Source organism: Triturus cristatus, chromosome 4_1 (genome assembly GCF_964204655.1).
Source record: "Triturus cristatus chromosome 4_1, aTriCri1.1, whole genome shotgun sequence".
NCBI classification, from domain to species: domain Eukaryota; kingdom Metazoa; phylum Chordata; class Amphibia; order Caudata; family Salamandridae; genus Triturus; species Triturus cristatus.
This window is the reverse complement of record NC_140585.1, coordinates 964,866,093-964,938,181: the sequence shown is the minus strand read 5'-3', so window position 1 is coordinate 964,938,181 and position 72,089 is coordinate 964,866,093.

Genomic DNA, 72,089 nt, shown 5'->3' with positions numbered 1-72,089 from the left:
GCTTGAGCATCTACTCTAACCATCGTGAGGCTGAGTCCTTCCGTTTTGCTCCAGGTACTGCTGCCGTGAGGCATCCCTAGGGTCCTGCCGGAGCATCACATCTACTCTTTCTATGGTGGCAAGCCGCCCTTAACTCCCTCAGTACCCCTGCCATGAGGCATCCCAAGGGTCCTGCGGGAGCATCACATCTATTCTTTCTATGGCGATAAGCCGCCCTTGACTCCATCGGTACCCCTGCCGTGAGGCATACCAAGGATCCTGCGTGAGCATCAAATCTACTCTTTCTATGGTGGTAAGCCGCACTTGGATCCCTCAGTGCCCCTGCCGAGAGGCATCCCAAGGACACTGTGTGAGCCTTCCATCTACGTTTCAGTAATTCTCTCTTTTTTTCTACCTTTCTTGTGTTCCTTCCGCCTCACCCCTATCATTGCGGCTGCGACGCCCACTTCTTCTGATGTGGGTGGGTGGGATTCCTTTTCTCTACTGCGAGGGAGGGTTTGTGCTTCATCGGGCCTGTTGCCCCCTATTTATCCCCCATCCTTGCTTTGTGAGCTCACCCCCGGATTGGGGGGGGTCCGAGCTTGCCCTTTGGGTGACCAATCCTGGTCCCCCCCCCCTCAGGCGGGCTATGCACAATGGGCGGGGTGAGGCTTCCCGCCTCCGTCCGGCGTTTGACCCGGGCCTCCACTGGGTCCGGCTTCGCCTTCCCCGGCCCGGGTTACAAAGAGAGCAACAAAGAGCATTCCAGGGGGTGAGTGGCAAGATATAGAAGGATAGACCACCCGATCTGGCTCTGGAAAAGCGGGGTACAGTCAACAAAGGCGATATGCTGGACCCAAGAGTGCACAGAGAAGAGTCTCTTGTTAAAAACATGTAGAATCAAGCAGTCATAGATAACATGCGCACCCCCATTTGAGACCACACACTGGGCTGTGCTCAGATGCACAGAGCTAATAACACTGTTACATAGAGCTTAACAAACACCAGGAGACGCATAGCTGATCCAGGGAGTCACTAGAATCATCAATAAGGCTAACTTGATGCAATTCATTGACATTAAGTCAGTTCGACCAGTAATAATGGGAGTTCTGCTGTTAGTATCTTTTACGCAATGTTAAATGTGCTCACGTAATCGTTGATTTGTATAAGACACAGTTACTAATTCCTGTTAGCAGCACAAAAACTAGCTGCATCAGAAAGGCCCTACTATTCGGTTGCAGTTCCTAAGACTTGCAGAGTTCTGTAAATCACAATGCGATAACCACTCGAGGTTCAATTCAAGCAGGTCAAGAATGCGGGCCAAACTAGTTTTCCCAAAGTAAGTCACCCCCACCATCAGCTTACTAACAGCAGATGACAGTAGAGAATTCACTGCAAGAAGCGCTGATTCCAAGCAGCGACCTCAGTGAAGCAAAGAGGTGAAGATCCGGGTACAGAAGCAGGAAACATTGACTAGAGCAGCCTGCAGGACAGCGTCTTTCTGGTATGGAAATGCCCGGCATCGTTTGCATTAACGTGCAGTGTCATATATTAGACCACACTCATGGTGTTGCAGTGCTGGGATCAGTGGTTCTTTTTCTAATGCTTCCTAGATTCTCCTATGATTCACAAGCAAGTATCAGCATGCCACTTGGAGGTGCAGGGGCTCAATGCAAGTGATCCAAGTGCTTTGTATGCTATCATGCAGTAATATGGGACTGGGCCATGTCTTTACAGCCTCTGTAGGCTGGTAGGAGTAACACACACTTTAGTTACCGCTGACAGCCCTGGACAGCATTGTCACCTCAAATGAGAATGTGGTCCGAGGTATAAAAAAGACAGCTTCCACACCAAACAACTGATGGAGGTGCTATGACCTCCCAAGTCAGAATAGAACTTGACAAAAAAGTAGTATGCAGCTGGTGAAATCACATACTGAAAAAACATGTGCAGAAATCATATTAGAGAGTTCTACAGATATGTCTATTAGTCAAAGTCCTTTTGCAGTGCAAAGTTACTTAGCTACCCAAAAATAAACTAACAAATGAACTTGAAGGCATTGAAAGACTGTAAAAGAACTCTCCATCACAGAGGTTATGAAACATATTTCCTTTTCATAATATGCCCATTGAGGGACTTTCTGTACATCCTTGAATAAAACATTTCTATGAATTGGGAAGCAATTATAAAACACTCATATCCCTCTCAATTCCTTTCATTGCTAGAAACAACATTGCCATATTCAGGCTGTCAATTTGCTACAAAATCAAGAACTGACTATTCTAATTTACCTTTTCTCTGTGCTCTTTATAATCAGCTCTTTCCAAAGATGGATCTCCATCCAGTACTGAATCAACTATTATTTGACCTGTGGCGTGTCCAACAATGAGCAATCTCAAACTCAACATTCCTTGCAATTTCATGGAATCGGGGGATTAACCCCTTAACTGCTGCCCCCCACCGCTCCACCCGTGCTAAACCCATTTTTTGGCTATTTGGGATAGTTTGTGCTTAGGGCTTCATACCTTTTTTTCACATAAGCTATCCATGCCAAATTTGCATCCTTTTTTTCTAACATCCAGGTGATTCTAAAGGTACCCAGGGTTTATTGATTTCCCTGGAGTGGACCAAGAAATTAGCCAAAATACAGCTGCATTTTTTTGTTTTGGGTGGAAAATTTGAAAAAAGTGCTGAAAAAGAAAGTGTCTGTTTTTTCCCCTGCAAATGGTATCAACAAACTGTTTGCTGTGCTAAAATCACCATCTTACCAGCTTTCAGGAACAGGCAGACGTTTGTCATAAACCAAACCTTTCTTCACTGTTTTGGCATTTTATTGGGACATAGACTATTTTTCCTATCTTGTGTTCTCCCAACCTTCTTCCAGTAAGTGGTAGAAATTGATGTGATGCCAATAATGGATCCCAGACAGCTATTCATTTCTGAAAAATAGGCAAAATTCTGATACTTCTGTTACTGAGAAACCCTTACAAACTTCAAAAATTGTTAAAAAAACACATTTGCTTCACATTTCAGTGATGGGAAGTTCTAGAAACTGTGTGGACCACTAACTTCCACCCACCAAGCATTTTCCTAAGGTTCCCAATAAAAATGGTACCTCACTTGTGTGAGTAGGCCTAGTGCCTGCGACAGGAAACGGCCCAAAACGCAATGTGGGCACATCACATTTTTCCAGTGAAAACTGATCCTTTTTTTGCAATGTGTCTAGCTGTGGTTTTTTGACACTATCTCAGCTGACACACAGGGAAACCTAGCAAACCTCCATATTTTTTAAAACAAGACACCCTGGGAAATCCAGGATCAGGTGACGTCTGTGGTGCTCATCATGGTCTGTTACCAAGAATCCCTTGCAAACTTCATACTTTGTCGAAAAAAAACACATTTTCCTCACATTTCTGTGATGGAAGGGGCTGGAATCAGGTGAACAGGAGGGCCGACCCACTGTCAATTTCAAATGATATTTTTTCTTTTCTTTCTTAACAAATCTAACTCCAGGGGTTGTGATCGCGCCTTTCCCTGGGGAAACACATTTTAAAAAAATGCTCCCCTCGGCCCTTTGCCATGAGGGCCGACACCCCCAAGACATCCCTGGTGTCTATTGGGCGGTTCCTGGCTGTGGATCACAGCACGGCTGCGATCCACAAGCAGGAACCCTACAGGCAGGCCTTGTTTGAAAAGGGAGACTCTCCCCTTTCAAACAAGGGTTCCCTGAAAGCTGGGGAGGCCATTTTCGGCCTGTTTTCCCCACCAGAGTCGAAAGTAGCCTTACCTGCGGCTGTCCTCGGCTCCGGTGGAGAACACTGTGGTGTCAGAGCGCCTCATGGCACACTGATGTCACAGATGGGCGGGAGGGGCCGGGGAGAGACATGGAAAGCCTTCTGCGTCTCCCCCAGGGGAAAAAATAAATAAACCTCCAGTGCTTTGCACTGGAGGATTTAAGGGGCCCTCGCTGGTGGCGGCCACCAAGGAGGTAGCGCGTGCATCGGCAATTGGCTGACGCATGCACCAAAGGGGCTAAAAACAAATCCTGCAAAACATGGATGTTAGCAATTTATTTAATGGCTAGACATTTGGCTTTAGACTATCTAAGGATAGACACCATTTCATTCATAACAATATCTTAATAAAAGAAACAGCATTTTCTGTGTACCCCCTCCACATCCCCATCCCAGATTTTTCTCCTTTTGTTGGATCCTATTTAGTGCTTGTTTTCAAATTCTGCACACTGAGGCACTGTTGTCCAGTGCCCAATGTAAGTGCTCTGGAAATGCTATCTAATCTCTGATTGACATTTTAAAACTTTTCTACAAGTCCATAGTATATTGTGCTGAAATACACCCATGACATGAAAAATTAACTGTCACCTGAAGACTGCAGCACTTATTGTGCCTACAATTGTAGCCTGACTATGACAGTGTAAAACCTGCAGAGCAACCTGTTGAAATAACTCTTTTTGACAGTTAAACTCTTCCCTTTTAAATATAAACAAGTCACCCCTATGTTGGCCTTGTAGCCACAAGGTAGGATGCATGGTATTTAAAAGTGGGACATGTAGAAAAATAATTTTATCATGTCCCTACAGTGACAGGGCCCAAAATACTATGTTCATTGTGGCAGGCCTGGCTATCCTAGCAGGAAAACAAAATACATAGTAAAATAGTAATGCTGTATTTTGGGAATGGGACCAGCTAGACAAATTACAAAACCACTATTCTAATAGTTATTAAAGATCTAACTCAATGGTGAAGCCAGATGTTTAATGACTATTAGGATTAAGTGGCCTTTAGAAAGTAACCCTTCGCCTGCTTCAGCTGCCAGAAGACTAATTAGCATAAGCCTCTGTCACTCTTAGACTCTGCTCAGCTTTGAATAGGTGAGAATGAGGTGTGAAGTGCCTCCAGGAGCAAACACCAGGATGACCTGAAAGGGTAGAGATGCCTCTGAGCTCAACAAAATATGCAGGATAGGGTTTGTGGGCATACCTCTTGACACTACAGAGTGGAGTCCTGCTTGACCGGTCTGTTGAGCTACATGACAACCTTTAGCAAACTTGAAAGGGAAAGAACAAGATGCTAAGACAATTCTTGGTTATGCCTGTTATAGTAACTGAATGACTGCTTTTGTCCTACCAGACAGTCTCTGGGGGCAAATTTTCTATTAATTTGCAAAAGGTAGCACTGCGTTGTGTGAAAGGGAGAAACCAGAAATACTACATATTTACAATGGTATGGAGCATTTCTGCTCTCTCCTTGCGCTGGTGCAGTGCGTGCGGCCTAGTGCAAATGCAGGCATCCTTGCACTATATTGTCAGGGAGCCCGCATTACAGGCAGTAATGTTTTTGGCAGGAAGTGATTCAGTTGACTACCTTTTAAGGGGCATTATCCATATGGTAAATGTAATGTTTGTGCCTTTCATAATGTGTCAAATTAGCTTAACTTCTGTTCTGGCATGAGATGAGAATTCATGCGGCAAACTATTTGTGAGCTAATCCATTTCATGTATTAGCCAATATGTTCATGTCAACTCAATTCTTTGGGCATAGCCGCCTGCATTTATTCAATAGGCATAGCAGTACAATCTAATAAGGCATACTCGCAACAAAATTATTTATACATTTTGTGCATCAGGGCCATACATCAGAAGACTTGTAATGGTTGGTCCCCGAGAAGATACAAGTGGGTGGGTCAAGAAAGTACATTGGATGTTTTCAATTAAAACCTAGATCAATGGTCTAAATGATAATGTTGAGTGGTGCTTCTTAGGATGAACCTATTCACTAATAAGATGTTTTAGCAATGCAAGTTTTGTTTATATACCTGGTGATTTCTGCTCAGGTGCAGCCTGCATTCAATAATAGCCTTAATATAGGTCAGTATAATCTCTGTTGTTTTGAAGGTATACAGAACACAAAATTGGCCAGAAACGATAAGGTTATATCCGCCTACCAGACTTTACTGTAGAATATGTACATACCCTACTCCTCTTTGAAGCTAGATTAATAGGTAACAGACCTTTTTCATCCTAGTGTGAATCTAAATGTCGGTTGGTGATTTATTGAATGAAGTGCAGAAGTGATTATGATGACCCACACAATGAATAACCCATCACATACATATTAGTGAACAGATTTATGGTCTGATTTCAAGATTTGACTGTATAAATTCCTTACACCATAGATATACTTCACTCTAAACTGTGATTTAAATTGATAGCACAATTTAGGTGGATGGGGATCAGAATGAAGCTAGAGTCTTTTCTAAGATGGTTCCTCTGTTACGGCGGCACATGACATTGAATCATCATGCTTTCTTTGCAACACAAGTAGCCTAGCTGCTTTACTGAGAGAGAAAGTTACAGCATCTCTGTGAACGGCACCCGGGACCATGGTGCCGTAAGAGTTCTGATATTCTGGGGGATAAGGTAAAGAAGGGATTTTACAAAATATCATAACTCTAACGATCCACTTTGTTTGTGTATCATTCTAGGGTCATTTTGTAATTGTAGTACCCTCTTGCCTAACAGTAATTTGGTATTCTAATAATGAGCATAAAGGATCAACTGGTATCATACTGCAATCAGCACAAAAATATAATGATGAAATAGTGTAATTAGAGACTATTAGTTTCAGATAATCGGGCTGTATGTATTTATTTCAATTAATTTATAGAAACCATCACACTTGTGGACATTAGATGTAAGTACACTGTGCAGTGAAAGTGTGAAAGTGAGTGGCATAAGGGTGTCAGAGCCTTAGGGTTTACAGATTCTACCCAGTTTAAGTATATTATGTGAACATTGTGGGTAAATATTGACATACTATGTGATATGTAAATATTTTTGTTATAGGCTTTATGTGACATTTTAAGGTGATGAGTAAAAAAAATGAAAAAGTATGGCAACAGAAAAATGAATAATGTAATGAAGTACCTGGCATAATAATAAAGCAAAACAAGGCATCTGCTTGCCATAATGCTGACATATTAAAGGGAATGTATTAATAGACCTAAACATAGGGTGGGAGGTGAAGTTAGGACTGAGGGGTATCTAGTGCTGTGTATCTGTATGGGTACTTATCTAGGTGCCTTTTCATCATCTAGTCAATAGTACCTTGCTTTACTTGTGCATGCATGCTGCACATAACAACTTCAGCTGTATTTTCAACAATGCATTTGTGTCTCTGTTTTCAATTCATTTTAGGCAATCAGAAAAAGGAGGATGAGGATACCTCTAACTGCAAAAAGTATTTAATTACAGTGGTTCTATGCAGTGCACCCCTCCAGCCTTGCTGAGTCACCTTAAGACACAGTGGGCACAGTTGGGGTGGTCACCAGTAACCGCTGCTACCTGACCCAGGTTGTGAGGCGGGGGAGGGGATGGAGGTTGGCGGGCTAAAAAACAAAGAATAAAAACCCCATTTACCTTTAAAGACCAGCCACTGCCTCTCCTCTGTCCTCGTCATCTTTCTTCTTCCTGCAGTCCCGGAAGGCAGACGGAAGCACCCGAGATCCCAGGCTCCCCTGAGCCAATTATGCTGTTGCAATGCATTGTTGTGATTGGTCTGAGTGCCGTGGTTGGGTGCTCAGAGGGGGACTGGAAGGCTTTGCATGTTCCTCACCAGGCTGTGTAAAGCAAGTCTGGTGAGGACAATGCAAAGTGCGGTGGACTGTCTGGTGGGCCCATGAAAGCTGAACAATCAGTCATACGCTCTCAAGGAGTACAAACCACTCCTCTCCTTGTTTTGGCCATCCCTGCCCCACCCCGAGAGGCACTGACTGCAATTGGAAAACTAAAATGATAATAACGATACGTTATTATTATTTTATTTTTCCTTTTGTTCAGTGGGGCGACACTCTTCCGCCTCAGTGGGGGAGCTAACACTGATGGTAACATGTGACACGAAGGTTTTACACTGTTCTCTGATTCAAACACATTAACTTCCTGAGCTACCTGTCTGAATGCAGATATTCTCAATGTTGAAAACGTCGATTTTTCAATTTGTTTTATGTATCATTAACTATAGGAGTGTGCAAAATGTGTGTAATGTGCTTATGTGTCAGTACGCAGAATTATAATACAATTATTTGGAATTACCAGTAATGTGAAATGGATGTCTGTCATTTCGGTCTATATTTTAGCACTGAATGAATCCTAGCATTAATATTGGGAGTGAGGATGCATTTAAACAATAGCACCACGAACAACAGCCACAGCTTTTTGTTCGTGTGCATTTGCGGAAAATAGGTACTGCAGATTACTTGAAATTGCACCATCCGATGTACATTTTACCAAGAACAGCATATAATTATGCGAGATATGCAATGTTGTAATTTTGGGAATTTTGCACAACAACCATAATGCGAATTTCTCAAAATTACCCAATTACGGCAGCATAATTTAAATTTCTTTCAGGTCTAATTAAGTACCACTTTCTATGAAGAGTATGCGTTGTGGGTCCTCCAACTTGGAAATGTTTAATATCCAATAATGTTGTAAAATTTCCTTTAGGAAGAACCCAAAATTTCAAATGAGTTCAGGTTTTGCCCCGATCTTACAGGGATAATGTTTCAAAATGTACTACTTGCTAATTTTTTCTCATAAACTCGTGGGGGAAACCCATAAATTCCCTTTAGACATGGCTTTAAATACTGTTGAGTTTGCGTAATTGTTACAGGACCAATATGCTTTGAAGTATACCATTTGCCACTCATTTATTATAGATTTCTAGTGGGAGAACTTACAACCAATATTTTGAGTCCAATTTGACAGATTTCTCAGAACTTTATAGGAAAAACTTTCTAAATCCCAATATAAGTATGTGATAGGTTCTGTCCAATGCCATCCGAAATTATCGATGCAGTATGCTTTATTTAACATGATCAATTTGCCACTGGCAAGGTCATTATGAGCTGTGCAGTAATAACACAAGCAAAAAATACCCAGGGGCAGATTTATGTTCCCTGGTGCATCCCTGCAAATCAGCATGGATGCGCCAGGGAAGATGCGTCACGCAAGTTTGCCCTTGCGCCACCGCAGATGCGCCGCATTTACAATGCGGTGCATCGTGGCGCAAGGACAAGCAGATACGTGACGCATCTGCCGGCGTAAGGTTGATGCAGTGCTGAAGTTGCGTCGCAAGCGCGACACAACTCCAGCACTGTTCCAACCTACCCTATCCCTAACATGGTGCGTCAAGCCTTACGCCTGCTTCAAGCAGGCACAGGGCTTTGACGCATCAGCGTTGGGAAAGTGACTCAGTGAAATCTTATAGATTTCACTGAGTCACTTTTCATGGGCGTTCCTGCGACGGAACGCCCCCCCCCCTGTGTCGAAACGCCCACGTGAAACCTGACGCAGGTTTCACGTGGCGCAGGGCTTTACACCGTGACGCATCTCCATAGATGCGTCACGATGTAAATGGGGCGCAATGTGGCGCAGGGTTTACGCCGCCGCTGCGTCACAAAAGTGACGCAACGGCGGCGTAAAAGGGGCGCAAGTCCCACATAAATCTGCACCCCAGTACTTATAACGTGTGATGAGTGTTAGGTGTTTTTGCACCTGACAATTATTTGGGTACTAAAAAATGTGGCATAATATCACAAATAGTTTTGGCACCTGAATTTGATCATGCTTCAACCCCTCCTGCACAGGTTTTCAAGCGCAATAACTGCCAAGTTCCCACTATCCTTGCAAAACAGAGGGATGAGTGTTATTTGCACCTCCGTACTATGCCATAATGCTAGTTCTTGCCGATTGCACGTGCGTGCAAAACGTTAGCAGGCCGAAACAACTGTCATGCCCTGCCTGCCTTCTCGCTAGCCCACTTTCCGAGCCATACCAGTTTATTTGCAACTGCAACTCCAATTTCCAGCTTCTTTGTCCTGTTTATGATCGCTTCTTAACTGGGAGGTGAGCAGGGTGTAGTGTCCTAGCATGGACACGTTCTAGTGTTCTGACATGTGTGTACCACACTATACACCCACCCACCACAGACGTCACTGGGTCAGGTGACGCTGGTAATAAAAGGGCCGAGCGCACGTGCTCGTGGCCATTCCCACTACACTAGCCATGTGTCCTGTGTCAGTCATTTCCCCTAGCATGAGGGCCTAAGGCCCAACATTACAGCAGGGTGTCATGAAGGCACGGTATTGGCACTGGCACGGCCAAATTTAGGGCAGTGTGACCTTTGGATAGATATACATTCTTATTTGTAAAGCCAACCAGTGCGCTAAAACAAATGAAATGTATGTGCTAGGGGGCTATGGATAGATGAGAGGCACTGTTAGAGGGTCGTAGTGAGGTAATCCATGAATGAGGTCATTGGCGGGGAAGACAAAAAAAAAATTGAGGCACCACACACCACCAGCGCTAAAGCCGACCCTGTGCACTAGGACACTGTTCTGAAAGCTGCACATAAGTTTAGTGCTAGTTTTTATTACTGCTTTGTTGATGGCACTGAACAACAATCTCTGGGATAGATCGTCCAAAGGGAGAGCTGGGAAAAGAAGCAGTAGAGAAGTTTTCATATGGCAAATCAATCTTACGCTCAGGTATGTCCTTATTCATACATGCTGACCTGACTGGCCTTTCCCCTATACTCAGCCCCTTTATTATGGATGGGCGGAACGCACGGAATTTGACTACGCAGAATGACCCACAGTCACATAAATTGCTAGATTCCGCTTAGATCTGCCAACTGTGATTTAGCACTGGTAGCGTGTTCCTTCATGAAAAATCAGCATGAACAGCACCAGGCACTATGCCCAAGGGCGCAGCTACCCGCCTTGATTTTGCTGCTACTCGAGTAGATTTTCTACTTGAGTGGCAGCCATCTGACCACGAACAGTCATGACTGCCAACTTTCGAAAATTGTCTCTTTTATGTCATCCAAGCTGCTGGAAATCGCCTTACGGGCACCAAATCACTCTCATGCTCACCAATTTACTGTTTTGGAACCGAATATGAGATAACATTCTACCACACAGCGTTTGGCAGAATTTGGCCACAACTTCGCTTTACAAGAGCAATGCGGAATTGACGAAATTCTGCCAATTCCGCAGGCGAAATAGAATATTCCTCGGAACCCTACCCTTTATCCAAGGAGCAGTGGGATGGGGAGGCTGACTCTCTGTTTTGTCTTTGTGACAATATCAGGAGAGGGAGTCGGGTGTGGTAGGGGGTTACGGCATGTCGGGATGATCCAAAGAATCTGATAAAATTGCATCAACTCGAATTATATCAACCAACTAGAACCTGAAGTTGCTGGCTGGTGGAGGCCAGAAGGTGACAGAGAAGGAGAAGACAGTGGCAGTGCGGCTTGCTGCTCAAGCAATAGGGAGTTCAATCAAGTCCTCACTGAAGATGTCATTGTTTTTGTCTTGTGCTACCAAATTCTTGCTTTTCATTTTGATTTACTCTGCTGCTGTTACAGAGAATTGTACCAGATTTTATTATTGAATTGGCTTTGATATAGTGTATACTGGTATTGATATCACAATATTTGTATCCTAAAATGTATTATCGACTATATATTTGTTGGGCGGGTGTTGCAAACAATACTGAGCAACAGTCTCCTATAGGCTGTTTACTTCATAGGTCAGTATTGCATATGGAATAAGATCTTTTAGTAATAAATCCTAAAAGTCATGAAAAATAAAATCATTTGAATTCCTAAACGTAAATCCCTGCATATTGACATAACAAGCTCCAGAGGCCTCCCCGCATCTGCCCAGCTGACCTGCTGCTTTGGCCTACAACTGGACCTGCCTGAGCCCTGGAGCATTGTCTGGAGTGAGTTCCTGATCCCCAAAAGGTGCGCCTCAGTGCCTGGACCCTTGTTGTAGTATCAGTTGAGTTCCCTCACCAAAAACAGGAGAGATCCTGAAGTTTGGGGGTGTTCTGATGTAAATGTGCCTGTTCATCCCAAGATGTTGCCACTCACTCCTCCCACCACCATGAAGTCAGCGAATCTGACTTTTTTTGCACCACAGGGACCGCCAGCAACAACTGGCAACATGAGATCTGCACTTCACGCTAGAGCATCTAAAACCTCCAGTGAACCTCCAGTAATGACTGTCTGTGATGCCTGATAGGATCATAGCGCTACAGCGACGACAATCTGCGATGCCTGACCAGCTCTTCACTCTACAGCGATGGCCATATGCGTCACTCTCCTGGCGGCACCCTCCCATAAACAGAACTCTTTGCACTGGACTTTCAAGTTAACTCTTTCAGCTGGACTGACCTGGTCCATGTACCTAGCCCATGCTCCAGCACAGTTGGCTTGAACTTGTGGCTTTCACCTGGTCTTGCACGATGAGATAACTGCAAGTGGCACTTTGCACTTTTAGGCACTATACTTAGATTCATTCTTTGAAACTGCTGATTTACTGATTGGATTATTTTCGCTTTGGTCACAAATAATGTATTAAATGTTATTCTATTTTCCTAAATGGGTGTGGGATTTCTTGTGTTGTGTTTTCACTTTATCACTGTTGGAAGTGCTATATACATACTTTACACATTGGCTTTAAGTTAAGCCTGACTGTTTTCGCGCTAATCTACGAGAGGGTTGAGCACAGGTTAATTTAGGGTTTGCTTATGTTTCTCCCTGACAAGAATTGTGGTTGCAGCTTGAATAGGGTCTCAGCTCCCTCAACCAGTAACCCAAATTCCTAAAGATTTGTTTCAATTAATATCAAGTAATACATATCAGCACACCTAATATAAGAGGACACACATCACCCATATGGGATTGATAATAGTCTTCCACTGATATTGATTGGATTGTACTGTGGAACACATGATAAACAAAATGGCATATCATTATGAGTGTCCCTCACGGGTAATAAATGTATTCACAGTCAATCCGATTGACAATGGATCGTTACTGAATGTTAAGTTCCACCTTTAATCTTCACCCTAACTCTTTACCCTAACTCTATACTAAAACCGTTACCTATAAATTATTATTTATGTATCTTCATTGTATTACATATGATAAAATGGCAAACAATGAGATGATCTACAAATGAACTGCACTCTACCAGGAAATGGCAAGATAATTAAATTGATGCTACCAAATGCTATGTTTCAATTTTATCTACTGTTTAATTTTTTCAGTCCGAGTGTCAGTCACAATTGTTCAGCTAATAATTGTGAGATGTATACGATACCGCATCTAGATAGAGCACATGGACAAAGTTGCAAAGGTATTTTCCATGAGTGCAAATTAAACTTTCTGATTCAAACAAAAATGATCTTGTTCTAGTAAATTTGTAAAGCTGTGGGTGTTGGAAATTGCGTTTCTGGTTGACCGAGGTGTGACCCCTAGGCAGGACAGCAACCAGATTCATAGTCAGGGTAAGGCACAAGCAAACCCCAAATTAACCTATGCACAAACCCCTGGTAGCTTGGCACAGAGCAGTTGGGCGTAACTTAGAGGCAATGCATAAAGTATTTGTGCAAAACTTCAAACAGTAAAACTGTGCAAACACCACACAAAACAAATCCACACCTGTTTAGAAAAATAGCACTTACACAAGACCAAAAAGATAAACATCCAATTAGTTGAACCCTAGTTCTGAATTTGAAAAGAATAAGGTAAAAATGAGCACTTACAGCACAAAGTGCCAGCCAAGGCTATCTGGTCACTCTGGACCCACCTCCATGGAGAGGGTAGGATACATTCCCAAACTACTTCAGCTGAAGTTTTGCCTTCTCAAGTTTTGTACCAAGAGTACCGTTTGTGTGTCATGGGGAGCATGGAGAGCGTCACAGGCGGTGGTTAGTATAGCACGAGGAGCAGGCCCGGGATTGTGGACCGGTGGGCTGGTGTTTCGATTTGGCGGTCCTCCGCAGGTGATCAATGCTTGCTGTGCCAAGAGACGGGCAGCTGGCGGCTTGTGCTTGATTTCATTGTGAGTAGCACGGGTCCACTTGCATTCGCGAATAGCACAAAAGTTTGATTTTAAGAATCAGTGAACCACACCAAGGGTCCAGCATGTGAGAGGCACCATTTGTGGTGATCAGGAACTTGCTGTAGCTAGGTCTAGGAGCTAGTTGGGGATCCTTTTATGTCCCTGAGGCTCAGATCAGGAGGCCAGCAGACAAGTCTTTGGAGTCACTCTGGGGTCCTGGGTTCAAGAGGAAGTTACAGGTCCAGTTCTTCAATCCCCAGTCAAGAAGGAAGCAGGCAGCAGGTTAGCATAGCAGGGCAGTAGTTCCTTTAGAACAGCAGTTCCACATAGAACAATACTTGTAGCAGCACAGCAGTCCATATTCCTGGCAGACTATCCACTTGACAAAAGTGTAATGAGGAGTTGGGGTGTGAAGTCCTTAATGTATACACAGTTGTACTTTGAAGTGGGTAGAAGCTTCTAGAGGCATGCCTTTGAAGTACACAGATGCCCTGCCTTCCAGACTAACTACAAGGTGTATGCAGCCCTTTGTGTAGAGACGTGACGCAGCCTATTCAAGTGTAATAGGGCTGGGCCCAGCTCCTCCCATATATCCTGCCAGTGATGGCCCTTCCAGTCGCACCTAAGCTCCCCATTGTGTGTGACTGTCAAGAAAGAATATTCCAAGCCCAGCTGTCAGCTGCACTAGCCATAGCAAGTAAATGCCAACTTTTTAAAAGTGGCATTTTCAGAATTGCAATTTAATATCTGACTTCACCATGAGTTAGGTTTTTAAAATGTAAATCCAGAGACAGGTTATCTCTTCCCATTTGAAATTTAAACATATAAAATGTAATAGGGCAACTCCACTGGTATTCTATAGGAGAGATAGGTCTTTTAGTAGTGAAAAATAAATTTGAGAGTATTTCACTACCGGGACACATAAAATATTAAAGTATATACATTTTAAATACATTGCACCCGGCCCTCTGGTCTGTTCAGGGCCTAACTAGGGGTGGATTATATATATTAAAGAGGACATTTTGGGCCTAACAAAAGGTTTATTTTGCCAGGTCGAGATAGCAGTTTAAAACTGCACACACAAGCAAGCCAGAGTCAATTGTAAGAGGCTACTTAGGTGGGTGGCACAATCTGTGTTGCAGGCAGGAGCAGTTTCTCCATAGACGCCAACAGGGCGATGACCCCTCCCCCACAATCACATTGCACTTGCAGCTTATTTCTTAAAATATTACTCCTTTTATATGTAAAGAAAGGATCTTCCCAATCATTTCTTTACATATAAAAGCTGCAATATGACCTTGCAACAGAAGAGGGCTCCCGGGGGCTGTATTGCACATGTATGGTGTGGGCTGTTACAGCCCGTTCTTTCACAGAAGTAATACATTTCTGACATGCTGCACTAACGTCAGACAGTGCAGCATGTCAGATAATGGTAAATTGGGGCCTGTCAGTCATGCACCCTTATGCCCTATCAAAAGCCATGATAAAGGAAAAAGGACAGCCTTCCGTCCTATTTGTGCTTCTGATTGGGCATAAGGGTGTTAGCCTCACTCACTGCTGCCTTGTTTGTTCATTCTGGTAGTCAAGAATTGATGTGCAGAGGAAACTGCCCTGAGGACTACCGCAGGTGAGTTTCCATGTTGTGTGTATGAGTGAGAGCATGCTTGTGTTGTTTGTGTGCCTGTCTGTAAGTGTTTACTAGTTTGTGTGTATGCGAAAGTGTGCGAGTGTTTGCATGTGTCCTGACAACCGTTTTATAAAAAACTATAGATAAGATGCTTGCTGTAAGTGTATACTAGCATACTGAGCTTTCTTATGATAGCCCTCCACTTACAAATTAATCAGCTGCCACTGGTTACAGGCGCACTAGGTGCATTTACTTTACAGACCCTGGGCACATGTAGTGCCACATCACTAAGGACTTACAAACAAATTAAATAAGCAACTGGGTGTAACCCAATGTGGCCATGTTTTAGGGAAAGAGCACAAACACTTTAGCACTGGTTAGCACTGTTAAAGTGTGCAGAGACCCAAGACCAGCAAAAATGAAAACAGCAAAAACAGAAAGTCTGAAGTCAAAATGTTGGGAGGAAACCACACCAAGGATGTCGGGTCTAACACTCGTTCCCGAGCTTAAAGTGGAGAGAACTACCCAACCCCTTTGGAGTTCTCTTCACTAAGGTGTAAAAACCTGGAGAGACCATCATCACTGCTATGGCCTGGTCCAGGACAGCTTTTCACCGTTGAGTCCATTCCTTGTCGGGAGATAGACCACCTCAAGAGTTTGGAATTCTCACCCCTCCTCTGCATTAACCATCTGAGTGGTCTGTGGTCTGTCCAAATCCGGAAGTTAGCACCAAACAGGTATGGTCTCAACTTATTCAGTGCCCACACCACTGAAAAGCTTCCCTGGCTATTGCACTCCACCTCTGTTCCCAGTGAAGTAACCTCCTACTGATTAAGGCTACAGGTTGATCCAAGGCCTTTACGTTTTGGCTGTGAGAGCTCTGCCCCAATGTGTACACAGTCACGCCAGTTAGCAACATGGTTAGCAATCTCGAAGAAGCCATCTAAAGAATTGACATTGAAAACGACCCAGATTACATTGATTTTTTCCTCAAAATTAAATCATTTCAAGGTTTGTCATTTATTTGTCATACACAATTTGGAGGGGGAACTACCTTTAATAATATTTCTTTAAACGTATGGAGTTTTAATGTTATCTAATGTTATTGACCATTTGCTACTAATTCTCTCAAATATTTATGGTAGTGGGCTTCTAAATCACCTGTAGAGTTATTATCCTGTATTGAATAATGTCACTGGTCAATATGCTTCATGATGTACTATTTGCAACACACATTGTCAAATTTCCCTTGCGGAATCCCTTAACACATTTAAAGGTGACTTTAAATGTGATCTGGTTTAGACAAGAATTAATGATCTTTTATGCCATATGTGCACTATCGCACGCTATTGTTCCAAACAATTCAATGCAGACAATCCCAAACTACTTAGCTGTTGATAGAACTGAATTTATATCCTTTAAAATCCCTAATTTGTCACATATTTTCCAGCCTAGTCCTTGATGAAGAATAATACCATAATCGTTAGATAAGGACCCGATTTAGCACTGGTAGCACCAGTTGAGAGGATCCTTTTCGTTCGCGCCCCCCATGACCTCCTTCTCCAAGGGTTCCCTCACTACCACCCTCCGATAATGCCTCTCATCTATCGATAGCCCCTCTTTCAGATGCATTTAATTTGTTTTATAACCCTACTCATACCAGTGTAGGGTGTCAGAAAGGTTTATATGTCACACACATTGTGCAGAGACAATGTATCATATGCATGTGAATCAGTCTATAGAAAAGGTTAGATTAACAATTAGGATTACACGGTGTAGGAATTACTTCATCCTATTTTAAAAAAATATATATAATTAATTAGTCATCTGTTTGCAGGTAGACCCTTCTAGGGAAAACAAGCAATAATCAGCAGCGGCCGGTGCAGATAAGCACGGTGGGGCGGGGGGAGGGGTCGACAGACAACGAATAGGGAAAATGTAATAAATAAATAAATCCTACTTTGTAGCCTGTCGACATCGCCCCCGCCCTGCCCACCATGTTTACCTGAACCAGCCGCTGCTGGCAATAACATGCATATACATATGCGTCTCCACCAATGCATCCTTACTAGTAGCTAGCAGTTTTTCAGAGTGATTGATTTGAGGAAGCACTCTGGATTTTAAATGAACCGCCATGGTTGGGGTTTTCTTTACTAATAAGAACGTATTTCCTTCCCACGAACCTTATTTAGCAACATTAGGATAATAAAGTCTGTGCAAAAAACATAACATTCTGACCTATAATATGTGGTTTGCATTCAGCTCCTAGATGACAGATCATCAGTCACTGTGCTATATTAGGTTTATAATTTATAAACTGCAAGTAACAACAGGATGCCTATGACAAAAGCAGTAAGCCACTGTGCTATCCATATAAAATACAGTTCAGTGATCTGCATAGTAAACGTTCTTTGCAGCAAGTATATTAAGCCTCTGTGCTACCTTACAATGAGTACAAACTGCCACTAGATACAACTCTGACCTCTCTCCAGCAGGAACATTAACCGCCATCTATGTTATCTCGACATTTTTACTGTTGCTGAAAACTTCTGAACCCACAAGCAACTCGGCAGCAGGTGCTATTAAATGCATAAATTATTGCTACACACAGAGCACCCCTGGAGGTCAGCACCAGGTGCAGCTGCACCGGTCGCACCACCCTAAAGTCGGCCCTGCGACGGATGTTTTATTATCGTACTACTATTGCAGCATTTATTTAAAAAATGTAGGTAGATAGAACATTCCACTCAAATCAGCAAACCTGCAAGGACTCCACTAATATATGTTTCATAATATATGATTACGACATAGGAAAGGTGCGCATAACAGTTGCTTTAAAATATTTCTTCGAAGTCAGTTTCTAGCAGGTGCAAATCCAAGTCAAAAACAAGAGGTTGAACCCATTTTCATAGAAAATTCACTTTGGGGGCTTTGTGTCTGCTGTTGAACATTGACAACCTGCAGTGGCTTCACCTTTCAGTAATAAGAAGGCCTTCATTTAATAGGTACACGACTTACCTAACAGGTGGCACAGAAAAGCACAAAGGTACTTAAGGTACAAGATAAGATTCTTGCCGCACGATATTTTTCTACAGCTTGAAATATCAGTTTTCATTTTGCGCGATCATTATGCAGGAATCTCGCTTTTGAAGCCTTCTCGAGAGTTCACCACGATGTTTTAAATGAAGCTCTGAGCTCTGCTAAGGTCTGTACTTCTGCCGTCTGTCATACAAAGCCTGGAAATAAAACACAGGGGGCGCGACCACGTCACTTTATTGTGCAAAGGTATTTTTAAAGGCTCGACAAAGTTATATTCTCCTCCTAAAAGATGAAGAAGGTTCAATATCAGGAACGAGTCTTTTACGAAAACGCACTGAGACACAGTGGCGGCTCCTCCGCTAAGGCGGAGGAGCGTCGCCCTACTGAATTCAATAGGAAAAATAAAATGACAATAACTATCATTATTATCATTTTATTTTTCCTATTAAAGTGAGTGCCTCTCGGGGCGGGGCTGACAAGAGCAGGGAGGACTGGTTGCACTCCTTAAGGGGCATATTATCAAGCCAGGCGATACAATTATCGCCGCTTTAGCGGTAGAAAACTGCCGCTAAAACGGCGATAATGGGCTTGATAATATGCTCTATAGAATTCCAATTGAAACCCATGTTAGATGTCCTTCTCATCTAACATGGGCTTCAATTGGAATTCCATAGAGCATATTATCAAGCCCATTATCGCCGTTTTAGCATCAGTTTTCTGCCGCTAAAGCGGCGATAATTTTATCGTCTGGCTTGGTAATATGCCCCCATGTGCGCAGGACTGCTTAGCCGGCCCTCTGTGGCCTACCAAACAATCCTGTGCACTTTGCATAATCCCCAAAAGGCTGCATTACACAGACTGATGAGGAACATGCAAAATCTCCTAGTCCCTGTCTGAACCCCATGGTTCAGCACTCAGACCAACCACAACACTTCATTGCAACGTTTTGGTTGGCTATGGGGAGCCTTGGAACCCGGGTGCTTCCTCCTCTTTCCTTCAGCCAGCGGAGACAGAAAGAAGAGGACGGAGAAGAGGCATCGGCCGGCACAGGTAAGTGTTTTTTTTTTTTTTTTCGTTCTGTCCCAACATGCCTCACCACTCCCAATTGGTAGCAGCTGCCACTGGTTACACGTGCCCTTGAGAGCAGGAAAGTGTATGTTTTTTTCCACCCTAGGCTAAGGGAATATGTACCAACTCATCCCACATGCCAGTTCCTGTCTTCTGAACAAATCAGGCTTCTTATTACCCCTGCTCAGTGCTTGAATTGTGAAAAATGAACTCCGGGAGCCCATAAATTGGAGTCAATTCAATCAATTTCAAGTCTTTATTGCGATTTTCATCATAAAAGACATATAAAAATTAAACAATTTAAAAAGAGAATACAAATAAACGGTGGAGGACCCGGATCATATCCTAAACTGCAAGAAGGCGTACACAGCTGGGGTGATATAAATAGGTATTAATTTAAAATAACCAGTTAACAATAAAATGACAATAATAAATATTTCATAAAAAAAAACATCAATAGTAAAATAACCATATAATCAAATGAGGCGTAATTTATCTGCTCGAATAATCCAAAGCCAGTGGAGAAATTTTGCAACGGCAATAGTCACAGATTGTGAGGTGTAAGTTTTAAGACACCCCAGAGCCTCGACACCTGTTTTAAGTCCCAACAGTAAACAGATTGGTTTCAGCCAAACCCGCCTAGGCTCTGGACAAATAAATAAAATGTGTGCAATATTTTCCCTTTGCGAAATTCAAAAAGGGCAATCCGGTTTAACACCTACTCGCCATTTGGCTATAAAACAATTGATAGGAAGGGATCCCACCCTAAATTGATGATATCGCTTCCTATCCTCTGCAACTGTGATACAGTCCCAGTAGTTTTCGAAAAAGGGACTGTCCTTTTGGGCCAAAAAATCCGAGGTTAATGATTGTCCAATGCTTGAACCAAATCTGCTTTCAGTAACTACTCGCCAATATAGTTCTTTTAAAATTTTTCTGCGGGGAAAAATGTGTGAAGTAGGTTCAGCCCATAAACTTGCTAGGCCCATAGCACAATAAAGTAACCTGACCTCCCTCATCCATGCAATCTTATGCGCCTTGTCAGCCTTCCTAACGTCCAGAAAAGCCCGGGCATACTCAGAAAGTTCAGGAGTAACCCAGAGGCGCCTCCAGTAGGCCACTGGACGATAACGTGCAATATCCTCTAAAAACAACACACCCAAGTCGTAATAGAGAGGTATAAGGGGGGTGGATGCTGAGAGGCCAGTAATAATACGTAAAAACTTGCTTTGGGCCCAAGTTAATTGGATAAGGTTACTATGACCCCACAATTCTGCCCCATAGAGAATTGCCGAGCTTATCTTAGCATCATATATTTTAAGAGCTGGTAGTATGGGTCTAGTATGTGACAGGTGAAGCTCTTTAGTTAATGCACCCATTAACTGAGCATGCTTAGTTAATACTTGATCTATATGCGGTTTCCATTCTAGCTTCGATGCAAGAGTAATGCCCAGGTATGAAAATACCTTAGTCTGTTCTAATTTGACTTTATTCATAAACACTGACCCTCTGACGTGTTTGGACTTATGCAAGACCATGATTTTAGTTTTAGTTACATTAACAATGAGCCCATGGTCTTTGCAGAAGACTTCAAACACGTCAATAGCTTTTTGGAGGCCCTGTTGTGTTTTAGAAATCAATAAGGTATCATCTGCAAACATCAACAGAGGGATCAACTTGCCATCCAATTTAGGGGCGTCAGTGGGAGTATCCTTAAAATAATTGGTCACTCCGTTAATGTATAAAGAAAATAAAGTCGGAGCCAGGACGCACCCTTGACGAACACCTCTAGCGATTGGGAATTTATCTGTAACACTGCCTGATTGGTTCCATCTGACTTGAGCAAAATTATCCTCGTGTAATTTAATTAAAAAAGTTAAAATATATAAAGGCATGCCTTGATCTTTAAAAACTGACCACATTTTTGCTCGAGGGACTAGGTCAAAAGCTGATTTAAGATCAACAAATGCTGCAAAAAGCAGACCCTCACCCAATTGAACCACCCGCCAATAAATTAACAGAAACCTGAATACCTGGTCAATAGTACTTGTATGGCTGCGGAAACCAGCCTGGAGAGGTGAGAGGACTTCCTCCTCTTCAATCCAACCTTGGATCCTTAATAGTACAAGCCTACCTATCACCTTTTGTATGCAGTCAATTAGGCTTATAGGTCTATAGTTGCCTGGGTCGGAACGCTCGCCCTTCTTAAAGACCGGTATGATCTGTGCACCCTTCCAAGTGTAGGGTATGGGTGAGCCTTTGGATATGCAATTTGCTAGGCACAGAATGTAAGGTGCCCATATTTCCTTGTCATGCATAAACAAATCAGCCGGGACAGAATCTAAACCAGGCGCTCTACCTTTAGGGAGGGAATTCAGCACTTTGTTCACCTCAATTAGATTAAAACCCAGGGGTGCGATATCCGCAGTTGAGGAAGTTGTTGCTGAGCAACAGTCATCTTGTGCTTCAGTAGATGCAAACTGTGATGCATAGTGCGAGACCCACAGATTTGGTGGCACAAAATTAGTGGGTTCTTCTCTTATTTTCCCTCTTCCCCATCTAATCAGGTCCCAAAAGGAGCACATGGAACGTTCTTTGCTGGCAGAGTGGAGATCCCTCCAACATTCCTCGTCCCATGCTCGTTTGGCTTCATATTGAGCTTTTTTATAAGTTACACGAGCATTCCTAATGCAGACAATATCCTTGGTCTTTACTGCATTTGACAAGGATTTATATGCAACCCTGCAAGATTTTCCATACCATTGATGCTCCTTTCTGGGTGGTTTATTTGTTCTGGCATGAGTCTGCTTTGTAAAGAAGACACTGAGTTGATTAAAAAAATGTGTATGGATGGTATTTATGTTGTCCCGACCTTCCTTCTGAGCTATGCAGTTTTGTAAGGCATTGGTAGCATCAATAGTTAAATTCCTAATAGTTAAAATCTGCCTCTCATTCCCTAGACAATTAGCCCATTTTACACACCTTGAATCATTGGTTATAACAACTTCAGCCTTCCTGGGGTAAGAGTCCTGACAATCGATTTTAGATAATTGGAAGAAAAGCAGAAGAGGATCATGATCACTCTCTACTCTTGCCACCACTTCCATGTCCTTGATTCTAGACCAGTATTCTTTGTTGGTGAATATATAATCAATGCGGCTTTTGCGAAGGCCATTGTTAAACGTAAAAGCCCCTTGTTTGTCGGAAGCTGATCTACCATTTATTGCACGTAGCCCATTGCCAATGCAAAGAACCTTAAGCTGTAGTGCAGCCTCCGTCCATTTCTTAATTGGCAAAAGTGTCAAATGGGGAATATTCCAAACTCTATCCTCATCTAATGTAAGATCAATGTCATTAGTGTCTAGGGGTTCGAAACAGCAGTTAAAATCACCCGCTACTATGACATTGCCATTTCTACAGTACATATCAAGAAGCTGATCCAACTCCTCCACAGTATTCGAGGATTTACCCCCTGGGTGTCCTCTAGCATACACATTAAAAACATAGAGATCCTTTTCTCCAGGGCACTGAACTAATACAAGTAAGATATCGTTACTTTTGGAATCCATTTGAATCAAATTGTACCTGCTATCTTGTTTAATCCATGTTAAGAGTCCCCCCTTGGCCCTTCCATGTAAGCTGGGGACAGCAGGGACATAAAAACTAAGGTAGACAGGCCTGTACTCAGAATGGGTCGACCAAGTTTCCTGTAGTAGTATAATAGCCCTATCATCAAGAAAACTAGACCAATCAGTAGATACGATTTTATTCCTAAGCCCTGCCACATTCCAAGAAATTAGGGACGAAAAGCCGTTGGTATCTTCCCTACCTTGGATGTCACTTGACAAGGCTTCCTGCGGGGTTCCAGCAACTTGGGCCCCAGGTTGCACTAAACAAGTGTCACCATATGACCCTTCCATAGATAAGACAATCTCACCAGGCGGGACAAAAGTTGGAGTTCCTGGTAAGTCTAGACCTTGGCCATGACCAAGTCAATCATTGCAATCTAATGAGCTTAATACCTCAAATCTATTACTGACTGGGGTAGGTCTAATATGATAGTCAAAACGAGTATCTAAATCTCTCCCTATTGAAGCAGCTTTAGGACGGGGAGGATAAAAATACCCTAGTGGCAGGATGTTGATACGATATGATCGACCAATTGAGGGGACGCGAAATTGACCACTACACAATCTCCCTCCATGTTCTTTTTGGTATCTCCCACCCATTCCACCCTTCGAACCATCTTAAAACTAGTATAGAGGGCATCACCCAACACTGTTTTAGACTTTAAATGATATAGAACTTTGTCTTTGAATGAAGTCCAGTGTTCCTCCCTTCCATCCATTGTTTTAGGAACATTGGCAAGAATGATGGAATAGGGGCATGACTCGGGGGGGAGATGAAATTTAGAATGTTTCTGAGAGATACGATGTATATCTTTTGGAGTGGTCCTGGGAATCTCTCTAGTATAGTTAAAATCTCCTTGTTGGATAGAATTTATAGGTGCTGTAATTATCTGGGATTCAGCCTGTCCTCGAGGTACATGCACTCCAGTGTCCAAACAATTAGCTGGAGGCAGTTGAGCAGGACCACTGTTGGGACGTGTAGCCATTTGTTGAAACCCTAACAGAGAACCCTGATTGTTTAATATTTGTTTTTCCAGATCTAATAGTCTGGAATCAATTTGCTCAAGTTTTACCATAACCGGGGTGATCAAGACCTTTAAGCGCTCCTTTAAAATTCCCACAAATCTGCTCATAAAGTCACCCTCAATAGATTTGTCTGAAGAGGGGATCGTATAGGGACCCTCTACGAGAGTATTGGGTAAATTAACCTGGACTGATTGGCTTGCTAGTTGTAAACCTTGGACAGTGGTTGTGGGACATTTCCTAGCTTGCTTGGCATTAGGTTTGCTACCCTTGCTAGCACTGACTGCCTTCCGCTTCCTTTGGGGAGCTTTGGGTCTAGTGTCTTGCACCCCACGAGCCTGCCTAGTACGTGTATTTGGGGGCGAAGGGAATAGGCTAATAACAGGTGGACAGGGAGTGTGAATAGTATTAGCCCCCATTGGCAGGGCCTCATTCGATAATACTACTGAACTGTGAGACGAATTCGTAGGGGCATTTGGGCTAGCCGTAGGAGAGATAGTGGGGTCTGGATTAAGGGTTGTGATGATAGTACACAGCAGATCTAAAGATAATCGCCTCTCGACCAATTCAATTTCTTTTGCCACAGCTGTTTCGGCTCGTTTGAGGAAAGCATCTAAAGTCCCAGATCCCCCTTTAAGGTGCCCATTTCCTTTGGCCACGTTACGAATAAAGTACACAAAGTATGACAGCCCCGAAGTCCAAAGACACAAATAAAGGAAGTCCCCCTGTGTCAAAACACCTCACGCCAACAATAACATAAATCTGAGGAGAACTTATCTGGACTCAGCAAGTCAGGAAGAACGTTCAAACGGAAAATGAAAGAGCAGGGGCCCAGCCCGGCCTCATCCGTCCTCGGACGGCCTCAGGCGGCCCGCCCTTTGCCCGGGCTTAGCCCGGCACCGCCCGCGCGCGTCCCGCGACGCGGGGGCCGAGTCTGTAATTATAGCGCCGCCAGGCGCGAGGAAGTCACCACCGGCTTCCGGGTCCTGGTGCAGGGATAGCTGGGAGTTGAAGTCCCCTCCCCTCCACTAGGCGGCCACACCGATCAAAATTGTGGCCGCGGTAGGCAGCGGGAGGCAGCGGGAACCTGCAGGAGGCAGCGGGAGTCAGGGAGACTGGTCACAGGTAGGCAGGGTCTCCACGATTGATTAATTGGGGCACCCGCTCCACCGGGGCCGAGTCTGTAATTATAGCGCCACCAGGCGCGAGGAAGTTACCGCCGGCTTCTGGCTTCCGGGTCCCGGTGCGGGGATAGCTGGGAGTTGAAGTCCCCTCCCCTCCACTAGGCGGCCACACCGATCGAAATTGCGGCCGCGGGAGGCAGCGGGAGGCAGCGGGAACCTGCAGGAAGCAGCGGAAGTCAGGGAGACTGGTCACAGGTAGGCAGGGTCTCCACGATTGATTAATTGGGGCACCCACTCCACCGGGCCGAGTCTGTAATTATAGCGCCGCCAGGCGCGAGGAAGTCACCACCGGCTTCCGGCTTCCGGGTCCCGGTGCGGGGATAGCTGGGAGTTGAAGTCCCCTCCCCTCCACTAGGCGGCCACACCGATCGAAATTGCGGCCGCGGGAGGCAACGGGAGGCAGCGGGAACCTGCAGGAGGCAGCAGGAGTGAGGGAGACTGGTCACAGGTAGGCAGGGTCTCCACGATTGATTAATTGGGGCCCATAAATTGGAGTCATCATTTGGCAGAGGAAAGAGAGTGGAGTCATAAGGTGTCTGACAGTCAATTTATGCATTAGGGGCATGTTTATCAAAGAGTTGTGTCACCCTTGCACCGTGCAAGAGCAACACAACTCTTAAGTTAGATTTATCAAGCCACACAGGGACCCTTTATGTGAAAATCGCTGCCTTGCATTATTCTCCCCCAAGGAAGCGTTTAGTGGGTGGAGTGTGGGTGTTCCATTGCATCCACCTATGGATTTTGGCGTATTCTCATATTTACCATTACTGGGTTACCTGGGAATGCGTCAAAATGCTACGCATCCCCCCGGAAGGCATAACGAGGAGAAATGTCTTTACTTCTCCTCATTTTTCCTCTTTCTGTGGGCTGCGTTCCTCAGCACACATAGAAGGAGGAAAAGGCCTCAGGGGATTGTTTTTCTGCAGGAAGATGTCCCTTCCTGCACATAAACAATCCTGCTTACAACACCAACACCCCTGCACCATGGTGCAAGGGTGCCTGCGCTGATGCTAGGCAACACATTGTGTGCTAGGGCAGGGAAAATATAAGAATGTGTGTGCAAAATATTAAATATGGTCCATTCCTGCCCTTTCCCTATAATGCAGCACAGCAAATCATGCAGCACAGCAAGGTTGCTTGCTGCGCTGCACAATTTATTTAGAAATATGCCCCTATTTTAAAAAAATCTGCCACAAAGACATTGTCAAGGCAGACAAATGTGACAATAAATCTGTTCTAACTGACTTAAATGTTCACAAAAGGCAACATTTAAAATATCTCACAGAGTTAACACGCCTACTGCACAGTGCTTAATGGAAATTTAGGAATGCAGGTATTCCGTGTCCCAAAATAACTGGTTGCTACTTAGCAGTACTGGTACTATCTCTGCAAACGCATTGGAGTAGTGCTGAGGAGTGCAGGCACTTTCCATTTTAAATTAAAGAAGTGCAGGTACTAAGTACCTGGTGCTACCTGCCCATTTAAAGTTCTGCGGCTGCAAAGATCTTTTTGGGCCTAGCAATTTCCAGGAGATTATAATAATGGTAAGATAACTCTTGTGGTTAATGCCTTTCTAGGAGAGTTCTGTCTTATTTTCAATTACAGTTTTGACTTATAAGGTAGCATAGAGGGTTAATGTGCCTGCTGTGGAGCACATTGTGTAACATGCAGATCACAGATTAGTATTTGGGTAAGAGTTAATGTGTTTGGCACAGTGCTACTTTCTTAGTTACTGTTTACATGTTGCAATCCTAATATAACATAGTGAACCATGAACCTGCATCAAAAAGCTGCATGCAAACTACAAGTCATGGGTTTAGATCCTTATTGCTTTTTTTTTCTCAAACTGTTGTTATCTTTAGTTTATGAAGAAGGGTTCTTTGGTTAATAATAAAGTCTTGCCATTACAGACAAACCCAGTCAATGCATTATGTTTTAAACCCTAACTTTGGGTTTCTCTCAATCATACATTCTTAACATATATTGTCAAGAAGTATGGATGATATGTGACTCCTGCACCTTATAAACCTCATTACCTATTGTAAAGTTGCTGTACATTGATTTACACATTTGTGTAATGTATCATCTTTCTGTGTTTGGTATAAAGTGCTCTGACACTTTCCACTGGGCTGAGTAGGCTGTAGAAGGATTAAATAAAGAATACATTAGGAAGCACCATTTAAATAGTTCTCTGTGCAATTACTCATAGACACAGTTACAGCTAGCATTCTTATAGTGCATGCACAACTCTTACATAGGGGAACTGAACAAAATGAATAATCTGCCCCCAAAGCACAGTTTTTCTACCATACTTGTGAAGTGATAAGCTGTCAGTTTCAGCTGGCAATACATAAATATAGGGGGCGCAATGCCATTTTATTTCATAGTGTTTGCCTGCTGCACTCATAGCATGCGGGGCAACGCTCCTCTGCCATTAAGGAGGTGCTGCCCCTGTAAGCTGTGTGTCTTTGTTTCCTTCCATTGCAGTGCAGTCTTTCTGTTAGGCTTCAGATAGCTTCCAACCAGGATCATACTTTAACAAAAGAAGGATTCATGGCCCATTAAATCAGGCCTATGCTTTAAACACTAATGGAAGTCAAAAGAAGAAAGCTACCTACACATTGCTGCTCTGAACACAATGCAAACAACATGTGGGCGCCACTGAATTTTGTCTGGGTGTTAGTAATTTACAGGATACATTCAGCATATTTCACTTGGTTGGCTGGATCCCAGATCAAAAATAGCTGCCGGAACCAGAATCCGACAGGATCCCCCACATTTGCTGCTCTGCCCCTTCAGCCCAGTTTTAGGATGCACTATTAAATGACAGGACACAGTTCTACTCATCTGTTTTCTAACACCCCTAAATTTGTGCAGTGCTACAGCATGCAAGAACACACTGTGAAGCTTTCAGTGATTGTCCCAAACAGAAACAAAGAGTATCACACACTCCGATACATGAGATGACCCTCCAGTCTGCACTCACCAGCTGCTAGGCTACCCCGGTTTGTATAGCAGGATATAGTAAATAAGTGTCTGCATGCCCTGTGTAAAAGCCCCTCTCTATTTTCCTTATTACAGGCAACTAGTTGCCTGTAATAAAGAAATGATGTAAAAGCTCAACTGTAACAATTTATCACAGTTGAGTTCTGAAGTCACAATGCTTGCTCCCAGATTCAGCAGCAGAGGGGAAAGACAGGTCACAAAGTATCTTTGAAGCTACAGTTTAAAGGGGGTGTGACTTAGCGCGCACTCAGATGGCTGCTCATCTCTGAGCTCCACAGTACTTCTGGTAGAGGGATGCCGTCTGGGAGACTTACCATGTGAAACAAGATCATGTGGAGACTGCGGAATATTGTGGGACTATGGTGAAGTACATGATTGTCCTCGAACTTCTCCAGAAGGAACATTATTTACCACCTGCCCTTTCCACCTCGGCTGCATCAAAACGGCAGTGGCAGACCGCAGTCCTGAATCATTGAGCAGCGCTAAGAAAGTGTGACACCTCTATTCCAGTTACAGACACACACAAGTTTCAGAAAGACCAAGCATTTACTGAGGCACTCGGTTTACTCACATGCTCTATCAGACCTTTCTGCCCTGATTGAGGCTCTCCAGCTTTCAAAATGGCGGCACCAGAAATTTCTCTTCAGGAGCGACTCTGGGATTGCCACTCTGCTGCTGCGACTCCTACCATTAGACGGAGCCTCGTACTGGGCGGGCTGACGCGTTGGGACCTGTGGCTCCGGGAAATAGCTCACCACACATGGCACCGAATGGCCCTGCTTGTTTTGGTTCCTCCACCTAGGTCTTTGCTCATAAATGTCTGCTAATCACACAGAGCAATTCCCTTCTGTTGACCTTGCTCTCGGGGGCTGACATCCACAAACCGCCGATTCAACCAGCAATCCAAAACTGATGAAATCACGTACAGCGCACAGAGTGGCTAAGGGTGCATACAGTGAATGAAGTTGCTTGAGTGCATACAGTGTGACTAGTGGAGTTGCACTTAGTGCATACTGCACATGTAGTAACTCAGGCCTGCTCTTGGGGGCTGGCAACAACAACACCACAGACTCAGGAATTAATCTCACCTTGGTGAAGCTGCATACAGTGCATACAGGGTGTGAAACTGCACATAGTGAGGGAAGCAGCGTACAGTGCATGCGTTGAGTCCAGGACAACATTCAGCCCGTGTTACTGGTGGGAAGCCATTGTTGGTAATAATAATTACCAAGTCCTCACTGGGGCGCTCTAGGGCTCAGAGTACAGTTTCACCTATTGTTTTGAGGAGACACTACTATTTAGCAGAATACCATCTAGAGTACTGTGGATCCAAAGGCACTTGGCAGGCTTCTTGCCGGCATTTACTTACCTGTTCCATAGGTTCCAGGTGCACAAGTGTAACATTTTTGGAGGTCAAACAATGTGTTCTTTGACCTGCTCTTCACAAATGAGGTAGCCACTCTGCTAGATTCTATTTTCTAATTAATCCTGTTTGTTTCAATTGGACAAATGGCAGTAGGCATGAGTGGGAACATGAACGAGACTCTAAAGCAAATCTGAAGCACTTAAACATTCACCACCTATCCTGGAAGCACTGGTTAAAGGCAGCCCAGACTCCGCCTCTACCTTGGAGGCTATTCTGCGTAAGCTTAATACCGTACATAAGAGAGCTCAGAGCACGATAACCAACACTCACCTCCTTCAAGTTTAGGTGCAGGGATTCATAAAGATTTCAAAGAGCTGTCAATACGTAGGTCAAATGCTGAAACAAGAATAAATAAGGTGGAAGACTACACAAATGCCAAAGCTAAACACATACAGAGTCTAGAGTGATCTATCCCATCCATAAGGAGAGACCTTTCAGAGCAGGAAGACTGCAATGGGAGAAGCAATCTCAGCATCTTGGGGTGCTGGAAGGGATTGAAAACTCTGCCCGGTTGGTCACCGAAAAGGGTTCCTTAATTTACAGAAAAGACTCATGCACATGGTCAATCCCTTATTCCTTCTCAGGTGCCTCAAAATTCTGAATAACCCTCAATGGTCACCTAAAACTTTTTGATGAGTCAGCAGCTCTCTCAGCATTCCTGGATAATCATTCTGAATCTCGGATGGAATCAGACTCTCTACTTGGCACCTCATCTCCTTAGCATTGCTCTTGATCAGTGGAATCCTGTTAAATCTCAGTTTTTCTATGCTGGAATATATCCTTTAACTTATTACTGGTTATCCACTCTCTCTGATCTCTCACCCTTCTAGACTCATGCTGGATGCTATATAACCACCAAAGGTCTACTTCATGTTATTTTGTTATGTTTCATTTCATGTAGTCATCTCTGCATAAAGTATCTTACATGCTTCTTTTAATTACAGGTTGCTTCTGAGAGGATATCTACTTATCTGGTCCTGTTGCTTGCTCTCATTTTCTGATTCCATCTCATGGTGATTGAAGCCCATCCCTCGTACACCCATGTCCCCACCTTCTCACTCACCACCTACCTATGTTAGACGATGTCTCTCCACAAGAACCTAGTACCCCTGCTTTAAGATCGCTCATTTAGGCAATTTCTGTTATTCCCAATATTTGCCATTTACGCCTCAACCAAGGAAGCTGCCTAGAAATCTGAGTATGTGCACACTGGCCCAGACTCTACTTATTGTTTAAATCATATAAGTTGCCGGTGTTCTGAACTACATCTTGCACGGTGGCAATGCTGTTTTTCATTGCAGTTTGTCATGACTATTTACCTGCTGTAATTCTCTCAACCTCAACTTGCTCTTTAACATGTGGTGTACGGATGCAGATTTTCTCACTTTGGATGACTATGCTTGGGGAATGCTACTGTTTGGTACATATTTGCTTTGATGTTGGAATATGAAATTATGACACTGCATATGTAGTGTAGACCAGAGTATACGATGTCTCAAAATTAACTGTGCATGATGTTGCTCCTTCTACATTGGTGTTTCATAGTACTTATATCTATCTCACATGCTGTTTTAATTTACAAGTTTCTTTCAAGGTTATATCTACCAACATTGACCTGTTGCTTACTCTCAGTAACTGACTCCATCTCCAAGTAATAAATACTCTCCCCACTTACACTCATGTCCCTCCTTATACTCTCCATTCACCCAAGATAGACGATGACGCTGTTGCATCACTATAAGAATATACCCTCTGCACCCCAAAAAGTGTTCTTTTAGGCCATTCCTGTTGTGCCCAATGATAGTTTACTATTCCTCAAGTGAGATAATTACTACTTTCACAGAGGCTGACTGTAAGTGCACAGGCCAATATTATGCCTATTGATTACTCCATATATGCTGTTGGTGCTCCGAATGTTATTCTGCGTGATAGTTAAGCTATTTTTCATGTTGTACACCACTGCAATTCTCTCTGCCTTAACTTGCTCTTGAATACATGGTATATTGATGTTAAATATGCCATTTTATACACAGCTATTTTTCACCATTTTATAGACCTCCTTTTTTCTAGTCTTAAGTTCCTGCAGCTAACGGCCCTTAGCGGCTGTTTTTTTATTGCATCGCCGGTCCGGGCCATCGTTGTGAATAGGGCGATGTGGTGTTAGCATGCGTTTTTGCACAGAAACGCCTACATGGCATATAATTAGTGATAAGTATTGCTAACATGATAGGCGATGTTATAAGCGGTTGCTAACGGCAGAAAGCTGTCCCTATCGGCTGTTAGCAACAGCTTGAGAATAGGGTGATAAAAATATTGCCGCTTTATCGGCAGAAAAGTGCCACTAACGCGGCGATAATGCCTTGTGAATATGCCCAAAAAAACGTTAATCTCTAAATGCAATATCAGACATATTTGCATCAAATTTAAAATCCTGATCAAAGAAAACATATTACCATATTAAAGTAGTTCTATACAGAACTAGACAGTGCGACCAATCCAAGTCTGGGAGTTAGGTTTTCGATAAACACAGAAGAGGTACGTTTGTGCCAATGAGGTTTGACTTTTCCATGTAACGGAGCTTACAAGATGCTGTAAACAGGTTCTACTTGAGAACAATGCCTGTCGTTTTTGCAAAGACAGGAATGATTTCTCTTCAACATATATTGGGCCTATATCCAGTCCTAAAAGGCCACCTTGCTAGAAGCTGGTGTTCGAATTTGTTCAGATGCATTTATCTTTTCTTGGAGAGGAGAGTCAATACAATTGACTGGTAGACTCCTGAAATTCTTTGCAAGACTATAGGAGAAGTTATCCTCAAACTAATGAGCTAATGTTTACTTGACCGTCTTAGACACTGCTCTATCTTTGCGAATAATGATTCAAACAGCTAAACCTGTCTCAGGCCCAACCCCAGAAGCAACTAGAACTATTTTTGCAGAGAACATACTTCAATGTCAGAGTGGGAGAAATCATTGCTTTCTTTCATCTTAGTTCTTCCAAAGTAGAGTATTGAATCCTGCTGTGCCATAGCCCCACCACTTCACAGTCTTCAGTGAGTGCTGCGTTCAGCGAATTTGCCCTCGAACCAGTCTCCTGCCAGTCTCTCGTGATGCCTTTTTGTGCGAGGCATACCCTGTTGGAGAAAAGCTACTTGAGCTACCAGTTAATTTATTTCACCTAACATCTATGATTTAAAAGAAAATGCGCACAATTTGAAAACATGCTAATTTCTCCCACATGTACCACACCACTAATGCTAGTTGTGTCCCCCGACAAATCTGTGTTGAGTGGAGTGCAGCTAAAAGAGTATGGCTAGAAACGGCTGCATCCTTTGCAAGCGCTCACATGGGTGCACCGTGCACCTGAATAGAACCACAACGTCGATGCATGGGGGCTCATCGGGCGTTGTGGAACCGTGCTATTTCTTATCATGGAACATTCAATGGGCCATATTCTCAAGCCTTCTTGGCTAAATGCCTCTCTCCGCCACTTCGGAAACGCGAGGCTGCACCCTGTTCTCAATGATATGGTACACCCTTGCGTTTCCCCCTGCGATGCCACTAAGTTTCACACCTTAGCGCCAACGCAGGCACCCATGCACCAGAGTGCAAGGGTGGTGTCTGCAAGCAGGGAGGTTTCTTTATGTACAGGAAGGTGTCCCTTCTTGCACATAAACAAACCGTAAATGCCAATTTGCAACTTACATGTGTGCTGCTTCATGCAGCACACATGTATGTTGCAAAACGGCATTTTAAAAAAAGATTTGTTTATGTACAGGAAGGGACACCTTCTTGTATATTAACTAACCATGGCATTTTGCTTTTTCCATGTGTGCTGCGCAAGGCAGCACAGATGGAAGAAGCAAAAACGAGGAGAAATAAAGCATTTCTCCTCGTTTTTCCACCTTAAGACCAGATATTTCCTGGTCTTAAGTTTGGCGCTACCTCCTATTTACGCTACCCTTGTGAATAGGAGGTAGAGTCAAACTTAACACCCACTGCGCACCCCTTTCACGCTAAAAACAGCGTGGAGGGGGTCCTATTCACAAGGCAGCGGTAAGCTGTGTTAAGTCACTTAACGTGGCCTAACGCTGCCTTGTGAATAGGGCTAAGCCCCCATCAACACAACATCGTCACTGAAAATGACGTTGTGGTGGCAATGGCGGCTTGAGAATATGCCCCATTGTGTGGTTCCATTAGCACTCCTGCTCTGCCTCGCTTACCTGAAAGAGCAGGTACATTTCTAAGGATGAATACATGAAATTGTGCATTTTTAAATATGTGGTCATTTGCACTTAGGTGCATTTTAGTACCATAATACATGTGAAAAATACGTTGATTTTCCCAGTCACAAACCTGGCACCCACCAAAAAAAAAGCAGCAAAATAACACATCACTTACAATTTTGTAATACGGCTCGAAACAGCACATCAGGCAAACTATCACCCTCCTGGATGGCCAGCTTTTGCTATCCCACCTCCCTGGGGCAGAATGCCACAGGCTTGCATAAGTGGTGTGAAATGGACATTCCTTAAAAAAAGTATGTTTGTTTTCGCTTTATCATTAGAAATTGAATTGCTCAAACTGGAGCACATTACATAAACTGCCTGCATAAAGCACCCACTCCAGCATCTTTATCAATGCACGAATTGAGGTTTTAGCTTATTACAGATATATGTATATTGGCGAAATGGGCCAATTGTCTAGTTTTAAATGTCTTTGTTTCTTTATTTTGCTGTTTCTTTTTTGTCTTATGTTAAAGTAACAAGAAATGGAGGGTTTTAACACATTTTTATTGGACAAAATGCACATCAAGTGAACTAAGTTGACTCCATGATTCTTGTAATGGTTTTTATTAATTATGCAATAAACTTTACTGACTTACATAAACTGCCTAGGGTGGTGTTACTTTTTCTATGTTTTTTTTACTCACAGATATGATTTATAGCACAGTGCTGCATGTCCCCAGCAGATAAAGAGCACACTTTGATTTTTCCTGCTGCAAAACGGCACTGACCACCAGTAACAGTGCAGGATTTTTAAGCTGTTCTTGTAAAATGGAACTTTGCCTGCTTGATCACTACCCACACACCAATAAAAAGGTCTTTTCTGGAACTTTTGTTTTAATTTGGCATCATCGCTAGTCGGCGCCCTAAGGTTGTTTCTTTACCCTACCATATGACGCTGCTGATGTGGCTCACCACTGCAAAAGGAAATAGAGTAAAATAGTCCACCCTAGGAGTTGTATTTAGTTATCCCCATTAGGTTGTTTCTTCGAAATTATGATCACAAGACTGTTTATCCTTACTAACCTGAAAACACACAAAACTAGGAGACCTTGTTAGTCTGATGGGCCTCTCCAGGTACCTGTTCGCCATGATCCTCAACAGTGGTTAAAAAATATCTTCTGTGTAAGTTATTTTTTTCATTACCATTACATTGGATTGATAGCGTTCTTATCAACATTTCTTCTTTTTTTATTTTTATCCAGAAGAACTACTGCCACTTAATATTCCAATCTCTTGTCTTGTAACGTGATTGAAAACAAGCATCCGAAATGCAATAGGTCTCGCAATTACACGAGTTTGAGCTATTGGCATTGTAAATGACAATGCCTTTTATTTTTGCTTTTGTTTTTAAAACATAAATAAAAGGCATTGTTATTCACAATGGCAATAGCTTAAATACGGGTAAATGTGAGACCTATTGCATTGCAAATGCTTGTTAATATTCTGTAGAAGCGTGGTGGCAGAAAAGGGATAGCAGGGATTTAGTCTGCTCCACTCCAGCAGGGTTAGAAAATACACCATTCCACCCAGTGCTTAATTTGAACCAGTGGTTGCAGGTGCATTCGCGCTGACTCAGGCTCGAACTAAATAGAAATATTGAGCTCTCGTATATTCATCCCACAGAACACTGCCAATTTAAGTGTTTTTTTGTTACAGTCGCCCTGTGGGAACGAATTTGCAGTCCATTCTAGATTAATTGGTTAGGGACTGATATAAACAAGCAGAAATGCAGCGATAAATAATGTAATTTGTATAGGGTGACCAGATGACTCCTTATCAACGAGAAACCAGTTTTCCAGTCCGGGAATTTAATTTAAGAAATAGGTGCTACACCTCCCCAGGGGAGGGGTAGGGAGGGGAACAAGGAGAAATGTTTTCATTTTTCCTCATTGTTTTCCTCTTTCTATGCATGCTGCATTCTGCAGCACACATAGAAAGAGGAAATCACCTCTGGTGAATATTTATGTACAGGAAGGTGTCACTTCCTGCACATAAGCAATCAGTAAAACAATGATGTTTTGCAAGTTCTATGTGTTGGAAAACACTATTTCTGATTGTTTATGTGCAGGAAGGAAAGCCTTCCTGCACATAAACAATCTCCCCACATAAACAATCTCCCCACGACAAAAGCATCCTTGCACCATGGTGCAAGGGTGCCTGCGCCGGCGCATGGCAGCAGTTTGTGCGCCAGCGCAAGGGAAAGCACAGAGATGTAAAATATTGTTGTAAATATGTTGCATCCCTGTGCTTTGAAAGTAACTCAGTGCGGCACAGCCAAATGGCTTGCGGCACGCACTGAGTCACTTTCTTTATAAATCTGCCCCTTAGAGTTCTCACTTACTAGGAAAGTGCAGAGACAATGCAAAGGACACCATAGAAAGCATGGATCGGCACGGCTGAAAACAGAAGACTAATCAGAAGAAAATATTCTCTGGAAATCTAAAGAGTTCTTACTGACCACTCATAACTCACCCAGCAGCAGAACCCTCTCAGGAATTATGTAACAGTACCAAGAAGCCTGCCACTAAACCGTGAGGCTGCAGGAAACACAATAAACAAATTCAAGGATAGTCATAATTATCTTAAGCCCAAACAAGTTTAATGCACTCAGCACCAAGGACTGCACGGGATGCAGCACTTTCTGGAGATGTTCACTGATGTCTTAACGGCGCTACTGTGAAATGGGAGCTCTCGTTTCTTACAGATTGTTAATTAATCCACCTCCAGCCATCTGGGCTCCTAGCAATTAAAAAATGTATTTAACCACTGCCTCTTTTCATTCTGCCGCCTCTCTTACCACTATCAACCAGGATGGCACACCAAAAAGCAATCTCCTGCCAAACTCTAATGGCACACATCCACAAAACATTTTATTGTGTATTTGCCACACGGCAGAGTTTTAGCCAGGGAAAGTTCATGAGCATTTCTGACTGGAAAAAACATGAACCCAGAATAGTTCTTAAGTGTTTCACTTTGGGCTGCCCTCGGTCACTTCCTCTACCTTCCTTTCACATTTGTACAAACTCATGCACACTTGCAAGGAGATCAGGTTACATGACCCACCAGGGATAAACATGTTGAGGAACTTGGAGTTAGGAGAGCAAAGCCCGGGCTCACGCATGCGCATAGAAATCAAAGTGCCATGCAAAAGAGAGAGCACTTACTTTCGTAGTCTGCTTTACATGTCTGCGTACGAGGCACAGGATCTGACATCAGCGCTCCTGGTTTAGTTTCTTTAGATACGTTTTTTGGCCGCCATCTTTTCATAGGCAGATGCGCTTCGCTGCAACTCTGCTCCAGTGCCGGCCTGTCTCTGCAGCAAGCAGTCAGCCTCTTTCGTTGCTGTGTCGCACTGCGTATTGAATTAAACCGGTGGCATGATCATGCTCGGAGCACGTGTATTTATTAAACAAATGACAGACTGCTTGTAAAATGAAGCGGTACAAAAGGGGGTGGTGATGGACGGAGCATCAGAACCAATCAAACACTCACACCCAGTCAACAGATCTGGGTTTGATCCATCGCCGTTCTTTAGCCCACTCTGCCACCCCAGTTCAGACATGGCAATATGCAAATCAGTCTGACCCTGTGCCTCATGGGAACAGTCCAGCCCGAACTGCAAAGCCATGCCTTCCCTGGACCAGAAACAAGCTTCCTAGGACCGGTTTCTGGCATTTCAGCCGTCTTCAGCCAGGCTTGCTTGTATCCAGTGGCAAAGTGAGCAAGGGTCTCACGTCTGAGCATACCCTGCCAACTTATGGCAAACAAAGCGGTACAAAAGGGGGTGGTGATGGACGGTGCATCAGAACCAATCAAACACTCACACCCAGTCAACAGATCTGGGTTTGATCCATCACCGTTCTTTAGCCCACTCTGCCACCCCAGTTCAGACATGGCCATATGCAAATTAGTCTGACCCTGTGCCTCATGGGAACAGACCAGCCCGAACTGCCAAGCCATGCCTTCCCTGGACCAGAAACAAGCTTCCTAGGACCGGTTTCTGGCATTTCAGCCGTCTTCAGCCAGGCTTGCTTGAATCCAGTGGCAAAGTGAGCAAGGGACTCACGTCTGAGCATACCCTGCCAACTTATGGCGAACAAAGCGGTACAAAAGGGGGTGGTGATGGACGGAGCATCAGAACCAATCAAACACTCACACCCAGTCAACAGATCTGGGTTTGATCCATCACCGTTCTTTAGCCCACTCTGCCACCCCAGTTCAGACATGGCCATATGCTAATCAGTCTGACCCTGTACCTCATGGGAACAGTCCAGCCCGAACTGCCAAGCCATGCCTTCCCTGGACCATAAACAAGCTTCCTAGGAACGGTTTCTGGCATTTCAGCCATCTTCAGCCAGGCTTGCTTGAATCCAGTGGCAAAGTGAGCAAGGGACTCACGTCTGAGCATACCCTGCCAACTTATGGTGAACAAAGTGGTGCAAAAGGGGGTGGTGATGGATGGAGCATCAGAACCAATCAAACACTTGGTTTTTGCTCGTAATAGGCGCAACAACCTACATATCTATGGAATTCCAGAAGGTTCTGAAGGGTCGGGCATGATCTCTTTTTTTAAGACTCAAGTTCTACAAATTGTTGGTCTGTCGAAACCCATGGATCTCAATATTCAAAGGGCGCACAGATTAGGTCAGTCAAATGTATCTTCAGCAACTAAACCTAGGGGCATCATCGCCTATTTTTTATTATATTCTGACCTCATGCCAATTCTCAATGCTTCAAAACAGCACAAACAAATGATATGGTCCGGTCACAAAGTTTTTTTCAGCCAAGATGTCTCAAAGCCAACTGCCAACCGCTGAAAGGAATTTCAAGACCTCAGGCCAATGCTGAGAGCCATGAACGCTTGCTATGGTCTCATCCACCCATGCTTCTTTAAAGTGACCTACAAAGACAGAACTTTTACTTTTGAAGACCCAGCTGAACTTCGTAAATTCATCCATGTTCATAAAGGAGAAACTATGGAACTGAGCAAACCTTAACTGTTTTCTTGTTTATTTTCTCCCATCTCGTTTAGATGTTCCTTGTACACTTCTACTGTTGACGTTCATACCCGAGTTATCGTTATGTTTGTGGTGTTTCATCCACTTCGTTGCATTGTTCCCTAGTGTTTGGTAAGTTCCCTTCTTCATTGTCTCTTTCAGTTGCTCCTTCTTTTCTTGATTGCTTGTCTTAATTTATTTTTTTGTTTGCCTCATAGTAGTAAACATGCCTCTCCTCCATGCCTCCCGCTTGTAGTGGGCCATCTTTTTTTTTCGTCCCCCCCCCGTATTATTGTTCTTCCTGTGGTTGCACATTATGACTAAAGCTCTTTGGCTTTTTATCATCTTTTCTTTGTTAGCTTCTTTAGGGCGACTATGTTCCCCTTTTCCTTTTCTCTTCTGTTTCTCTCTTTTCTCCTTTCCCTTTCTTTGATTCCCTTATTGGCTCGCCTTTTATTCTATTTTACGTACTTCTCCTCATTTTTATTTAATGGTATCTTATGGTCCTTTCTTCTGTTCCTACTGGCGCTTATGCCAAGCCATTTCTTCTACTTTCCTTCTTCTAGGTTATTCTTTATTTTCACAGGTTTCTTCTTTTCTTATCTAAGGCTTTTACTTTCCAAAGTGTATCTTTCTCCTGATTAGGTCTCTACCTTTTTTTAATCTTTCACTCTTTAAGTGTTATCTTCTCTCTTGTTTATTTTTGCATAAATTTATCTGATGAAGGGTCTCCGTATTGTTTCATGAAATGTTAAAGTTATTCGTAACCCTGTTAAAAAACAATGTGTCGTGTCTCACCTTGTTAAATTAAAATGTCATGTTGCATTGTTACAAGAATCGCACCTTAAAGTACAAGATATGCCTTCGTTAAGCAAACAATGGGTAGGAGACATTTTTTGTTCTCCGGCTGTGAATAACAAAAACGGAGTGGTTATTCTGTTTCATATGTCTATGAATGTCCTTCTCCAGAATGAATTTAAAGATACTAATGGTAGATGGCTTTTTTTGAACGCTAAAGTCAATGATGCGCCATTCTCTTTTTGTAATGTTTATGGCCCTAACGGTGTTGATTTAACCTTTTGGAACAATTTCTCTACTCTTCTCTCCTCACATGCTGCTGAAAACTTGATTGTAGGTGGTGACTGTAACCAACTTATGGACACATAATCATAATTTCTTGACAGGAAATCTCAAACGAAATACAATCCCAACAAGATGCAAAAGACTTTTCATAAAGTTATCACTTCCAGAGGACTGGTTGACACTTGGAGAACCTCTCATCCTGACGTTTTAGAATTCTCCTTTTTTTCTCCTGCACATAAGTCTCACTCTCGTACTGATTATATTTTTCTCACTCAGCCAGCCTTACAATACATGACTAATGCAGAGATTGGCCCTATTTTCATTTCAGACCACGCCCCCATCATTTTAGATATGGACTATCCCTTGTCTCCCCCCTTCTCCCGACGTTGGCGTTTCAACAATTCCCTCCTTTTAGATCCTCAATTCACTGAACAGTTCAAGATATTCACCCAGGAATTTTTTCAGAATAACCTCTCCTCTACCTCTAAATATCAGTTTATTTGGGATGCTTTTAAATCTACGGCCAGGGGTTTTATAATTGATTTGGTTTCCCGGAAAAAAAAGAAGGCTTTCCTAGATTCCACATACATCCTGAAGCAAATTAAAGTTTTAGAACATAAATATTTTACTTCCCACTGTCCTGACACACTTTCTTCTCTTATTAAAGCCAAACTGCAATATAATAAACAGTCGTTGGATTCTGCTTGTAACAATCTCCTTAAATTTAACGCCAAGATATATAGTGGGCGAAATAAGGCAGGCAGATCTTTAGCCAATTATTTAAAAATTAAAACACAAAAAGCTAAAATTGTGGCCATTACAGACAATTCTGGTGTTCGGAATATTTCAGATGCTAAAATCCTTGATGGCCTCACTGAATATTATACCTCCCTTTATACTCCAGAATCCACCCCCTCTCCAGATCAAATAGATTCCTTTTTTCAAAATATTCATAAAACTCCTGAGGGTCAAACTGACCTTTCATCTTTAAATGCGCCCAATTTAGAACAAGAAATCGTTGAAGCTATCACTCTTTTACCCGACCACAAAACACCTGGTCCTGATGGTTTCACTGTTCGGTTTTTTCTTCTCTTCAAACAACTTTTGGTTCCTCAGTTATTCTCATTAATTAATCACTTTCTCACTGCCGGTGAGTCGTGCAAATCTTTCACTCAAGCAATGTTATGTTTAATACCTAAAAAAGGTAAGGAACCCTCTCTGTGTAAAAATTATAGGCCCATTTCCCTGATCACACCGACTGTAAAATCTTTGCTAAATTACTTGACCTCCGTAGTAATAAAGTAATCCCAGATCTTATCAACATATATCAATCTGGCTTTGATAAAGGTCGCTCCATCACTGATAAATCCAGAAGCTTTTTAAATATTATTCACCTGGCTTCCAAATTAGATTTTCCCATTGATGCTATTACATTGGACGCTGAAAAAGCATTTGATAGGGTCAACTGGGATTTCCTTTTTGGCGCACTTAAGTGGCATGGATTTAGCCCACCTCTTATTAAATATATTAAATTGCTATATTTTGCCCCCACTACTTCTATTTTGGTGAATGGATGTCAATCCGGGTATTTCCCACTCCTCAGAGGGACAAGACAGGGATGCTCACCACAATACACAGTTTTTAAATGTAATAATATCGACATTAAATTCACTGCATATGCTGATGATATTCTTTATACATCTCTAATCCATCAACTTCCCTCCCTGCATTCTTTTCTGTTCTACAAGAACACTCTTCTAATTCTGGTTACAAATTGAATATTGATAAATCTGAAGTCTTGCCCTTGAATAAGTATTGTCGCCCATATATGTTTCAAGACACTGGTTTTGAATGGACTTCCAAAAGTATCAAATGTTTAGGGATCCTTTATGCTAATAACATTAGAGAAACTATCAAAATAAACCTTGCTGAAATACGTAAAAAATTATCAAATCTCACGGAAAGTAGGTCTCCACTTTTCTTATCTTGGTGGGCTAGAGTAGCTACGATTAAAATGATGCTTCTCCCTATTATTAACGTTGTTCTTTCTATGCTTCCAGTTTCCCTTCCTAATTCCTTTTTTAGCACTATTTATCGCTCTTTGACCAAATTTCTTTGGAATCATTGCAAGGCCAGGATTTCACTTTCTCATTTGCAACTCCCCAAGGAATTGGGAGGAGTAAACTTCCCTAACCTCAAACGTTATCATTCTGCATTTTCCTTGAAACAAATATGGTCCCTACTATCTGACTCTACTAATTTTCCTGTAACAGCATGGAGCTCGATTGAACAGACGCAATGCACACCTTTTTCCTTTCATTCAGCTACTCGTCTTTCCCATCCTCCCCATCCTCCAAAGCGTTTCTTTTCACCTATCTTTACCCACTCGAAGGCACTTGCCACCTCTTTGCTCACAACTCAGCTGTCTTCTACAGATTACATCTCTAATATTCCAATCTGGTATAACAAACATCTAAAGATAAATAACAGAGCTCTTTTTTGGAAAGAATGGATTGACAAAGGCATACTCACACTGGACCATTTATTAAGAGATGGGTCCTTTATGGATTTTTCAGAGATTCAAAGAGCCTATTGTATTTCCACCACACCAGCCCAGCAATACTCCTTGCTCAAAGATTCTTTGACTCTTTATCTCTCCCAAAGTAACTCCACTATTACACCTGACCAATCTACCTCTTCTTCTTTCGACTTCTCCACCCATTTTAAAGCCACTGTTATATACAAGTTACTTTCACGCCCTGTGAATGTCAGAACTAAATCCAAAATAGAACTTTTATGGGAAAAGGACCTAGCACAAGACTTTTCATTTTAAATATGGGACTCCATTTGGTCAAAAATCCACACTTCCTCACTCTCAGCTAGTACAACTCAGACTTTATATTATTTTTATAAGAGACATTTTTTTTACCCCACCGACTTACACAGATTTAAACTATTGGATTCTCCAAAATGCTGATCTTGTTCCCAAGAGAGTAGTGATTTTTTTCATATGTTTTTTCACTGTCGTATGGTTAAAGCTTTGTGGTCCCGTATATGGTCCAAATTGAATGAAATTTTGTCAACCAATGTATCTTTTGATATCATACACATATTTCTAGGTAGTTCTTCTCCTGTTTGGAAAGTACAGAACAATGTGGTTATATTTATTGATTTGTTTTTAGCCATTTCTTTTCATATTATCACCTCTAATAGGAAGGACACCTCGAACATTTCTTTTCAAGCTTGGTGGAATTTGCTTTGTCATCATCATAGACTTGACGGTGTTTTGCTTCCTCTACTTCTTTGCTGATAAAAAAAGAATTGTTATGGTTACCACTAACATCCTTTCTTTCCAGGTGTGCAAATTGATTATGCTTGTACATATGATACCAACCTATATCTTGTTATAATTTAAAATGCTACTCCTTTCTTTCTTTCTTTCTTTCTTTCTTTCTTTCTTTCTTTCTTTCTTTCTTTCTTTCTTTCTTTCTTTCTTTCTTTCTTTCTTTTCTTCTTCCTCATTCTATTCCTTTACTGTACTCATCTTCCCCCTTCTTCCTCTTTTTCCCCTCTTTCTTTTCTTAACTAAAAAAAAAAACGTAAAATGCATTTACTCTTTGAACAGGCTTTATCCTTTGAGGATATTTTTCTCTATATTTTCATTGTTACATATATTTTGTCTTTTCCTTTCATCCTTTTGTTTTTTGACCATGTATTGATGTCTTACTTCAATTATCACTTCAATAAAGCATTCAAAACAAAAAAAAAAATAATTAAGCAGGCGCCGTGCAAGTGCATATATTAAACAAGTGACGGGCTGCTTGTAAAATGAAAGCGCACATCGTGCGCTGAATGTTGCAAGAAAGCATGTTGTGCCTGCAGTAGTAAAAACACATAAAAGAAAGTACTGCTTACAGACGTACCGTGTAACAACCGAAGTAAAGGGGCCAGTAGCCATGGGAGGTTACAAATGAAGACAAGGCCGTACTAAAGAGGGACTAACAAACCAATTACTGAATCAGAAGCCAGCATTTACGAAAGACAAAGACACAAGCCAATAAAAAATATGAGGAAAAAGTGGGCGGGCTTCTCTCCCATACTGCACTCTAGCAAGTGTCGCAGAGCAGCTAACTCAGGCTCGGCCTAAAAATCCGGTCCAACATCTCCATTACAAACCATGCCTTATAAGGCCCTCAGTTTTTTTACCACTTCCGGTCATGCTGAGAAAGCATTTTCCAGAAACTTTGTTTTCATCCTTTTCGATACTCTCATTGTTAATGTTTTTTCTAAAGTTTCTCTGTGTTTTAATTTTTTAACTAATCGTTGTCAAATGCACTTGCACAGGTTAGGACTTTGCTGCGAATCCGTGTTAATGCAATCATTCAATAAATAAGGAAGTAGGATAAAAGATTCAGGAAATGCGCATGCATACATTAGGGTGGAGATAAATGAATGGATTTGAGGTGAAGGAGTGATGAAGAAGACAAGGTTGTGAATAATAAACGCATTATAAGGATAGTCAGAAGCTGGTTCTTGGCGAAATAGCCTTTGTGCTGCTAATTACCCTGTCATAATACGTGTAGAAATTTCATGGAAGATACGGGATGATTTGAAGAGAAAATGTCTCTCAACTGCAGTTTCACTATATCCACAAGACATATTCTCCTTTCAATGCGTCACGTGCATTTGAAAATTACGCAAAAGTGTGGGACTACAAAAGGGAAAATCATTTATGAAATTGGAATTATTTGGTGCTATGTCACCTGCATAATGAAAATGGTGCTCAGTCCCAGACAGAAGGGGTGACTAGGGAATCAAAAGCAATTGTTTGGGTGAAGTGAGAAGGACGGAGAAGTAGTGAAGAGGTAATAAAATGGAAAGCTATTGATATGAAACAACTCAATTTTCAAATAGTTAAACAATTATAATTTAAACCTCATAATCTCTGTCCTTGCACCTCTGCTGTTATCACAGAAGTCCACCTTTGTGTTTGCCTATCCATTTTCCTTTAACAACACTCAATTGAAGATCTTTCCTAGTGGTACTGGACAACAGTTGCAACTGTGCGCTATTCTTAGTTGTACTTGGAATCATCTATTGCCTTGGTCAAAGCCGATGCAAAACCTGAACACTTTTACATTAAAATTACCAAAAAGAATCACTGTTTTTGTTGGCAATATCTCAATATATGGCCAAGTTGGGACAGATATGTTCCCTGTTTGGTATATGGGTGTGTTCTCTTGCCCTGAGGGTCCCCATGTATGCTTATATGATATCCTGGCTTTTATTTTAGCCCTGACATCACAGTAATCCAAGCGTGTGTGTAGAGGCCTAATGCTGTACCTGGTGATGTGAGTGTAGCGGTCTAGTCGTTGACCGCTCTACACCATGTAGACCCTTACCCGGAACGTGATGCACACCATGATCACCTTCTGGCCAGGCGTGGCCAGAAGGCTTTAAATAAAGGGACCGGGGTCGCTCGAGACTTCCGGTCCGTACTTGCAGTCCAAGTGCACATTTCCATTATTCATAACCGCCCGTTATCACACCAACACCCAACAATGGCGACGAAGGTGTGTGCATAAACCCCTCAACTCGGCAACAAATCATCTTCCCCTGCCTGCTGCAGCTTCTGTTCCAGCTCCCCTCCTGCGGACCTCTGTGTGCGGCCACCGGTGGAGCGACTCCCGGCGCGGCAACCCACCCGTCGGTGGAACGAGGTACTGCCAAGCCGCCACCACCCGTTCTGCTCCATCGCGGAATCGCCCTGAGCTGCGCTCTCTCCGAGGCCCACACTGTAACTGCTGCCGTGTGCGAAGGCCTGGGCAACTGCGGGAGAAGCGCGCATGCGCAGTGAGATCCCCAGAACGACGATGACGATTCACGTTCATTCACTGGCGGCCCCGGCAGCTTCGGGAGGCACGTGCACACATGAGGGAAGACCTCCATCAAGCACTGGCAAGTGCAATACTCGGATTTTCAAGCACACGCACTCTGAAGTGGGTGAATTAAGTGTCAGACTTTGCAAGACTACAGTTCTAGACTCATCCTGCCCACACGGATTCTGTACAGAGTGTGGTGCCTCAATTCTGCATGCACCGACACGGCTACCAAACACAAAGACCCTTTGCATACCCCCACAGACCAAAGAAAATAAATAAATAAATAATTAAATAAGTAAAACCACAAAAGGTTTGCAGGCAACTTGGCAACGAGTACCCGTACCAGCGGCTACGGGCAGAAGGAAAGTACGCCAGGGCACACACCGCAGAGGCTGCCAGGGGCCCGGAAGAGGGTGCAACAACACGCAGCCATAACAGACCAGACAGGGGCAGCAGCAGCCCCAGAGCAAGCAGCAGCGCCAGCCCCAGCAACGCCCATACACTCTCAAGTTAGCGCATTGCCGCCGTTTAGTTAACTAATCGATCCTGCCAATGCGTCACCGAGGTGGAACGTGTAGATTAGCCGGCTGGATAACTATTTCATCGCCACCAGGGAAACGGATGGCGCCGTTAAGAGGTCGCTGTTACTGCATTTCGCAGGGGATGAGATATACAAACTGTTTGCGCACCTGCCAAACACTGGGCCCCCCAATGATTACGACGCAGCGGTAAGGGCCCTCAATGCCCATTTTGACCCTCAACTAAACCCCGATTATGAACGATTCAAATTGCAACAAGCCCGTCAGAGAGAAGGGGAGTCGATGGATGCGTTCCACGCACGCTGGAGAGAGCTGGCTAGCACGTGCACAGAAGACGATCAAGTCAAAGAGGTGCGTGCGCAACTCATTCAAGGGTGCCGAAACAAAACGCTGCGGCCGCTCATTCTTCGACAACCCAGGATCTCCCTAGAAGACATGCTCGTCCTAGCGTGGTCACACGACCTGTCCAAGGTCCGTTCTTCAGCGATGGAAGTGGCGCTCATGCCCGCAACGAGTCAAGCAGTGGCCGTGAAAACAGAGCGAGTCGACGCAGCCTACACCCCAGGGCATGGCAGCAGAGGGCGATTGCCCACGAGGAGGCCGCATCAAGCACAGTGTGGATACTGCAGCAAAGTAGAACATGCCCCAAACGAGTGCCCGGCCCGTGGGAAGACTTGTCGAAGTGCGGGATTCCCAATTACTTCTCTAGTGTGTGGCGAGGGGGCACGCGGGGGAGAGGAAGCACCAGACGACGGCCACTGACGAAAGCAGTGAGAACACTATCACTTGAAGAATCCGACATGGCACGGGCCCGGAAGATGTCCCCACAACACAGGACCTACCTCGAAGACCCGTCCACTGATGAAGAAGAAGAATGCCTCCTTATATCTTTTGCAAGTGATCTCAAGTGGAGGTGACTCCCCCAACCGACGTGTGCGATTGAGATGATCGCAGGATCCCCCATGACGGCCCTCATTGACACCGGAGAATCGGTCAATTTGATGGGGAGCCAACACTACAAGAAGCTAAGCCCCAGACCCCCGCTCACACCGTCCAAGGTGAGAACCTTCACGTATGGGAGTCAGAAGCCACTGCCGCTAAAAGGGAAAATGACGGTGCAAGTAAAGTCGGACAGTCACGAGATAACAACCACATTCCATGTGGTCGACAAAGAAGCGGAAATCCTAGTGGGGAGCCACACTGCTGAATATCTAAGCCTAGTAACGTTTGCAAATGCAGTAAGAGTGTTACAAACAGAAGACATCCTGGAGCTGTTCCCACAGCTGTTCAACGGGCTAGGCAGCATGAAACAACCCCCAGTGCGACTGCACATCGACACGTCAGTAAACCCCTTGGCCCTAAGGCACAGACGCATCCCATTCCACCTACGGCCTCGGGTTGAACAAGAGCTAGCCTAACTGGAACAACAAGGGGTGATAGAAAAAGTACCCGGACCAACCCCTTGGGTGTCACCCATGGTAATTGCTGAAAAGCCGAAACAGCCTGGACAAATCAGGCTTTGCATAGACATGCGTATGCCTAACCAGGCAATAAAACGGGAAAGACATTTGACCCCCACCGTGGACGATATCCTTGCTGATCTGAACGGGTCCAGGTGGTTTTCTAAACTAGACCTTAACGCAGGATATCATCAGCTGAGGTTGGCGGAGGAAAGCAGGTATGTAACGGCCTTCTCAACCCACTTGGGGCTCAGACGATATAAAAGACTAAACTTTGGGATATCGGCAGCAGCCGAGATCTTCCAAAACGCCATACAGGAGGTCCTGTCTGGGGTGCTAAATGTCAGTGATGACATATTAATTCACTCGGCGACCCTAGAAGATCATCACCGGTGACTCAGGGCCACGCTCCAACAGCTCGGGGAGCCGGAGTGACTCTCCATAAAGACAAATGCCAGTTCTTCAAAAGGACCATTGAATTCTTCGGTTACGTGTTCAGCCAAGAGGGTGTCAAGGTGGACCCCCGAAAATCGCAGGCGATCCAACTAGCCCCGGCTCCCACGACAGCGTCAGAGGTTCGGAGTTTTCTAGGTATGGCAACATACTGCGGGAGATTTATACCCAACCTTGCAACAGTAGCAGAGCCATTGAGAAACCTCCCCTAGAAAGACAGCGTGTGGAAGTGGGGCCCCGAGGAACAAGAGGCATTCGGCAAGGTGAAATCAATGCTGTTAGAAAAAACGACCATGGCATACTTTGACACAAGCGGCCAACTGAGCTAGTAGTGGACGCAAGCCCTGTAGGCCTCGGAGCTTTGCTGTCCGAAGAAACAAGTCCAGGGACGTGGGTCCCATTAGTGTTCACCAGCAAATCATTGATGGCCACAGAGACAAGATATTCCCAAATTAAACGTGAAGCGTTGGCCATCAAGTGGGCCTGCAACCACTTTCATTTGTATCTAAGTGGACACCAATTCCGGGTAGTGACGGATCACCAACCGCTAGTTCCACTATTCAAGGGAACTTCGCCTCACCCACCGCCACGGATCAAATGATGAGAGATCCAACTCCAGCACTACCAGTTTAATCTAGTCTACAGGCCGGGTGCCAATAACCCAGCGAATTTCCTATCCTGGCATCCAGCTGCTACCCCAGCAGAACCAGACGACCAAGAGCAACTGACGGAGGGATTTGTCAGCATGGTCACCCAGTGGGCATGCCCAAAAGCTCTAACACTATCAGAAATTGAGACCCATACCCAGTCGGACAGGGTGTTAAAAAAAGTACTGGGGTCAATACGGAAAGGATCATGGACTGGGTTTCTCCATGATATCAGCGGATGGACCGAAACAGACCGAGCTCGCCTTGGGAAAATGTGGCGAGTCCATGAAGAACTAAGCACTGCAGCAAATGGAGTAGTGCTGAGATGCTCGGGCATTGTCATACCCCTGGCCCTCCAGGATCGGATAACTGCCCTAGCCCATGAAGGTCATCAAGGCACCAAAGGGATGAAAGCCAGGCTGAGGGAGAAGATTTGGTTCCCGAACCTAGAAGAGAACGTAGACGACTTTGTACGCAGGTGCCGGGCCTGTCAGCTCACAGGAGGCGCGGAGGCTCCTGCGCCGGTGATAACAGATGAGCCAGCACCGTCACCCTGGTCGTGGATCAGCCTCGACTTTGGGAGCTTCCCCGACGGAAGAGTGACTGCGGTCTTGATAGATGGATATACAAAGTATGCAGTGGTGGAAGTGCTACCTTCGACTATGTTCAACCACCTACTACCAATGTTGGATAAGACATTCGCACTATTCGGACTGCCTCATGTGGTCAAAACAGACAATGGGCGCCCATTTCAAGGGCACGAATTCAAGGACTTTCTGGCGCGACTAGGCGTCAAACATCATCGCATTACACCGCAGTGGCCGCAAGCGAACGGAGAGGCAGAGAGATTTATGTGGACGCTGAACAAAGTGTTACGCATAGCTGTGGCCGAACAATCCGCTCCCTAAGTCGCACTCCAGAGCTTCCTAAGGGAATATCGTAGCACTCCACACTGTACCACTCAAAGGTCCCCGTGGTCACTGATGCTAGCTGGGCAAAGGCGAGACAACATTACAGTAGCCGAGAACTGGGAACGTGAACCGTATGACCCAGCCAGTACGCAAGCACGAAGGTCAGCTAACAATGACAAAGCGAGCAAGCGGAGAAGAGCACAGGTCAGACCGATAGCACCAGGGTGTGCCGTCCTCGTGAGAAATTGTCGCAGCGGGGGGAAGTTTCGCACTCCCTATGAGCCAGGGCTGTGGCTAATTACAGGCATGAGAGGCACTGCGGTTACAGCCGAAAAAGATGGAGAAGTCATCACTCGGAACATATCTTGGTTCAAGAGGGTGCCGAACTCGGAAAAGGAGAGACCAATAATCGAGGACGTCCCTAATAGAAGTAGTGAACAGCCCGATGGAAGTCCGAATGTCACTGGTGGACCAAGCGTGAACAGAGAGGTTCTGGAAAACCCAAGAGAGCCCAGGCCAGCAAGACATTCGGAGATGGAAGGACCAGTGAACCTGAGGAATGACAGTCAACAACACCACTACAATCTGAGACCCCATCCGAAGCCCAATCAAAAGCTCATTGACTATGTGTGCTAAGATCATCCTTGTTTGTTGTTTTGAACTAATTTGGGAAGGGATGTAGCAGTCTAGTCATTGACCGCTCTACACCATGTAGACCACAACCCGGAACCTGATGCACACAATGTATCACCTTCTGGCCAGGCGTGGCCAGAAGGCTTTAAATAAAGGGACCGGGGTCGCTCGAGACTTCCGGTCCGTACTTGCAGTCCAAGTGTACGTTTCCATTATTCATAACCGCCCGTTATCACACCAACACCCAACAGTGAGGTGCTAGACCTTGCAGGTTACATTCAGGGGCACTGCAAGCGTACCTTCAGCGTATGAGGTTGTCTACTGTACCTGTTCATGGTATTGTAAATACAAGAGCGAGGCAGCAGAATACAAATAAACAGAAGTTTATTTAAAAGTGTCAAATACAAAAGCCCACTGGTGAGAAACACTAAGAGTCCTGGCGAAGAGTCCTGCTTCAACACCAGCTCTGATACCTCTCAGCCCCAACATTCCACATTCCCCTAACATAGCCCTCACATCATTCCATAAACGATGTCATCCATGACATAGAAAAGATTCTACATTAAACAACCTACAACAAGTATATCACACAAAATGATGGAGGAGGCATACCTTGGTTTTACGGTTTTCTTGTGCCACTGGGAGTGAGTCCTACTGATCCACCGTGCAAAATTCAGCTAGTAGCTGTAAGGCCGTAATTTTGCACTGACATCTTGTGTGTTTCTCAAGTGCATGAGCAAATGTAGTGTGTGTAACACATCTACAGTGATAAGCTTTATGAATGAGTGAGTCTGTCAAATGGAGGCAATTGGATGCATTTTGGCCAGTGGGGTGCATTTTGGAGGCCCCTGGCACTAGACAGATGAAGGGCAAGGGCGATACTCCCAAACAGAGGAAATGTGTTGATTTCATTCCTGTGGCTAGAGGATGGAGATCCAGACACTGAAGTGAGGAGGATGGAGAAAGGGCACATTTCGAAGTTCAATGAGGCCTTTCATTAACAAGGAACTACTAATTAGTCTGTCGCTGTCTGGGCACTGATATTTGTGTGGTAGTAGGGAGGACGGGTGATGATTTTTCTTTTTGTCTGTCCCTGATTATTCATTCAGTATGGCAAATGTTAACGTATGCTAAGAAGTCTGTGACAGGTGCTGTTGAATGTCATGGGTGCTGAATACTGAGGTGGTGCAGTATTGATTCTACCTCATGCCTATACATCCATCACCAGGCACTCCCTGTCCCCTAATCTTAATTGTTCTGGTTATTTTTTATCAGTGTTTTCCTTCAAAGTCTATATTTTGATACATTTCTCATCCTCGTTCTTTCCCTGACTGGTGTTTGCCACGTCAGTTAGTACAGCCTCAGCCATCCCTTCGAGGGGGCGACAGTGGGCCCAGAGGTCCCAGTCCACTACACACCTACACACAAGCTGATCTTGCTGGTTTCTTGTACCTAGCTTGTAATGTCGCTGGTTCTCTTATTTAAAAGCCTCAAAGTGCTAACAGGTTCCACTGGTCTACAAGCACATCATTGGGTACAGTCATGGCTTTTAATCGATCAGTCAGGACGGTGTCACCCCATTCCAGATCCGACCTCCCAAGTGCACCCATTCGGTGTAGAGCTACATGGCAAGGGTAGCGTGCCAATTACACCTGCACAAGCTTTGTAGGTCTTAAAACCCAACTCTCCTTTCCACTTGTTGATGTTTTCTTAGCCACAGATCGCTGCAGGTTTACCTATGGAGTGACCTCAGCTTTACTAGAAAAGGGCAACCGTGGGTGTATATTCAAATTAGGAGCAAAAGAGGGAAAATGTATGCCAGGCCTCCCTCCACTCAAACTGTAATACAACAAAATAGACCTGTTAACATCAAGGCACTCCTTTAAATCAATTGATTACATGGGATTCCTAAGAGGGTAATGTAAAAATATCTTACTCCTTCATACGTAGTTCTTCTCATGAACTATCATTACATCCCTGGTGCCATACAAATTAAAGTTTACTAATTCCCAAACGGTGAAGGTAACCAACCATGTACAAAATCACTCAACCAATCTCCATAAGTGACTGTGGCGCAAAAAATATAAAATAAAAAATAAAGTGAAAAATGAGAAAGTTTCTCACGTGCGCAACACCAAAGGAGCTGCTGGCAGGTTCTCACCAGTTTGCTCACGATTTTATAATCATCGATATCTTTCTCATAAAGGAAAATGTGTGTCCCATTTAGGAAAGTGTAAAAAGTGTAAAAAAGAATTTATGCAAACCCCAAAACCAAAAAGGAACAAAAAAAGACCCGTGAAGTCTTTAAATAAAATTAGGTCTGGCTCACATATATAATTCCAATTTCTTTATTCCGTTGTGTGAGTCATCCCAAGGTTAAAAACACGGTCATGTCATGTAACCACATTCAGGAATGGCCAACATGTTTCATTGCCTTATCAAATTTGCGACAAATTCATCAGGGCATCAAAGGTCTGCGTTCACTTTGCCCGGACTTTGTCTTTTTTGGAAAAAGAAGGAGTGACTGCAAATATACAAACAAAAATAAAAGAAGAGACATGGCTGGTAAACTCATGAGAGACACACCTGTATCCCACTTCAAGTCTCAAAAACAGAAACTCTGGCTTAAAAAACACATAACGACGGCCCAAGGCCACCAATGTTAATTACCTAATGAGAGCCACGGGCCCGCATACCAGCTCTCAATTAGTTCAGGGAGTCATTACTGGTTGCACTTCTTTTCCCAATGTAAGCACATCCGTTACTTACACCTTTATGTGAAGAGACAGATAGATTAAGCTAGTGAATTCATATACTGTACTGAAATCAAATACTCGTATCTACCACGACTCAAGTGCACTATGTGGTACTGGTTCTTCACAAATAACACCTACAATGTTAGCGCCATTCATCATTGCCTACCCCTTTGCAATCCAACCTTTTCACCGTCTTAACATCTCGCGCTATATCCAAGTTTCAATGCATGTCACTCATAAGGAAACCATTACTAATGACGCGAACACCTTTGCCTCAATGCTAACGGGTTCATCATAGTTTACTCTCACCGTAAGGATTCCTCGTCGGCACTGTTACTCGTTCCGGGATCGGAGCACACTGGTACGCGGCTTCAAATTAAACCAACAGCGCGTAACACAGTCTTCCAGGCTTCGGTTGAAAGCAAGGCTGTTTACCCGGAACAACGGCACAACTTTGTCGATTGGCCAATCCGGCGGCCATCTTAAAATGGTACATCTTCTACAGATTTTTGGTGGAATTATTTAGCGCATTCAATCCTGAAGGCATTCCTAAGACCACCCATATAATAGTCATGAGAAAAACTTTTATTTAGTAACCATCACTGGTCATTATAAACAAGTCTGTTTGATTTCAAAATAACAATTTATGTGTTTATGAAAGGAGAGCTATAAACCCATAACAAAAACGGACTGATGAATTAAGTTTTTTATTCAAAAGAGTAATATATTTCGTTACAAACATTACATGTTTAAATATAAAAAGATGGAAATAATTTCTCAAAAATGTAATGCTTAGAATTATATCCAGAAAAGAAAACTGACAGCCCAGATCAATTTAACTGTCTTAATGTATGAAAAAACATTATAACAGACTCACATCTTTTATATGGAGATCTTATTCCATTCAATTTGATCATTCAGACCAATTTGATCCACCTTTTCTGAATATATCCAACGTGCCTCTTTCAGTGCAAGTGTTCTTTCAATCTGATTCATGTCGCCCATCACCTTTTCCAACACCAACCATCTCACTGCCTTATGATTGTGTTGACTGTCTTTATAATGTTGAACCAGCCTCGTGGTTAATTTCCCATTCTTAATGGTACTGAGATGCTCTTGTATCCTCACCTTAATTTTTCTTGTTGTGAGGCCAATATAATGAAGCCCACATGGACATGTTAATCTGTAAATGATGTTAGTCAAATTGCAGATACTGAATTTGTTCAAATACCAAATTCGTCCATTATGCAACTGGACACTTGTTGTCTTCTCAGTAAGTTCACATACTGAGCATCCACCACATGGGTAGTGCCCAGCCGGAATAGAGGTACCCTTTACTTGTAATGAGGGCCTCGTATGGACAAGTCTATCCTTGAGATTCTGTGCTCTTTTAAACACAAACCTGGGTGCGGGCATTTGATACTCATTGGTGGAGAGCAAAGACCAGTGCTTCCTAAGAACCTGGCGTATTTTAGTCGCCAAGGGATCAAAAGTCAGCACTATAGGTAAGCAATCATCTCCATCTTTTATATTCCTTTCCAGTAAAGCCTCCCGAGGAGTGTTGTGAGCTCTCTTTCGGGCTCTTTTGACAATTCTTCTCGGATAGGCCCGCTGGACCAATTTCTCAGTGAGACTCTCAGACTGTTGTAGAAAGTCAGCAGTGGAAGAACAGCTCCTGGGGTAACGCAGGAACTGACCTACAGGGAGATTATCCCTCAATGCTCTGGGATGAAATGATTGATAATGTAATAGTGAATTATTATTAGTGGGTTTCTGATGAACGCTAGAACTTAACTTGTTATCAGCTACCCTGATGTCCAAATCCAAATAAGTCACCATTTCAGTACTCATAGTCCATGTGAATTTTAAACAGTCATCACAATCATTTAGCCAATTCAAGAATTCACAGAGATCACTCCGTGTTCCTGTCCATATGCATAAAATATCATCAATATACCGCTTCCAGAGGCTAATATGCGTCTGGAAGGGATTAGATGGATGGTATAAATTATGTTCTTCAAACTGACCTACATAAATGCAGGCCAGGCTCGGTGCAAAAGTAGCACCCATTGAAGTGCCGGACACTTGTAAAAAAAGGTCATTCTTGTAGGAAAAATAATTGCGAGTTAGTGCAATCTCAATACACTGCATCACAAAGGATTGGGGTGTGTCATAAAACCAATCCTGTCCCCCAAGAGCGCGTGCTGCTGCCACCAACGTAGCATCTTGGGGGATGCTGGTGTACAATGATTCGATATCAATAGTCACCAGCACCTGTAGTGATGCATCAAAATCAAAATCTTGAATAATATTCAAGATATCCGTAGAGTCTTGGACATAGGATGGCTGTTTAAGTACTGACTCTCTAAGAAAGAAATCAGCAAACTGGGACAACGGCTCAAGCACAGAGGAAATTCCCAAAACTATGGGGCGCCCTGGCGGAGGACGTAGTGGCTTATGAATTTTTGGCAAGATGTAAAAAGCCGGGATTCTAGGTTTTGTATTAACCAAAAACTCTGCCTCCTTACTTGTAATCCAGTTCTTCTCTCTGGCTTGTCCTACCATAGTTGTAATCATTCCAAAGAGCTCAATCGTAGGATCTCTGACTAGGGGTTGATAGTTCTTTTTATCATCTAATAGCCTCAATACCTCTTTCTCGTAGTCCGTGGTGTTCATGAGGACTACGGCCCCACCCTTATCTGCCGATTTTATTGAAAGGACGATATTGTCTTGTAAAGATTTAATTGCATGCCAGTCACCCTTACTCATATTACTGAATGCTTTTTTCTGCTGTGTTTCCTCAAGTATCCTGATATCATCCAGGACCTTCCTCTCAAAAACAACAACTTCAGGGCCAACTGCATGATTTGGAGGGCAAAAATGTGAAGGGCGGTGGAGATTAGTTGAAAAAACAGATGGGGGATCAGAATCTTTATTGGCAAAAAACGTTCTTATTTTCCTCATTGCTTCTTGCAACTCCATTCTACATTTAAAAGAGTCGTGGCACGGAGTGGGAACATAACCCAACCCCTTATTGAGTACTCTCAGTTCATCTGCCGTTAAATGGTGATCTGATAAATTAACTACAATATTATTTACGTCGGCATCCTGCCCCTGCTCCTGGTTACACGAGAGGAAAAGGATTGCCATGTCTGTGGTTGATTCTGACGTGCTCGGCCTCGACCCCTCAAAACTCCCCCTCTGTTTCTTCTTTGGGTTTGGGCTAAAAAAAAATGTAATAATCCTCCCAAATCCTGGAAGCGGTATATTGATGATATTTTATGCACATGGACAGGAACACGGAGTGATCTCTGTGAATTCTTGAATTGGCTAAATGATTGTGATGACTGTTTAAAATTCACATGGACTATGAGTACTGAAATGGTGACTTATTTGGATTTGGACATCAGGGTAACTGATAACAAGTTAAGTTCTAGTGTTCATCAGAAACCCACTAATAAGAATTCACTATTACATTATCAATCATTTCATCCCAGAGCATTGAGGGATGATCTACCTGTAGGTCAGTTCCTGCGTTACCACAGGAACTGTTCTTCCACTGCTGACTTTCTACAAAAGTCTGAGAGTCTCACTGAGAAATTGGTCCAGCGGGCCTATCCGGGAAGAATTGTTAATAGAGCCCGAAAGAGAGCTCCCAACACTCCTCAGGAGGCTTTAATGGAAAGGAATATAAAAGATGGAGATGATTGCTTACCTATAGTGCTGACTTTTGATCCCTTGGCGACTAAAATACGTCAGGTTCTTAGGAAGCACTGGTCTTTGCTCTCCACCAATGAGTATCAAATGCCCACACCCAGGTTTGCGTTTAAAAGAGCACAGAATCTCAAGGACAGGCTTGTCCATACGATGCCCTCATTACAAGTAAAGGGTACCTCTATTCCGGCTGGGCACTACCCGTGTGGTGGATACTCAGTATGTGAACTTACTGAGAAGACAACAAGTGTCCAGTTGCATAATGGACGAATTTGTTATTTGAACAAATTCAGTAACTGCAATTCGACTAACATCATTTACAGATTAACATGTCCATGTGGGCTTCATTATATTGGCCTCACAACAAGAAAAATTAAGGTGAGGATACAAGAGCATCTCAGTACCATTAAGAATGGGAAATTAACCATGAGGCTGGTTCAACATTATAAAGACAGTCAACACAATCATAAGGCAGTGAGATGGGTGGTGTTGGAAAAGGTGATGGACATGAATCAGATTGAAAGAACACTTGCACTGAAAGAGGCACGTTGGATATATTCAGAAAAGGTGGATCAAATTGGTCTGAATGATCAAATTGAATGGAATAAGATCTCCATATAAAAGATGTGAGTCTGTTATAATGTTTTTTCATACATTAAGACAGTTAAATTGATCTGTGCTGTCAGTTTTCTTTTCTGGATATAATTCTAAGCATTACATTTTTGAGAAATTATTTCCATCTTTTTATATTTAAACATGTAATGTTTGTAACGAAATATATTACTCTTTTGAATAAAAAACTTAATTCATCAGTCCGTTTTTGTTATGGGTTTATAACTCTCCTTTCATAAACACATAAATTGTTATTTTGAAATCAAACAGACTTGTTTATAATGACCAGTGATGGTTACTAAATAAAAGTTTTTCTCATGACTATTATATGGGTGGTCTTAGGAATGCCTTCAGGATTGAATGCGCTAAATAATTCCACCAAAAATCTGTAGAAGATGTACCATTTTAAGATGGCCGCCTGATTGGCCCATCGACAAAGTTGTGCCGTTGTTCCGGGTAAACAGCCTCGCTTTCAACCGAAGCCCGGAAGACTGTGTTACGCGCTGTTGGTTTAAATTGAAGCCGCGTACCAGTGTGCTCCGATCCCGGAACGAGTAACAGTGCCGACGAGGAATCCTTACGGTGAGAGTAAACTATGATGAACCCGTTAGCATTGAGGCAAAGGGGTTCGCGTCATTAGTAATGGTTTCCTTATGAGTGACATGCATTGAAACTTGGACATAGCGCGAAATGTTAAGACGGTGAAAAGGTTGGATTGCAAAGGGGTAGGCAATGTAATGAATGGCGCTAACATTGTAGTTGTTATTCGTGAAGAACCAGTACCACATAGTGCACTTGAGTCGTGGTAGTTACAAGTATTTGATTTCAGTACAGTATATGAATTCACTAGCTTAATCTATCTGTCTCTTCACATAAAGGTGTAAGTAACGGATGTGCTTACATTGGGAAAAGAAGTGCAACCAGTAATGACTCCCTGAACTAATTGAGAGCTGGTATGCGGGCCCGTGGCTCTCATTAGGTAATTAACATTGGTGGCCTTGGGCCGTCGTTATGTGTTTTTTTAGCCAGAGTTTCTGTTTTTGAGTCTTAAAGTGGGATACAGGTGTTGTCTCTCATGAGTTTACCAGCCATGTCTCTTCTTTTATTTTTGTTTGCATATTTGCAGTCACTCCTTCTTTTTCAAAAAAAGACAAAGTCCGGGGGAAGTGAATGCAGACCTTTGATGCCCTGATGAATTTGCCGCAAATTTGATAAGGCAATGAAACATGTTGGCCATTCCTGAATGTGGTTACATGACATGACCGTGTTTTTAACCTTGGGATGACTCACACAACGGAATAAAGAAATTGGAATTATATATGTGAGCCAGACCTAATTTTATTTAAAGACTTCACGGGTCTTTTTTTGTTCCTTTTTGGTTTTGGGGTTTGCATAAATTCTTTTTCACACTTTTTACACTTTCCTAAATGGGACACACATTTTCCTTTATGAGAAAGATATCGATGATGATAAAATCGTGAGCAAACTGGTGAGAACCTGCCAGCAGCTCCTTTGGTGTTGCGCATGTGAGATACTTTCTCATTTTTCACTTTATTTTTTATTTTATATTTTTTGCACCACAGTCACTTATGGAGATTGGTTGAGTGATTTTGTACATGGTTGGTTACCTTCACCGTTTGGGAATTAGTAAAGTTTAAGTTGTATGGCACCAGGGATTTAATGATAGTTCATGAGAAGAACTACGTATGAAGGAGTAAGATATTTTTACATTACCCTCTTAGGAATCCCATGTAATCAATTGATTTAAAGGACAACCGTGGGTGTAGTCAAGCCCCAACTCTGGTTGGGTCTTTTTGGTTACATAGACCTTGTTCTAAACAGTGTCAAGGCTGCAAGGCATACCAAAGGATTTGTCACACAGTTGCTACATCTGTCAGGACCATATCTGTCCAGTGCCACAACATGGACATCATGATTACATTGAGCAAATACAGTTAGCATTGGCAAAACATAGAGCAGCATAAAAGTGATATATATTTAGGCACTCTACATGGTTGATTGGTTTATGGTTTCTGCTCTGAACTGATCTTGGTTTTGTTGTGTATATATGATAATGGTGGGATTTTGGTGTTCTCACAAAAATGTGAAAGTGCAGGGCATCTGGAAGCAGGTAGTGAATTTATTAAGTTAAATCAGATTGGTCTTATGTTTAATTCTGAACTGAATCATTGTTAATGTCAACTATACCTGGGGAAACTGTTGCAGAGATGAGGCACTACTACCTAGAAGCATTGATCAACCCTTCTATTATCTACAGGTGATAGAATAGTGGACTTCGAGCACACAACAAACCCCCCTTCCCACAAACACACATGTGTATTCATGGGCGGCCAGCACGGCTCGCAGGTGGGGGGCAGGCACATGGGGGAGCGGAGAGGGGATGTGGGTGTGTTGAAAATAATAGTACTTACCTTGCCGCCGCTGCCGGGTCCCGCATCTTCTCTCCTGCGTCTAACTCCAGGTCAGACAAGGAAGCAGGCAGCCAGGCTTCCACCCCTAAGCCAATCACAACGCTGCAATGCAGCATTGTGACTGTTCTGAGTGCCTTGACATGACGCTCAGCCAGGGCCTGTAGGGGTGGGTGTGTTCTCCATGCAGGCAGTAATACAGCCAGCATGCAGGTGTGCATGACTGTTTTGCGCAGTCTGGGAGGGTTGACCAAAAAGTCATTGTGCACAGGAGTGTTCTACCACTCCTCCACTGCAGCTCTGCCCCTCATGCACTGCTGCAGCAGGAGGACAAAATAAAATGATAATGACATTCCGTTATTATCATTCTATTGTTTCCTTTCTTTTGCTGCTTTCTGGCAGTAGGGCGACGCTCCTCCGTCTTGGCGGAGGAGCCGCCACTGCTTTTATTTAATATCACTATTTGTCAACAAATAACATGATTGTGATTGATTTTTATGACATGCTGGGCTGGAAGAATACACATTATGAAAAGTTTCGATATGGCCCTATCATATTTCATCACACATCCCTAATCAATTAGTCTAATCCCTGCCTATGATATTATCAACTGTCTAACGGCATGGTTGTATTAGTTTATTGATATGTGGTAAGTTATGTAGTCTTCCTCCTTGTACCGTATCATGCCACCAGACCTGAAGTTGAAAATCTGCAATTTGGCATCCCTCCAGCAACCAGTGTGTTTCTAACACCACTCTAAATATATCGTCTTTCTTATGCACAGTGTTCTGCAGAGCGAGGAGGTGTCAGCTTTCCCTCTGTTCCTGCTTTGCTAGATTCAACAGCTAACAATGCTTTTGTTTAGATTATGGGAAGTAGACACAAGTTTACTGCCACTATATGTTCTCTACTTCTTTCAAGGCAATAATTGCAAGGCTATCTCTCCCTCTCTGCGCACATTTCAGCTGCCATGCTTATTAAAGAGCTTCAGAAAATAGATTTTTCCCTTTTCTGAACTGTTAACAGGCGCTTCAGAAAACATGACCAACAACTCCACATTCTATTAGATTAGAAAATAACTGGGTCTGTTTTCCTGCTCCTGTGCCAACAATCACCCAGACCTGACTCATCCTGACGTTTTGTGCCTTACAAATGCCTTAGAAGACTATCAGCACTTCCTCAACCAGCCTGCATCTCCCTTGAAGTAGCGGAGCCACATCCCTGCATCCTGCAGGCATCGACCATGACTCCTGGTACACCAATCTGCTGATCAACGGGTCTACCAATGCAGCTGCAACCCAGGAAGAGATCACCATGCTCCAAGAGGTCAGATCCATCTCCCCACCTTGTTCGGAAAAGCCAGGACCACCAGGTGCCGTCATACACCAATACCCGGAGTACAGACCCCATTGCAAGCACCAAGGCTTGTTTGTGTTCAGTCTGAACACCACTGCTGCCAAAACCAACCTGCACATTGAGGGACTTCACTAGAGTTCAGCTCCATGCCAGAAGTTGTCTTACTGTGTTTCTTCTCCCTCTTCTGCAGGTTCACTGAGAACCGTGGGAGCCTCAACCGCGACAAACCGCTGAACAAAACACCTATGCACCTGAGCCCCCTAGCCTGAGTCCATTGAAACTGACAGTGTCTCTGTGGCTCTGAAACCCCAAAGAGTAGAGCCATCCTTTGGGGTTCACTGGACTGATCCCCCAGTCCCACCTTGTAGCCTCCTTCCTACATGTACCTTTCCTATTGACTACAGCATGTAGTATCCGAGGCAATAAGTTCTGAAAGCACCTGATTGGAGAGATGAAGCAAGTAAATAAGCCGGATTGAGGCACATGGCAGCGGGGAAAAAGTAGAGTAATGCTGGAGTGTGGGCATGTCAGCAAGAACAGGGTAAAGTGCAGGATAACAGAAGTGTGGTTAACAAATGTGAGGTGCAGAGACAGTAGGAGTTTTAGCTGCAAGGACAGAAGCTGGTTGTCAAGCAGAAGCCCAGTGAGTGGTGCAAGTACAGAAGAGGTACTGGATGCATGAAAAGGAGTGGGATGTGTAAGCAACAAAATGAAGAGATGCTGAGGCTTAGGTGTCGTGCAGAACCAGAGCAATCAGAGCATTGACAGCATCAGGGTGATTGTTGCAGGTACAAGAGAAGGACAGGGAGTACAACATGATAGAAGGGTGAAGTACAAACCATGGATAGTGTAGATGAAGTAGTGAGGCACACAATCAGTAAGTAGATCTACGTCTAAAAACAGCAAGTAATCTAAGCTGGAGCAAGAGGGGAGTAGGATGAAAATGTTGTAGAAGATTGATCAGATGATGATTCTGACATCTGTGCCGTTCCTCTTTATTTCACAAGAGGTTCTTTGCAGCCCTTTACACTTCCTCTCATGGAGTATTTGAATAGCGGGCCGGGGAGGCAAAGCCAACCCATAAGCAGACTGTAGCTAATGCACCTGAGGGCTCATGGACGTACGAGCAACGACGAGGGTAAGGGAAGTGTGGGGCAGGTAAGGAGCGAGCCTATGACCCTCTTTTGGCTTCTGCAGGGAGCCATACCTTGATGCAGCAAAACTCGTATTCAAGATTGGCCAATGTCCTTTAACTTTAAAGGAACCAATACTGAGAAGAGGGCATGACCCCCCTCCCAAAGCCTAAATGCTGAGTCTGGGAATTAGCGGTCAGTTGCTGACCACAAATGTTGTGTCGGCGGTGGTAGAGGTTTGGGTATTGCATTGGTTTCGGCAAGGTGAGCATAGCTGCCAATGTTTTTAGATTGCTATATGTGACATTTTCATAATTTCAGTATAATTACGAGTGACATTTCAGTGACTATGAGTGACTCTTTCTCCTGAGCAAAATCAAGCAATGAAGATGAACTTTATAAATACCAGAAACTGCACCCATTTGAGCAACGAGAAACTCTAAGAAGATCTCAAAACTGCTGCAAAGCTCCAAAAATGGAAGTGCAAAAACCTAGTGCCCTGATAACCTGATTGTACTGATGTGTAACTATTATATTAAACAAGTCTTTCAGAGGCAGTACTTTATTAAAGCTCTGTACACATATGCAGATATATGCGCAGTTAAATACAAAAGATAATACCAAGACAACACAGTCAGCTTACTCACAGACACTGACCGGCACCAGGTATTCATTGGACAATCCTCAAGCTGAGGCACATACACAGCAACATACATCAATCACAGCCGGCAGCCAGAGTGCACCGATGTAGTGTAGGATACTCTCATAAATCAATAATACACTGAAGCAGTCTCATCCGCCCCAGTCGGCGTGCCGCTACCTGCCAAGCATGAGCCACCCGCAGTGCTGTGAAGTCTGTGTCATGAGTGCTGATGTCTCGGTAGTAGCCATTGGGTACTGCCTTTCCTCACGTCAGTCACAGGCATTATGCGCGGTCATGTCAGGAATTATCTTATTCTTATATTGCAGCACTGCAGCTCAGTACAGCCAGCCCCCAATCCTGATGCTACTATAGCTTTTAGTTTCAGTCACACAGCATTGGTGAATTATTTGGTAGTGCTACTTCTTGATGACAGCCGAGGCAGGTTATGCCTATCATGTGTGACTTTGCATTTCAGTGCGGGGATGCAGATGACCACATTGAAATGTGTTAGTCTAAAACCTGATGCATGGTACTTGGCAGGGGTGACGGTGAGAGCGTGAAAAAAGTGGGAGACTGCCTTGTTTCCAGCATGAAGCATGCCTTGCGTTATGGAACCTTAGGCTGAATTCTTCACTGAAGTTGCCTTCAACCCGGTGTGGCTGGAAGTAGCTTTGCTCCTTCCACAAATCCTTTGCCCTGCAACCGTCACTCCCTTTACGTTAGGGTGCAGGGTGGTCTAGTCTTCATAGCGTTTAAAGGCTATAGTCGGCACAGGAAACCATAACACTGAGTCAGATAATGGTTCATGCATTCACTGCCTATACCTTTGTGTGAAGTGCTCCGGCTCCAACCCTGGCTGGGCACAGCTGCTCACAAATCTTGGTGACTTCACAGGGAGTGGAAGCTCTGCACAATTACCAATTTTGGCGATTGAGGCCGCTAACTTTGCCACCTTGTTCCAGCTGATTACAGCGGGTGATTTGTTTGTTCAGCAAAGACTGCGACCTCTTCAACCTCCCCAGGTGCTTCCATTGTGAACCTGTTTACCTGTAGACTCTCTTACTATGGAGATGGTTCTATCCAGTGTGAAAGGTAGTGCCAGGCAGGTCCCCTGTCATCAGCGGGATGGCCTGAGCTACCGACTTTGGGGCTGGAGAATCAGGTTCAAGTCCCAGCTTTGACTCATTCTCCTCTGTTTATGGGCAAATCACCTAATTTCAGGCAGACAAGATGGATCACGGAGACTACCGCTCTCTGCCGGAGTCCGCTGTCACCCTCAGATCGTGAGTTTAGTTCCACAGCACCAACTCACCCTTCAAACCCTGAGAGATTGAGATGTACTGCAGCGTTAAATTGGCGGGTGATAGTTTCACTTATTCCAGGACTAAGGCAGTGCTTTAAATGGGCTGGTACTCAGTACCAGCACTTTTATATTTTGAGAGGGAGAGTACTTCTCAAGAGTGAATAAATACTTTTAAGTAGAGTACCAGAACTTCTCAGAAACAAGCAGGTACTCTGGTACAATGTACTCGTACTTCAATTTTTCCATTTCAAGCACTGACTAAAGGTATAAGATCTAGTCATGCGGATCCACGAGAGCGGACCTCTTGCAGTTGAGCTAGGAGTCCCCTAGCTGAGGGCAGGAACGTCATGGGCTCAAAGTATACCAAAATAATAAGTAGCCAATGAGAACCTTCAAAACTGACCATGAAATTGCTGCCATCTGAAGTGCCTTCAGGTGCTAAGGTGGTGCTTTCAAGTTTTAAGGCGGAATCAGTGCTTTTCCGCAGCTCATTTGTAAAATGGAGCCACTTCAGTGAGGATTTGGAGGGGGAATTTGCATTCACTTAAAGTTAGCAATGCCATATGCTGCTAGTGGTTTCATTTGCTTGTTTTACTTTATTTGGCAATCATAGGATTTTCACTTAAGGACAAAGAATTCTGGAAATGTGGGAGTGTTGCAAGGGACCCCTTCCAGGTAGACTAAATGTATGTTTTTTTATTTCCAAGAGTGCTGCATTACAAGTAGAAATGTGATGATCACATTTCAGGGCATCGTTCTTGCAAACTACAGGTCACTAGTGTGCAGCTCACTCGCATTTTATCATTTATAAGTAAACTTAAAAATTTCTAACAGGCCACCTTGTCAATGGCTGACATATTTTTGCCACAGCTTGAACACACATGTTAATGTTCACTTGCGGGCAACCTTGGGGCTTTTAGGCACGTACTGGAAGTGCAGCCGGGTCATAATACATATTGGGCCATATGTATCAAAAAAGAGTTTTGTGATTCTCAAATTGCGGTTTTTTGCGAATCGCAATTAGAGAATCGCAAAATGCAATGTATGTAGGATTTGCTAAAAAATTTGCGAGTTCTACATATTCCTTATTTGCGCATCGCTAATTGATATTCACAAATAAGGAATACCTTCCCATTCATTCCTATGGGCTAGGAGGCCCATAGGAATGAAATATGCATGTGTGCACATTTTGCACACATACATGTATGTGGGACATACGGCACTTTTAAAAAAATCAAAAAAGTGCTTTTTTAAAGAAAATCGCAAATTACCACCAACTTGGAGTTGGTGTTAATTTGCAAATTCCTTAAGGCCAAATAGCAAATTTCTGGTGCTTCCAGAATTGCATTTAAGGAATCGCAATTTGCAATTACTTAATTGCATTCGCATGATAGAGAATCGCAAATTTTGCGATTCTCTATTTTGCTATGGCCTTTTGGGATGATACATCCCAAAAGGCTTTTTCCTATTTGCAAACAGGCAGATTCTGAGCGGTTGCAAATGGGAAAAAGGCTTGATACACATGGCCCATTGTTCCCACACTGAAGGTGTTTGCGTGCACGTACCCATTACAGTATGAGCTTATGTGGTGTACGGGGTTAGGAGCATGAACTAATTACCTCTTTGTCCATCTTCCTGGATGCAGTTTTTATGCATGAGGTACTTGTCCTTTCTGGCAGAACCTATTCCCTAGCTAAAACCCAAAGAGTTCCCCTAAGTTGGACCCTGTTACCCAGGAGCCACCATAAAAGTGAAGAGCTAATGAAGCATTTCCTGTAACATACCAAGCCAAAAAAACAACAGAAAAACAGAAAATAGTCAACTACCATGCCCGCTGGGGTAGGGGGAGGAAGGGGATGTTTGTGGTGTGGAGGGGGGGAAATCCAGGAAGACCTGGACTTTGAGTAATTAAGATTACCGGTAAGTAACTGGAGCATTACTGGCAAATTCCAAATGCATTATAAGTGGGGAGAATGTGGCATAAGGGCTAGAGCTGATGACTTGTGTGGGTGCTGGGTATTGGTTTTGAGTCAACATCCTTTGATTTTATCTGTTCAAACCGCTCAACCTAGGAGCCTATGAAAAATGTACTGTCCTTGGTGTAAGGTAGGTGGTGCACATGTAAAGCCTTTCAATACCCTTTGGGTTGAATTTGTGCTATAAAACACTGGTAGAAATAAACAATATATCTCATAGTTGTCACAGTGCACTTCTCTCATAAGGGCTCGCGCACCATATTTCTTACATAAAACGTGCAGACGGTTAATTTAAGATGCAGTGGTAAGGCATTTAACAACGTGATTGTCGCAGGATGTTGTGTTGCTGTGATCAACAATTAAGGGAATGCAGCTGCCAGAGACTAGCATTTTATGTGTTTCCATCAAGAACATTTTGTGGTGCAAGCATAATGAGGGTCATGTGATCACCTTAGATGATATGCGAGGACCACGTCTCTTCTCTAAGCTGTCGCTCAAAGGTCAGCATGGTTGAAGTATTTATGACCTCACCGTGAAGTAAAATTATTTCTACAGCTTTCGGATTCCCCCACAAAATATTATGGGGCTTATTTACAAGCCCTTTGCGCTGCAGCGGCGTCACTTTTAACATGGGGAAAAGTGGCGCAACTTTGGCACAAGGGGCCTGTAAATAAGTCCCTTCGGTTGAGGACAAGCTGATCGTTGCGCCTCTTTCCTGCCAGTAACATGAGCAGGTTGATACAGTCATCTGATCCATGAAAGCAGGGCCAGCGCTAGGCATGGGCAGTCTGGGCAGCTGCCCAGGGCCCCACGCCTGCTCGCAGCCGTGGGGCCTCGCACCTTTACAGACTCCAGACTATTGAGGCCCAGGGGGCCCCCTAAGAGTTCATCGTTTTTCTTAGTTTGAACAATCTCCCCTGCAGGCCTGTCTCTGTGGGTCTAATGGCTACATCTGAATATTGATGACAACAATTAGACAGTTTTTTTTAAGTGTCCTTGCCTGTGAAGGTTGCCCTACCCCTGTATCAATGAAACGCAGAATATCCTGCTGGGCGCAGAACAAAAGATAGAACGGGCATCACAATGGAAACTGCTCACCTAGGACAAGTGGAAAGTGAGCAGAGAGGGGGATTAAAGGGTTAAGGCACACTGACTAGAGAGCGGGAGGGGAGGAGCAGATAGGTGTGCGTACGGCAGTGAGACAAGAGATGCACGCAGAGGAGTAGAATCTGCATGTAAAAAAGGATGCTGCAGGGTCTAAAGTCTGCTCGGTCACTCAAGTCTCAGACCCGGTAATGAATTAAAATGGACATTCAAAAGGGGCCCTATATTCATGTCCTTAAATTCGCCTGCAAAAACATTGATTCAGTGTCTGCACAATGAATGAAAGTTCTGAAAAGCAGGTGATGACACAGGCCCGCTCTCCATGTTTGCCCTCAGTCTCAGAGTGAAAAAACAAATCTCAAGTCTGCAGCAGTGCCACCCTCCGCTACCTTCAATGACACTTCAAAGAGACTTGTTAAAGTTCTTTCACAGTCTCATCATGTCAGAACTGCAGCATTTTCAATATTGTATACAAGGAAGCCGTAGACATTGCTTATTCATCTTATGCAACTAATAACCACTGACAAAGCCAATAGTCCTGGCTTGTTGTAGGTGTAATTTTACTTTTTGTAATATTTATCTGGATGCAATAACAGAGGCAGCAAAATACCAGTCGGGAGGCGCACTATGCTAAGCACAGATTTATGTATTTTATATTTTTTAAGCCTCGCCCTTAATTACATCAGCCATGCCCTTTGAAAGACCTCCCTAGTTTTTTCATCCCACTTAAAGCGCTGCTGTCAGGTCAATATGTAGGCCGTTTTTTTGGCTTGTTGACCTGCTTTATGGTAAGGTGAGCTAGTTTTTAATGTTGATTTTTATATTAAAGCAAACATTGCCTGAAGCAGACTCAAATCAGTGCAGTCTTCCATGCCTTACAAAAAAGTTATACAGCATGTCTTTACAAGTTGAACACTGCCCTAGTTTGCAAACATGGGACACTTTTCTAGCTAACTAACTCACCAATGGGGGCCCCTTTAATTTTGGAACATGGGCCTATTTTCTTTCCCAGTCTGATGCTTCCTTGTTGGCAGGGCCACTGGAATTATGCGACTGTGCAGCAGCGGCGACTTCTGCAGAGTTATGCATTTGACGCATTTGCCACATAATCCATCATCTGCTGCACAATCTACAGATCTTAACAACAAAATTGCTTTCTATCTCAAATGGTTCAAAAGTTACTAAAAATGCAGCGACATGTCTTGCTACATATGGGAAGGCCCTTTGAAAAACTGGAATAGTCAACTTTCTGTTTCCCACTGCTTAATTTGGGTGTTAAATTGGTACTAATGGGGTGCAACCAGTGCCCAAACAGTGCTACCAAGTTTAACAAGCATTGGCATAGCCAATAGGCCTCGCTTTTGGAACCTTCTAAGTATTTAGTTATGCAACACAATATCCTTGGTGCAACCACATCAACTGTTGCGTGGCTAAACACTTATAAGGTCCCAAAGGCGAGACCTATTGGCTATGCCAATGCTTGGTGTGTGGTTGTGTTTGTGGTTGTGTGTGTGGTTGTGTGTGTGTGTGTGGTTGTGTGTGTGTGTGGTTGTGTGTGTGTATGTATGGTTGTGTGTGGTTGTGTGTATGGTTGTGTGTGTGGTTGTGTGTGTGGCCATGTGTGGTTGTGGTTGTGGCTGTGTATGTGGTTGTGGTTGTGTGTGTTTGTGTGTGTTTGTGGTAGTGGTTGTGTGTGTGTGGCTGTGGTTGTGTGTGCGGTTGTGTGTGTGGTTGTGTGTGTGAATGTGGGTGTATGGTTGTGTGTGGTTGTGTGTGTGCTTGTGTGTGTGGTTGTGGGTGTGTGGTTGTTTGTGTGGTTGTGGGTGTGTGGTTGTGGTTGTGTGTGTGGTTGTGTGTGTGGTTGTGGTTGTGTGTGGTAGTGGTGTGTGTGGTTGTGTGTGGGTGTGGGTGTGGTTGTGTGTGTGGTTGTGTGTGTTTGTGTGTGTGTGGTTGTGTGTGTGTGTGTGTGGTTGTGGGTATGTGGTTGTGGGTGTGTGGTTGTGGGTGGGTGCGTGGTTGTGTGGTTGTGTGTGTGGTCGTGGTTGTGTGTGGTTGTGGTTGTGAGTGGGTGTGGGTGTGGTTGTGTGTGTGGTTGTGTGTGTGTGGTTGTGTGTGTGGTTGTATGTGTGTGTGTGGTTGTGGGTGTGTGGTTGTGGGTGTGTGGTTTTGTGTGTGGTTGTGTGTGTGGATGTGGGTGTGTGGTTGTGTGTGTGTGTGTGGTTGTGTGTGTATGGTTGTGGTTGTGTGTGGTTGTGGTTGTGTGTGGGTGTGGTTGTGGGTATGGGTGTAGCTGTGTGTGGTTGTGTGTGTGGTTGTGTGTGGTTATGTGTGTGGTTGTGTATTGGTGTGGGTGTGTGGTTGTGTGTGTGTGTGTGTGTGGTTGTGTGTGTAGTTGTATGTGTGGTTGTGTGTGGTTGTGTGTGTGTGGTTGTGTGTGGTTGTGTGTGTGGTTGTGTGTGTGTGTGGTTGCATGTGTGGTTGTGTGTGTGGTTGTGTGTGTGTGGTTGCATGTGTGGTTGTGTGTGGTTGTGTGTGTGGTTGTGCGTGTGGTTGTGTGTGGTTGTGGGTGTGGTTGTGGGTGTGGTTGTGTGTGTGGTTATGGTTGTGTGGGGTTGCGTGTGGTTGTGGCTGTGTGTGGGGTTGTATGTGTGGTTGTGGTTGTGTGTGTGGGGTTGTGTGTGTGGTTGTGGTTGTGTGTGTGTGGTTGTGTGTGGTTGTGTGGTTGTGTGTGTGTGGTTGTGTGTGTGGTTGTGTGTGGTTGTGTGTGTGTGGTTGTGTGTATGGTTGTGTGTGTGTGTGTGGTTGCATGTGTGGTTGTGTGTGGTTGTGTGTGTTTGTGTGTGTGTGGTTGTGTGTGTGTGTGTGTGTGGTTGTGGGTATGTGGTTGTGGGTGTGTGGTTGTGGGTGGGTGCGTGGTTGTGTGGTTGTGTGTGTGGTCGTGGTTGTGTGTGGTTGTGGTTGTGTGTGGGTGTGGGTGTGGTTGTGTGTGTGCTTGTGTGTGTGTGGTTGTGTGTGTGGTTGTATGTGTGTGTGTGGTTGTGGGTGTGTGGTTGTGGGTGTGTGGTTTTGTGTGTGGTTGTGTGTGTGGATGTGGGTGTGTGGTTGTGTGTGTGTGTGTGGTTGTGTGTGTGTGGTTGTGGTTGTGTGTGGTTGTGGTTGTGTGTGGGTGTGGTTGTGGGTATGGGTGTAGCTGTGTGTGGTTGTGTGTGTGGTTGTGTGTGGTTATGTGTGTGGTTGTGTATTGGTGTGGTTGTGTGGTTGTGTGTGGTTGTGTGTGTGTGTGTGTGTGTGGTTGTGTGTGTGTAGTTGTATGTGTGGTTGTGTGTGGTTGTGTGTGTGTGGTTGTGTGTGTGGTTGTGTGTGTGTGTGGTTGCATGTGTGGTTGTGTGTGTGGTTGTGTGTGTGTGGTTGCATGTGTGGTTGTGTGTGGTTGTGTGTGTGGTTGTGCGTGTGGTTGTGTGTGGTTGTGGGTGTGGTTGTGGGTGTGGTTGTGTGTGTGGTTATGGTTGTGTGGGGTTGTGTGTGGTTGTGGCTGTGTGTGGGGTTGTATGTGTGGTTGTGGTTGTGTGTGTGGGGTTGTGTGTGTGGTTGTGGTTGTGTGTGTGTGGTTGTGTGTGGTTGTGTGGTTGTGTGTGTGTGGTTGTGTGTGTGGTTGTGTGTGGTTGTGTGTGTGTGGTTGTGTGTATGGTTGTGTGTGTGTGTGTGGTTGCATGTGTGGTTGTGTGTGGTTGTGTGTGGTTGTGTGAGGTTGTGTGTGGTTGTGTGTGTGTGGTTGTGTGTGTGGTTGTGTGTGGTTGTGTGTGGTTGTGTGTATGTGGTTGTGTGTGTGGTTGTGTGTGTGTGTGGTTACATGTGTGTGTGTGGTTGTGTGTGTGTGGTTGTGTGGGTGGTTGTATGTGTGGTTGTGAGTGTGGTTGTGGCTGTGATTGTGTGTGTGGTTGTGGTTGTGTGGGGTTGTGTGTGGTTGTGGCTGTGTGTGGGGTTGTGTGTGTGGTTGTGGTTGTGTGGGGTTGTGTGTGTGGTTGTGGTTGTGTGTGGGGTTGTGTGAGGGGTTGTGTGTGGTTGTGTGTGTGGTTACGTGTGTGTGGTTGTGTGTGTGGGTGTGTGTGTGGGTGTGGTTGTGGGTGTGTGGCTGTGTGTGTGGTTGTTTGTGTGGTTATGTGGGTGTGGTTGTGTGTGTGTGTGGTTGTGGGTGTGGTTGTGGTTGTGTGTGTGGTTCTGGTTGTGTGTGGGGTTGTGTGTGTGGTTGTCGGT